The following is a 72,089-nucleotide window of genomic DNA, read 5'->3' as shown; positions in this document are numbered from 1 at the left end:
GGGTTGGTGCATTGGAAATTTAAAAAGTCATATATTAATCGGTATTCATATATTTTAAAAGAAAATGTGACATTATTGAAACTACCTGAACCTCTGACTTTGTTCAGCGCAGAAAAGCCTGTAAAATGGATTGTAAGTTCACAAAAAAGATGTGTTGCTGATACACATGAACTTAAAAAGAGAAAAGGCAAAGAAAAGATGTGCGCAAGTATTTATGATGCTTAGAACTGCTTGTATTCTGCTGAGATCATTGTGGATTTTCATCTCATTCCACTTTGGTGATGACAATGTATCATTAGACATAAATGATGAGATTACGTTTTTTTCTTTTGGAATGGAGTTGCATATGTAATTTTTTACAATACTTGTATGACAAAGGCACGTATGAGCACAGAAGTGTATCCTGTCCAGCACCTGTAGTCCTTCAAACACAAAAAGATCACTAGTATTAGAGTTTCTGATTGCAGATCTAAATTACAGTATTTTTCTGATTAAACTCTGGCATGTCACTTTATTAAATCAGGGTGTAGTCTGTGGTCTTGTCGTGGTTTCACCCCGGCTGAGGGCCAAGATCCACGCAGCTGCCTGCTCCTTAAAGGAAAAGAGCAGGTTAAAGGGAAGAGGGGGGGGTGAGAAGTAAGGGAAGGGAAAAGGAAGAGAAAGGGGCAAATAACCCCAAGATCAAGAAATTAAGAGGCCCGTGGGTTGGGATAAGGATAGTTTACTAAGATAACAGAAAGATACAATGTAACAATACTAACAGGACTTCAAAGCAAAATATATGAAGCTGTTGATACACAATGCAGTTTCTCACCAAACCCACAACTCAGGCCGTGCCACCCAGAGCCGTCCCAGAACCCGACCGTCCCCCAAGCACCACGCGTCCCGGAGCCACCCTAGGCCTTCCTCCCATCAGCCCCCCGATATCCTGGGCAGGACGTAACTGGCGTGGAATACTCTCTTTGGTCAGTTCGGTCACCTGTCCTGGCTTCGCCCCTCCTTTCTCATGAAGAGCTGAGAAAGTCCTTGACTGTCTGACAGCAACTAGAAACATCAGGGTGTTATCAGCATTACTCCCATTTTACTCTCAAACACAGCATTCATCTGCTGTTACAAATGAAATTAACTCCATCCTGACCAAAACCAGGACAGGTCTTTACTTTTTGATAACACTTAGTTTTTCCTTCCTTTTTTTTTCATTCCATCTCTGACTCTAAAATTACTTCCTATATCAACCATTTGCATCTTCCTGCAGCTTGCTTTTTGTAAAAAAATAGGTGATTTTGTCACTGTTCTATATAATAAATGCCCATAGGATCACTACTAGAGAATGCAAATACTGTCCGTATTGGACTGTGATGGATTTTTTTTCCTAGAAAATATGATGTTTTAATGCAGCATTTTGGTATTGGAACAATAACAGCTAAAGAAATATGGTCTCTCAATATTTCTGTAGAATATGTAAAATGAAACTGAAATAGAAAGGAAGAAAAGGCAATAAATAATAATCTCAAGGACTTAGTCTTCAGCTTAGCTGAGCTGAGCTCTTGGGGTCTGTGGAAAGGGCCTGAAGTGGAGTTGGGACAGTTCAAATTCATGTGTAGCCTAGAGAATCTTCAAGGTGTTTATAGTGCTCTGCTTACTTTTCCCTGGCCCAAAGGGAGCTGGATACATCTATCTTTTTCCAAATAAGCCACCTGTGGTATAGCATCCTGCTGATGCCTTATAGCCTGCCCTTCAGCTGATGTCTGCTTGTTTTTGTGAGCTTTTGTATGGGCTGTATAGAGCAACACAACACATGGAATGAGGAGTCCTTTGGAAACTAGCTAAGGTGGTTTTATGATCCTTGTGGCTGCCAAATAACTATACTGGGGATAAGAATTTGGCCTGCATTTCACTATTTCCCTCTGTGTTGTGTAATACTCCCTTGTAATTACCTTGTATTACTGGGCTTTTTTCATGGAAGATAGTGTCTGATCCCATTTCTTCAGTGACTTACAAAGCTTTTAATGCACACAATAACTAATCCCATTGATTTTACTGTAGTTGACTACACAGCATAAAGTTAAGTGCTTGCTTCAGTCTATACTTTCATTAACAACTGGTCTATCAAAGGAAGGAGACTGCTGGTGACAAATCTGCAAGCAAAGCCGATGAATTTTAGGTTAGAAAGCTCTGTTTTCATTCCTAGAATAGTTACTGTTATAAGGATTATTATGTTACAGAATCAAAGTAAAGACTTAAAATTATCAGCAAAGTACTGTATTACCCCAGAGCCTTCTGGCTGTTACCATGCTTAAATGCTAACTCCTTTGCTCTGTTTGGTGACAACACTTGGGAGCAGCCTGTCACACTCTTGGGTGAGTTTATAGATTCACAGTAAGCAAGCCAGATGGGATTATTAGATCATCTCATTCATCATGGGGCCATTAAAACTTCACCCAGTTATCCATGTAGCATTTGTTCTTAAGGCTGGATATAACAGATCTATGACCTTTCTGAATTCTCTGGGAGAACAAATGGAGTGACTTCATGGAGATAGCAGGAGCTCTCTAGCCCTCAGAACTCAGTGAACTTGGGTTGCAAAGAACTGTTTGTGGTAGCAGTAGAGGAAAAACTAAACACTTCGCACTAACCTGCGCCTGTGACTTCACGTTATTGTATGGCTAGTCACATTGTGAGACCAATAATTATAGTATAATTTAATGAAAAGTGCTGCTTGTATCTGTGAGAGAACCTACTAGAAGACTCAGTTGAAACTCCCAACAGTATTAATGTAAAAATTCCCTCTTCTAGTGAATAAATCACACTTCACCAGTCCAATCAGAGGGACCAGTTCTTCCTTCATAGTTCAGACTGAGTTTGAATGGTGGTGTGTTACACTAACTATGAGAATTTAGGAATGACTAAATTCCCAGATGCTTTGTCTTTACTTCCATAAACTTGCTTGTTCTTGTGAGGAATAAATGGTCTTTTCTACCTACCAAGTTTAGCTGGGAGCTAGCTATACGCTCAAAGGCCAGCACAAGCCAGGCTTCTATGGAAGGATCAGCTAGTATGGAGAGCTGGGCCACAAGCTGTACAGACAGTGGTCATAAGATTGTGTGCCATCATGGCCTGGGCATTGGAGTAGTGAGGAGAGGACAAAATAAAGGCTAAGGAATGGGAGACCGGAGAAAAATGTGAAGTACTAGTAGTACACTGTCTCCTGCCTGGATGGCACACTCTGCCTGATGATAAGTATTTAAATTATAAGATGAACATATGAAAACAACCTTGTTTGGCAATTGGAGATAGACTTATTTTTTTAAATCTCAGAACATCATCTTGAGGGCACATAGGTGCCTTAAGATGACCTAGTAAAGAGAAAGAAAGACCTGGAGTAATAGCCATAACCTGCTTGAATCAATTATTACTCAGGAATTGTTAAATTTGACGATCACATGGCAGTGGTCTTTTTTGCAGGAGCTAGTTTGTACAGTGGCAGTTTTTCCAAAGTCTAAGTTTCTGTACGAGGGAATTCCTCAATCACCTGAGTATTTTAGCCGGTTTTGGGCCATACTGTATAATGTAGTTAATATAATGAAGTGTATTACCTCTGTGTGTTTGGGTCATGAAAAACTTAAAGAGGTTTATTCTCCTTTTGTGAGAGGGGAAAGGAAGAATACCACAGGGACAGAATAGTCCTCTGTTGTAGTGAGAGGAGCAAGGGTGAATTTACTTGAGCTGGTCCTCTTTCTCAGGAGGTAGCTACTAACAGTGGGTGGAGGCTAAGTGCAGCATTAGGAATCTGAAACACAGAAGCTTAAAAGAAAGAAAGAAAGTGTGAAGAACTGCACTGCATGGCACCGTTGGAAAAGAATGAGGGAGTGCCTGTCCTGAGGACATGAGGAGATAAGGGAGAATGAGAAGAAATAGAGCTCTTGTTACTTCATAAGCCCACCATAAGGGCTTGATGGGAGTACATACCTATTGTGGAACTTGGGTCTGTCAGGAGTGTATTTTCAGTCAGGTGAATGGAGCACAGAAATGAATGCCAAAGCTGCTTTGTGACAACAAGTCAGTGGCTGTAATCCAGGTTTTGTGGTTTGAAAGTGATCGGAGTAAAAAAATAAGAAAATCAACTAAGTCTCCAATGTCCTGAACTGTTCTGTGTCCCACAGTATATCACAGGAGTAGAGAAGGCCTTAAAAAGGCTGCCAAGTAAAAGGGAAGGATTTTCAGCATACCTTGGGTACTGCTTTTTAAGCCTTTTGAACAGTAATTCTGTGCCAAGATATGGACAATGCTGAATATGATCTACAGCAGAAGGTTAGGAGTCTTCTGCAGCAGAGGTTTTGCCACATTAGATGGGCAAGCAAGGCTGAAAATTAAAGGGCTTTGAAGAACAATAAGATGAAGGGAGAGTTGTGGATTTTTCTATCTGACCCTTTAAAACAAAGATAAATCTGTCCTCTTATGGTGTATGAATTACTGAAGGAAAAAAATAATTAAAAAAAACCCTAAACAAGCAACTAACAAACCCGCCGAAACCCCCTCCAGAAGCAAAACCCAAACAGAAATCAACAAAAGTTTCTTGATACAATTCAGAATGGCAACTATCATTGTCTAGCTGGAGAGTTGATAAGGTCTTGTAAACAAGAGCCCGATAGTCTAAAAGAAATCCTATATTGCTTGTATGCCGGCTATATAGCTGTAGGATTTTATTGACAACAAAGATGACAAAAATAAGAATTGGCTTAAATGGGCAAACTGCTATGCCCTGAAAGAAAATCACTTGCGTGATGCCACTAAAGCAAGACGTTTTGTATATAAAGCTGATGAGTCATTTAAATGATTAAAAATTTTCATATCGGTGGCCTTCAATTACACAAGTAATCAATTTTGCTGCCATAATGTAGTGTCTAATATGATGTGAAGTTGATATGATATGACTGCTGCATTATCCATAATGCAGCTAAATTGTACCACGGAGTATATTAAAGAAAATTAGCTCTTACATGATACATTTTGATGCACTTACGGTTAGATGGAAAAAGGTGAACTGACTGAGCAACTTCATAAGTTTATATATATCTGAGAGAAGATACTCACATAATTTAGTGTGCGGTATCTCTTGGGTAGATTGTTGTAATGAATTTCATTGAAAATGTACCAAATGCTGGAATAATTTCATGTAGCAATTAGGTCATGGAATCCAAAGGTCTCCTGGGCTTTGGAGATACACAAGGCGAATAATTCATGTGAAGGAGAATATTGAATTCCTGATTGAAGATGCATATCCTGTCATTATGCAGGCAGCTGGGTCTTGGAAAGGTGTGTGCCAAGGGGCAGGGGAAGAAGAACAGACTATAGCAGTATTATTTAGGTAGCTGTCTGTACTTTGAGTTTCATCCTAGGTTAACTGTATTATAAAGATCAGATAGAGGTAAATCAATAAAAAGGAAAGGTGTGTAGAGTCTTAAGAAAAGACTATCACTCAGGAGTTGAAAGGCAACCAGTTCTGCTTTGAAGAGTCATGGATGGCCTCCCTCAGCTATGGAGACTTCTGCTGAGAAACAGATGGACTGATGTATTTTGTACTTAAACAGAACAAAGCTGAACCGCAGTGTGCGGTGTAAGCACATGCTGTGTTTAATACAGTGAGGTATAGGATCAGGATCTGACATGAGCAAGGAAGTGTAAATAGGAGAGCAGGGGGCTATGCACTCTGCATATCCTTTTGAACTAACATTCCTACAAGGCTGTTGCCACTGGGCCTTTTAATTTATGCTAAGGCTATATCCCTACAGACAGAGAGCTCTGATTGCTTCTCAAGTAGAGCCCACTCCCTGCCAACCAAGTGCACCCCCTTTGTATCTGAGGGTCCAACCTGAGCAGCTTGATTACTGTTTTGTAAATAAAATACACCGGTTGGATTAGACAGCACAGTGTGAGGATGGTGGAGTACAGAGAGCTCTGTTTTAGTTAACTAGTGCCTGTGAATGGTTTGCTTTCTTTTTCTGCCTCTCCTCTGCAAAGTATCTCTTTACAGTGCTTGGTTTGCAGGGCACTAGTTGTAGCTTGCAAGCCTATTAACCATGTTTTCTCAGATGAGCTCTCAAGGAAGTTTGACTTCTTCTCTTTGCTAGCTTTCACTCTGAATTATTTAAATGGTGGATGCTTCATCTTCCATCTGCAAAACTGTTACCACTCTGCTGTATCTTGCTATTGTGGGTGTATCAGTAGCAATAAACATCAGGTATGTAATGTTCTAATTTTGGGTTGCATCTATGTCTGTTACTACAAAGGTATTAAAGCAAATCTAAATTTAAAGTTGAGACGCTCATATTAACCTCAGACCTTTGTGACTTAGTTCAAAATTTCAAATGTCTACTATCAACTTAAAGAAAAATTGGAGTGCTGCCCTTTCTAGCCAGCTTCCCAAATCTGTGATAAATTGTGCTGAACTGTGAAGGCATTACAGGCTCCAGTGTAATTGTCTGTACAACAGCTGTAGCACAGAACACAGAGGGATGGGCCTAAAGTAATCTTGCTGGGTAGGATTGCCACGCTGCCAGGCAAAAATGATCACTGATGTGACTGCTTCTGAAGTAGCGTTGCAGAGTAAAGAATTAACCTTGGGAGAGTAGAGTAATGACAGATCACTTTGTTGTCTGCAACCCTGAACTTCAAATACTACTGTCTCTGGGTAAATTCCCATCTTCTTTCTTTCCCTATTGTCAGTGCTATCTATATTTGTGACTATCTGATTTCGGTGGCGGGCTGAGGAGTAACTGCCCGGAATTTAAAAAGGTGAGAATCCTGCCACCGTAAATCATCATCACACTATTAAAATCCCAAGTTAGCATCCCTTCACTTACAGCTATGTGACTGACAGTATGATAAGACATCTTTTCTCATTAATTGGTTTGTAGCTCTTCTGTTGCATTTCATTTCTTTAACATGAGATTTTTATCTTTCATTCATATTTCGCTTTAATGCACCTCAAGTTGTTTCTATTTTTTTTAATGTGGCAGTGCCTTGTAGTAATCCATCTTGAACCAGTATAGAGAAGATGACAAACACAGTCAGTCCATGCTCCAAAACACTTCATAGACTGATTTACTGATACTAGCCCTGCATGGAAAAAGGAAGGTCTAGGGAAACATATCTTCTTTCATGCTCTACGTGATGCTTTGTGATGGACTAGCAACTTCAGGGAAATGATCTTTCTGATCCAGCTGCAGATTGTGCTGTTGAGGAGCTCACTTCAACCCTTAGAGGGAGACACAGACCTGGCTATGGAAATGGAGGTCTGTGGAAATGGAGGAAAAGCAGGCAGGTTTTGTTAAGTCCATCTGTGATAGAGGAGGTGGGGAGGGGGTGGTTCTCATTTGGGTTTTGTTTCTTCTAGTTTTTAATTGACAGCAATGTGGAAATTGGACACAAAACTAGCTTGTTGTGGTGACTGCCCTAATGTATTTGCTTTTCCAGTGACAGATATTTCAAGGGTTTAGAACGTCTGAAGCAAATGTTACCCTGTTCAGGTTGTCAGCTCCTTCCTGCACCGTTCAATTCCAGATTCCACTGTTCTCCATTTATTGCTGACACAGCAGGACTCAAAAAATTCAGATATTGTACACTGTTTCTCCAAAAATGGAAAATAGAGAGAGACACAACCAACAAAAAATTATTAACACTGCAGAGTTTGTGGTATGGGAAATATGACTGCCACATGTCTTGTTTATTGTTTTGATTCTAATTATATACCTTCCTTTAGGGAGAGAGGTGCATTACTCCCCTCTCTTTCCCTGTAATGTGTAGGTTATAGCAGAATATTTTTATGTAAATGACACAGTTAAAGTAGGTTATATGGCTGTGTCAAAAAATCCAGGTGAAAATGCTGTTCTGCTGGCTCAGCATTCAGCAACATTGCCAGTGAGCTGTTCAGTTCAGGGAATGGAGGATGCACATGGTTGGAGGATGAGGAGATTTACAAGCCTTGGCCAACTAAACACGTCCCCTTTTCTTAAAAATGAAATGAAAATGTTTTTTCTGTGCCTTTTCTTCTCCCTTCCCTTTCCCCAGCAGGTGAGTTCTAGTGGCGGTGCTGAGGACTGCTTAACTAGAAAGATGCTATGCCAGAGATGGGACGGAGTGTGTCGTCCTAGAAAATGCTGTTGAAGATTAAAGGAAGCTCCAAACTTAAATTTTAAACAACTCTGAGCTCCTTGCAGAGACTGCTACTAATTAGAGCATCAGGTTGTGTGGCAGTTATTCAAAGGTAATGACTGCCAACAAAGAACAGCATTAATAGTAATCTTACTTTGTGTATGGGCTGTTGAGATGCAATATCTTTTCTGAAAGGATTTTTAGCTTAGTTTGGACTGTTGACGTAGGGGTAATCGAGATGGAAGAGTAATAGAGAGGTCATTATCCTTCTAAACTATTCAAAATACTTACTGGAAAGGCTGGGGAGATGACAGATGGCTACAATCAGGAAGCAGCCACCCTTCAGATTTCCCTGCTCTTCTGAGTTAATTCATCCATATCTCAATCAGGTCCAGGAAAAGAAGGGAAGAGAGAATTCTATTTTGCAATAGAAAGGGGTGGGCTTTTTTTGGTTGTTTTTCTTTTGTCAAAGTTATCTTCTGTTCCTCAGTTTTCTGACTCTGTTGGCTGGAGCTGCACCCTTCCCCCATTAAGAGATATGAACTAATCCTGGAAGTAGCAAGAGTTTTTAAGTAGGTTTGGTGCTTCAAGGTTGCCTTTGAGCTTTGAACCTCATAGATTTTTCCAAATTTTTTGAGAAATCTTGAGTTTTCATGACACTCTATGATGAGTCGGACTATTCAGAATATTTACAGAAAACTGAACTCTAATGAGAATCACTGTCTACTGGGTTAAAAAGCCAGTATATATATATGTATGAGATATATATATATATATATATATATATATATATATATATATATGATATGCTGGGGGACATTTCATATACAGACAGCAGATTCACTGAGATAGCCAAAAGAGAAACGGTCCTTTTATCTCTTTAACAGGACCACTTCCTCAGTGAAGTCAACTCTTGCAGAAGCCAACAGGCTAGGCCTAGTTCGGGCTGAATACCTCATTAACCCAAAGCCAGTATTTCTGGAAATAGCATCCACACTTAATCATTTCTGATAAGTGGAACACTAGATGGTTTTTCAAGCATCCCTAGTATTTATTTACCTATCTGGAGATCTCTGTACCTTTGGGATCTGCAGATATGTAACCATCTTTCTCCTTCCATTCACTCCATTCCCAATTTGTTATCAAATGAAGTATTCATTAGTAAGGGAAAGCAGCTGATGAAAACACTTGATTATTCCTATTGGTCTTTTTTGGATTTTCCACCCCATAAAGAAAGGTAAGTCCTAAAACCAAATTAGCTGCTAGGGAAGGCAAAGGGAGAGAGCTGGAGAAAATCTGCCACCTCTGTGATTTTGAAGACCAGGTCCTTCTGAGGCAGAGTATTTTTATCTTGGACAAGAAAGTAATGGCAGACTTTATTATGTTATTAAGCTACAACAAAGTAAGTTGATCAGATGACAACACTTCCACGTGTAACCTAAAAAAATAAATAAAGCCCACACACATTAATTCCACTTGACCATTTGGTTACCATTCTGAAATACATTTGGTGAACAATCTTCAGGCAATGGGCTATTCGTGAACTGTTCATTTCATCTCCATGCTCCTGCTATTTTTGTTGTGTGGTTGCTCAGTGAACATTACCAGTAGTTGCCTGGAAATTTGTGTGCTATCTTGTATCTCTATCCCAAGCTACTGCTGCAGCTAAATGCCGTTCAAAAATGATGGTTCTTATCATGCTTAAATGCACATAATCCTTGATGAAGAGTTTGTTCTTTGCAGTGTGATAGCTTCTGATCAGGATTTGATTTCTGTTCTGTGAAGTCAAGTAAAATAAAATAAGAAAGATGACAAATGGGTAGAACGGAAAAACTGCTTGCCCTGAAGCCTTTGCAAAGCCGAGTCTTTTTCAATTAGTGCCAAAATGTGGAGCCACAGCTCTAATATAATTGAATAAAAGCAGAGAAACAACAGCCAACCCCCCCAGGCTCTTCCCCTTCTATACCTGGCCAAGTAAAATAGAAGAAAGAAGCAAAATGAAAGTCTTTCTTACCCTTGTTATTTTCTTGCCAAACAGTATTCCTTAAAAAATAGAGCATTTTATTCTGGGAGACAAATCTGTACATGAGAGATGATGAATTGCAGAGTAGCATGCATGTGAACTGAACATTGTAAAACCCAAACGTGATGGGTTCTGCAATTCCGTTTCAGCTGAAGGCATTGTTCAAGTACCAGTCTTTGGATTCATGCTTCCAGGCGAGAGTGTCGTATCTTGAATTTTGGTTCAGATCAGGTGTGTTTTCTGCATAAAGGAACATGGTGGTATTTTGCTTACATCAAATGCATGTTACATGATAGATGCATCAACAGTACAAGTTTTTTTAACATGAGGATCATTAAGTCATATGAGAATTAGACAGATCCTATCCATAAAGTGGGCTATCTTCTTCTCAGAAGACAGTCCCCTTCCCATGAAATGTCACTAGTCCCCGGAGGAGCTGGACCCATGCCTGGTGGAAGCTGGCTCAGGAATCCAAAAGGTTGTTTTTTCTGTGTGTTGCATGGGACTTTTCCCCCATGTAATTAAGGGGCTGTTGGCCCTGGTGCTGAAATTACACTATTTTACTGTGTTTTGGTAAAACGGTACTGAATAGGGAAAAGCCACAGTTCAAAGAGCAACACTGTACCTTTGTACAGTCATACGGTGGAAAATGAATTAACAGCAGGGTTTGCACAGTCTGCGTGAACTGCTGAGAACTTATTCTTGTTAATTAAGACTAATTTACTATTTATAAAGTGATAACAGGATTCTTGTGGCTTTTGTTACACCTGCTTTTAATTTTAAAGGCATTTTAATCAGTTTGCTGCATGACAATATTTGTCATCGCCAGGTAAATAGGACCTCTAATATGACATATGCAGGCTAGACTGGGAAATAATATGCAAACTCATTTCTCCTCTCTCACCAGAAGAGATCAGTTCCCAAAGTGACATAGATATTGTTGGTGTAGGTGATACCTTTAGCCATGACATCACTTTAAACCCTTGGGCAATGCTTATAGCCTTGGGAGTGTATTGCTGCTGAAGGGAACCGCTTGAGATGAATGTCTGAGACTTTACACTGAATTCACTTCTGCACAAAGGAGTGAAGTTGCTGGGTTCAATCAAGAATCCCTCATTTGACTGCCTTGCAGTCACTGAGGTGACTTTGTTTTCTCCTGGCCTTTTACCCCCACTCCCCCCACCATACCCTTGTCTGTTCCTCCCCCTTCCTTTCACTTGACACCTGTCTCTACCTTTGGAGGATGAGATAAGCAGAGAACTCCATCCCTGTAAGAGACGTGGAGCAGAATATACCTGCATGAAGAAGGCCCAAGCAAGAACCGAACCTCTCCTGGGCTGGCAGGTGTGGGGGAGCTGCTTTCCTGGAGTGCCATCAGTGGGGTTTTGTCACTCTAGTGAGTATAACTGGAAGCAGATTTGTCTCTTCTTTTTTTTTTTTCCCGAGTCGTCATGCTGCAGCAAATTTTGCGTGATATGTATATCGACCCTGAGCTCCTGGCAGAGCTGAATGAAGAGCAAAAACAAATCTTGTTCTACAAAATGAGAGAAGAGCAGCTGAGGCGCTGGAAGGAGAGGGAAGAAAAAGCACGACTGGAGGAGGCCATGCTGAGAAAGACAGCGAGGTGCAAACAGAGTAAGATTCGTGACCTCCTCCTATACTTAAGAGCTGGGGATGGTGGGCAGGCAGCTGACTGTGGGGCAGCATGCATCTGGAAGAGAACACAAGGAAGGGTGGCAGCTGTCCCCATAGGCAAAAAGACAGGCAAAATACAATGTTCCTCATGTCTTGAGGCTGGTTCATTTTCCAGGGGAATAGTTTAGTGTTGGGAGTAAGTGGAATAATTTTGAAGTGTTTTTTTCAATCAGGCCTTGCTGCTCCTATTATCTCAGTGGTAACAGATGTACCATGACCAAGCTTCCTCTCCACTGCCAAGGCTTTTTTTTTCACCTATCATCCCTACGTCTGCCCCTTAGACAAAAGGCAGTGTTGCCTGTGCTGTTGAAGTTTCTTGACTTGCCATTAAATGTTTCCAAGTGCCTGAAGTAGGAAATAGTCATGAATTTGAGCTTGTTATGAAGGGCTGTTTATAAATAAGATGTGGCATCAAAACAGCCATGCCATATGAGACTAAATTTCCAACTGTACTAGACAACAGTCTCCAAAAGATTATATCTCTAGGCAATAAGCTAATAGTCGGGTAGGCATGTAAAAAAAAACCCCAACCAAACAAAAAACCCCAAAATCCAGAAACCCCAAACAAAACTAAAAGGAAAAAACTAGAAATATGTAGTTAAACTATGGAGCTCCTTCCGCAGGCTGTTATGGATGCTAAATGTGTATGTTGACCTAAAAAACAAATAAGCAAAATCATGAAAAAATATCAAAAAATAATTTGTCCAAATGTAATTTCAACGTGTCTGGTCTTGGGTGCAAGTGGTTTGGAATAAACAAAAATACTGATTTCCTTGTTCTCTGAGCAAGTGGTTTCCAACTTTTTCCCCATTCTCTGGATGAATATAAGATAGAAAATATTTTCATCTTGGAAATGTAGTGGAAGTGATTCCTCACTCAATAACAAAATATCACAGAGATATATCAGACAGTCCCTGTAAATTACCAAAGATCTTATGCTACCTTTAAATCTATTAAAACTTGATTATTCAAATTTTCTAATAATTTTGGGTAGCTAATTTTGAGAAAATGCTCCAATAGCTATGTAGCTATGCAGTCAGTGTTCAAAGTGTTATTCCCCTTGACATGGCTATTGTAGAAGGCTTTGCTTGGAGCACCCAAATACCAATAGATTACTGGATTCAATTTTCAAACTTAAAACGTTCAGAGCCTCTGAACCCTAGAAAGTGCCCACTAGATGGTTAACCATTCAAAGACGAATACTCAAGAAAGGTGTTTCAAAGGAAAACTAGTTTCTAAGATTCACTTGAAGCAGTGGCCTTTATGAAATGATTCTAGAGTCTAAGTTACAATGAAAGCCTTAAAATAAAGGGGGAAGGTTCAGAACGCCCTAATCTACCACAATACAAGTTTAAAATGCCCACTCACAGATGGCAGGGTGGATGTTGGAAAAGCTCATTCCTTTTAATGTCTGTGTTCTTCATGTTAGTGCTGTGAATGGCACTCTAAGAGGGATGGCATTAAAATAGCTTCTCGCATACAGGACAAGTCTTGTTTGTTTTGATTGATTTGAAGCTGTGAAAAAATTAAACATGCAGTTGAGCTCCACATATGAAAACAACATTATATTATTGAGATAATCTGTATTATGCTCATTCTTTGAGGAAGACAGATGCAGAAAAATCTAACTGAAAAAATATTTGTCATGATTTGTCAGGGTTGACACCTAAATTTCCATATATAAATTATACATTAAACCTATTCAGCTTCCTGCTAAGGGAGACCATATTCTGGATAATTAATTTTCTGTTTTATAAAGTATAAGAGAAAGGAGAGTAGCAGACATAGATTATATTTACTTTGACAAAAGTATTTGCAGATACAGAAGGAGTTAAACTTTACAGTAGTCCATTTCCATTTTCCCTTCCTAAATTGCCGATTTAAGGTATTGCTTAGGTTTGACTTACCCACTGCTAGAAACTTTCCACTTCTTTCAGTGGTACTAAAGAACTGATCTTACTGATTTTTTTGAAGAGACAACTATTGAAATTAGATTTGCAAGTCAGGCATTTGGTTCCACTGAAGATATATTGTCATTTCCATGAATTGACGTGGGCCAGAGTTACAAAAGATAACTTCCAACTTTCAGGCATGCCAGTCATTGGCTATGCAATTACTTGTAACTGATTTCTACTGTAGAGTTCTATAATCAGATGGTAAATAATCTCCCAGTGGAGCTATTTCCTTGCTTTAAAAAAGGTGAAAAAAGTCAACCAGAAAATACGGATGTAAGATATGAATTACTGTGTGGTATTTTTGCCTATGTGGCTCAAAGGATCAGAGCAAATGACTGTAATAATCTTTTCCAATATACGATTTTTTTCTAAAATACATTTGACATCAACTTTTTTACCTTTTCAGTTTCCATGGATGTAGAAGCAAATTTCCAAACATTCTTTCCTTGCTACATAGCATACAGAGTATTTTTGTTCCTGTTTAAAACTAATGGCTACCAGGAAATTTAGAGCTACTGCAATTACATGTTGTTTATTCCTTTGAAACAGAGGGATTTGAGCAGTCTCATCTGCAAGCTTTTGCTTTTGACTTTTTACTGCCTGATACAGGGTTTATTGTGTTTGTGCTGTTTTGTTGAAGCCAAGAGTTACTCCGACTTTATAGAGACCTTTGTGGCCTGACACATAGCAGAAAGCAAAGGTGAGACTTTAACATCTCTAATATTGTGTCCAGTTTCTGAAAGTTTCTAGTTGTCAGAAAGATGTCTCTTGTAAATAAGACATAATATTTTGTATAAAATATTTTTATTAATTTAATTGTAATATCTTTATAGGGCTACCTTTCAATTCCTTCTGTTTTCCTTGTAGTTTGAATAAATACATATGAAAACTTTTCTTCACCTCTTTGAAATGGGTTACGGTGAGAGAGAAGAAAAGGACTTGTTGATAATGGCCACTTCTCTAATTAAAATGTTCCAAAAAGTGCTTGGGTTTGACCTGGAGTCCTTTACCCCACTAGTACCCCAGCAATATGATAAATTTCCATCAGTTCTAAAGCATACCTGTGTGGTACATGTGAACCCAGTAGCATGGGTGAGTGGATTTTTCAAAACAGAGAGGTGATTGCGAATCCAGTTTTTCTACAGTGACTTGGGGATGAAGGGTTCTTGTACAAGGTTTTAGGTGTGTTGTCTTACAGCAACCATAAGTGCAGAGTTGGGGAGGAAAAACAGTGGCACGTTCAGGTCAGATTGACCTTGTTGCTTGAGTTAAAATAGTCAGCAGGTTTAGACAATGCTCATCACCTTGGTCACTTTTTAATTGGAAATGAACTAGCAAAGGCCCAAAATCTGCAGTGATTTTTATAGAAACATCAATGAATTCAGACTGCCTGAATGTCCTGTTCTCTACTATCAAATTTGTTTCTAAGAAACCAAACCAAGACTAAACCAGAAAATAAGGTGTCATCTGTTGGGTGTTTAGTAAAACATGCAGTGTAACAATCTATGTGTACTTGGTCTTACTCTTAATTTCTAAAGAAAATAATTTAGCAAATGCTAAATTGAGTTTTTGCCATTTGGATTGTTTGGCTTCTCGTGTCTTGAGGAAAGGTTAAAATTGACTCATTCTGATACAAATTTCAGCGTTAAAGAAATTATTTTTCTTTGGGGTGAATAAAATGTTTTCAGATTAATCAACAGTTTTAATTTCCTTCCCTTTTTAAAACACAGATCAATATCTAAAAGGGAGCAATATATAAACACCACTTGAGGATGAAATATTTCCTTTAGAAGATAGTGAATAAAAAGTTCCTATGTTTTTGCTGTTTGTACGTAGCCTACATTTGTACTTTGCATAAAATATTAGTAGAATTTGATCATTGTTTGGACCTCCCAAAACTGCAGCACTTAGTGAAACTATTTAAGGTTAAAAAAGTTTTTTGTGGCTTTATTTAAATAATGACTGCTGGCTTGTACTGAAATAGCTTCACAAATTATTTGTTTTCTTGGAGGTTGGTCTCTAGTTCATTTACAAATTACTCCTGGGCAAGTCTTTCAGTAACACATTTTCGTTGTAATAAAGCGGGTTGCTTTCTCTTATTGTCTTAAAATCACCAAAGGAAGTCTCAAAACTTCAAGATCCCTTTGGGATTTGCTGAGGATTGACTGACAGGAAGCTTTGCAATTTGCAAAGAAACATATTTATTAGAAGGGAGCCCCTTAACCAGTGTAGCTGAGTTGGGAGTAAGTGAAGGACCCTGCCAATTTGGATTTTGACTCTGATGCAGTACCCAGAGCTGTCAGCATATCCAAAATGAGATCTCAAAAAACTGTTGAGCATTAGGTAGCTGAAGGACTGGCATGTGGGAGGGAAGCGAATGCTGGTCTGCTGCTTATTCTGACATTTATTTGTTGTGAACTACAACTCAGGATGTTCAGGCAGGAGCTATTTGTAAACACTTTTATTTACCTGGCCTTAACAAGAGAAGCTAGGAGAAAATTAGGTAGGCTTATCACAGCATGGCTAGAAAATAATTTCTTTAGCTAAATGGCATTTGTGTTAGAAAATCATTAGAGAATAGATGAAGCTATTTAGAATCAAGTATTTCAAATATAACAAGTGGCTGGTTGAAGAATACATCAGTGTCACATGTGAAGGCCAGCGAGTGGGAGCATGTTTTGAGTGTGTAGGCAGGGTGAGTGGGTGTACATCCAGGGGCACTTTTTTTCCTGTGTTTTTTGAACTCGGAAATGTATTCTTCATAATAAGACCTCTACACACCCTGGTAACGCTTAGCTAAGATTTTATCTCCTAGAGACACATTCCTAGCAGTATTCATTGTCTTTTTCTCCGTGTCATTGGATACAAGTCTAACCAGAGACATCAGGCTTACAGTATGTCTGTAATTTCTGGCTGTGTGGTCTTGAGTTCTGTAGAACCCTGTATTTTGTTTCCATTTCAGATACCACCAAAAAAGTAACGGGAGAACATTAGAATAATTTTCATTAGGGGACTGAGCCCACTAATTTGAATTAATTGGAAAAGTTTTAATGTTACATTTCCAACATGTGTAGCAGCCTGTGATACGATGCAGTATTTTAGTGCTGTATACCTCAGGGCCAGAACTCAGCTGCTCAGTGTGGCTGTGTACTGAGGTGCTGTTAAACAGCAGCTTCTAAACTGTCTGTTCACTTCTCCAAACCTGGGGCTAGAAAGAGACCCCCAACTGCCATATGACCTAAATATGTACCAGATGGAACAAATCCAGAGGGACTTGTCTGCCCTCCTAACACGAGCCATAAGTCTGTGCTTTTTAGTCTCATATCCTGCCCTGCAGCCGATTTGTCTGTTTAGCAGAAAAGAGCGAGCAGAATACTGCTGGCTACCTGGGCCTTCTTACACTGGGGGTTTGTTTCTCTTGCATGTGTGTGATCCTCAGCAGTCCCGTTGTGTGAAGTGCCTGGCATCAGCCGCTTTGAGAGGCTGATACATTAATTGAGCCACTGGCATGGAGAGCATTCCTGTTTCTCTGCAGCAGTGTGTTCGATGTGGCGGTGTTAGATGGGCTTTCTTGGACACGTTAGTGCTCTCGTAATGATATGAGGTTGTGACTGTCTGCAACCTCATTAATACTTGATATGGAAAGAAAGCAGCACTGGGGCCAAAGGGAGAATGGGATTTGCCCAAGCTAATTCAGTATTTCCTCGCTGATTTTGCCAGGTTTTAGCACAAATGAGTAAAACGTTCAAGGACAGAGGCACTGGGTTTTGATAGCAGGGTTTGGAAGACCTGGGAAAACTCAGTGCATTCAAGTCAGCATTGGATTTAGCCAGATGGTGGGTGATTAATGTTCAAGTCCACTCAGGTGCTGTGGTCCTAGAAAATATCTGTGTAGTGGTATACTTCTCCTCCCTGTTGTGGTCTTGTGTGCCTGGTAAGAGGCATTGGTGTAAACCTGCCAAAACCTGTGTTAAGTTGGAGTCTGGTGCAGGAAGTGTCTTTTGTTTGTTCTGTGGCAGAGCACACTCATTCTTCTGCTTTGAGTTTCAGCAAACCCCAGAGTAGTAGTGGTGGTGTTACCTCTCCAGTGGGAAAACCTGGATGCTTTGTGATACCTCTGCGTAAGGAACCAAGTCGTGTAAATAGCTTTTATTCTTTACAAGAGACAGTTGGGATCAAGAATCAGAAATTTCAGTGCTGTGTTATTGACTTATTTTTTAATGAAGAAGTATATGTAAATCCAATGAATTACACTGATATGAATGATTTTACAGTCTTCAACTTTGTGTGCCTGCATTTTTATACTGTTTACAGTGAAAGGATCATTAAAATGGACAGATAAGAGACTACCTCTAGATTGCACACAGAACGATGTCTTTAAGAATGAGTTCTGAATGTTACCTCCCAGTTGACAGTGGACAAATCACAAAATTATGTGTAATAACAACTGGCCTTGGCCAGGGAGCCAAGAAGATATCTGGGACATGCCAGATAGACACCGGGTAGAAGCTATTTTCTTTCTGTGATTCTTTTTCTGATCTATATATATATAATATATATATTATATATATTATATATGTATATATATAATATATACACACATAGTGCACACATGTACATCCCATACTTACCCTTATCCTTGAGTGTTATGTAGTTAGCTTTGCTACAGTTGTTAATTACCATAGTCTTACTTGAGTCACTGTTTCCTCCCCTAATGTTTGCTCTCTTGCAGTCACTCTTCCTTTATTTGATCCTGCAGGGGTATATTGCAGCATAATTATTTCCATGGTAACAGGCTGTAATTCCATAAACAGAAGATTGAGTTTGTTATATGATCAGGAAGCAGCTGGAGAGCCATGAAGGCTGATTTTTCAGCAACACTGAGATCCTGCAACCCTTACTGATACATTAATGTAACCCAGCTGAATAACTTTCTCCCTTTGCACATCCTCCTTTAAATAGAAAGGCAAACAACTGAAACTGGAGGGTGTATAAACTGAAATGTTGGGGGGATACTTGAGAAGATCAGGATTTTTTCCCCGTTTTCTTGGTGTAGTGTAGAAATGCCTGTGCGTTTTGTAGGTGTTCTTGGAAGAGAGGGGTTCATGGTCTTGTGAATATTAGCAGGGGCAGACCACAGAATTTATTGTAGCAGATCTTCAGTTTATTGTGGGATCATGTTATTTTCATTACTTTCATCATTAACACCTAATTATTCTGTGTGTATTTTAATGGATGTATGGCCGTTAATGTTTGGAAAAGTGTGTTCCTTCCTTTGAACAGTTTCTTAAACATTCACAGTAATTTCCTAGGTTTTCTCCTCAGAAAGAAGTAAATTATGTGCATGTAATTGTGTGTTTGTATAAAAAAAAGAAATATAAATAAAATATTTGTACTGAGTAAGCTCAAGGAAATGAGAACAACCTAAAGTTCACATTCTCATTTTCATCCTAATCAATGTGCTTCTAACACATGTCCTTCAGCTAATGAAACTCTAAGTGGAACCTCATCTACTCTGCAGACTATCAAAATCCAAGCTTCTACTTTAAAGAAGCCATAAAAATAGCCTGTTTGGAATCCCAGGGGTAAAATTTCATCTAAAACATACTGTGTTTAGACCAGAGCAAGCCAGATATCTGAATTCCAACAGAAAAAAACATGCCACAACCTTACAAACACACCAAACTCCACAAGCTACAGTTTATCAAATGACAAATGTATATCAGACTGATCAGCTTGATGTCAGCAGTGAATGCTCATGCAGCCTATTCCAAATGCAGAATAAATTTCAGAAGCCTTTCTAGCGCAGAGAGAGGCAAAAAAGGTGTATTTTTCTAGAGAGACTGTCAAAGGATACTTGTATGACTACAAAATTTTCCAGGGAGTGGGGAAGGAGAGTCAATTGCTATGTCAGAGGTCTGTGGCTTGCCAGCAGGAGAACTATGGTGGGAAGCCAACCTTAGAGAAACAAGACTCTTTATGGAAATAGACTCCTGAGAAAGTCTCTGCAGACTTTGAATTCACCACCTACAAGTACCTGAAGAGAAGTTGTAGAGAGGTGGGCGATGGTCTCTTCAGCCAGGGGACAGGTTATAGGACAAGGGGAAATGGCATGAAGCTGTGCCAGGGCAGGTTTAGATTGGGCATTTGAAAAAAAAATTTTACTGAAAGGGTTGTCAGGGCCTGGAACAGGCTGCACAGGGAGGTGGTTGAGTCACCATCCCTGGATGTGTTCAAAAAAAGGGTTGATGAGGTACTTAAGGATATGGTTTAGCTTAGGATGGGAATGGTTCTCTATTGCTTTGCTGGACTGAGCAAGCAAGCTGTGGCAAAGGACAGCACTGCTCAGAGGCTGGACACCAAATCAGGCCTCTAATGGTACTTTTAGTAGTTCCCTTGTAAGTACTGGAGATGGATCACAAATGGGAATTACTGTGGATGCTCTTACTGATAAAGCAATGACAAACAAGCTTGGAGGAAGGCAGCTGACTCCAGTGGTATTCCATGTGCTCTTATTACTGCTATTTTTAAAGCAATTTAATTAGAAGCATGTGAAAAATAAGACAAATATAACCCAAAATCACAAAAAGGCCAAACTCCATAAAATCCCCAAACCTAATCTATGATTCTGCCTCTGTCCTGGTTAGCAGAGGCAGTGTAAGGCCCCATCCTCCTTTGTATAACTCCATTGTTTTAAGCCTTAGTCACAACATAAAAGTCTGAGCTGAATGGAATCAAAGCCTGATTCAGCCTGAGCATTACCTGCTGCCAGCTCCTCCCCGCCCCCCAGCTCGCCCTGTGCCCCACGCATCTCCAGGTGCGGTTTTCCTCTTCCTCCCGAGGTGGCTGTCGGTGTTCAGCCGTGGCAGAAATTACACCCTGCCTACACCGGGGACTTCCTAAAAGTAGCACGAAGGCGAAGAGCAGCCTGCAGTGCTATACAGCACAACTAAAGGCTGCACTTCAGCACTCTGTGTGTGTGTATATGAGATCAGTAGTGCTGCTGGTAGGGACTAATAATTCTTACAGGTGCGAGCCTTAAGTTTACTATTGCTCTCTTGGGTGTGGTTTTGTACTGTCTGTATGCAGAACTGACTGCATAAACACAAGCAAATAGAAAACATGATTTGGTATTATTTTTGATGGTATGTGTTTATATGTGCAAATTTGTGTTGCTCTTGGTTCAGGCTGCAGGTCTCCAAGAAAGTTTTCACTGTGGTCCCTTTGTGCTGCAAATATGGGATACCTGATTTTGCATTTGTGTGGAGTGAGGAGCAATACCTAGAAAGCTATTTGCTGGTCTCAAAGTAATATAGATGTAGTTTTAGGGGAACTTAATGGCAGATACTCATTTATGGAGGCAATACAGGTGAAAAGAACTGCAAGAATTGGTGTTGCCTTTTTGTGGTGCTACAGAGTTGTAGACAGAAAACCTGGTAGAATAATACAAGACAATAAATCCTTGGTCTGAGAAGTAGAGATGGATAAGTCTTGCTGAATTATTCAGCATATTTTCCTGATAAAGCAGTGTTGTTCCTGAAACACTTTAATTTCTAGTCTCCAATACAGACTAACTTTGATGTCCACTGCTTCCTAATGGCAATTACTTGCAGCCTGCCACAGTCTCTCCAGGAAAAGGCAAGTACTTTTGTGGTCAGTGCACAAGACTGTGACTCAAGAGAGTTAAGTTTCAATTCCTGAGTCGGTATAAGGCTTTCTGACTTGCACAGAAACTTGCTTCTGAACAGGAAACAGGAGGCTCCCTTGCCTCTTTCTCACCTAGATTTTAGATTTTAGTCAGGACCTGTCTCTTCCTTCGAGATTTATAGTTGATATTTTCAAATTACTTTTTCTATATCTGTTTTGTTTGGAAATGAAGTGTGTTAACAAATTATCTTACTTTGCAGAAAAGTATAATGCTTGACAGACCTCTTAAAGCAGAAATTATTTTATCATAATCAATTCTCAGTGGTAGTAATTCTCTGCTTGCAAAGCAAAGCAAACTAGTTTCCTAAAAACATGAAGGAAAATTTTATGTACTTCCAGCTCAGACCGTGCAACTGATTGTACAGTTTAGAAGAGCAAGCCCAGTTCTGTTAGCCTAGAAAAGCTGATGCCAACCCATACAAACTTGATTCTACAGGCTGCAAAGGCTTTCTGTATGGCAGGAATTCCATTTTCACAGTGCCAGCTTTCCTCCCTGAGCTGCTTTTTTCTTTTCCTGCACGCTCACTTTTGACTGTTTTTCTGTGCTAAGAAACTACCAAGTTTTATGATCAGATTGTAGAGTAAAGCCTATCTTCAACTTCATGGGAGCATAGGTTTAGGGGAAGATTTGCATGGGAGTCATTTCTTGAAGTTAGAGGGTGATTGGATAGGAAAAAGACCTTCACGTGTTCTAAAGGAAAATCTGATTAAAGGTGCATACATGCAAGTTGAATTCTTTTAAAACTGCATGTGGAGGTCTGTCTGTTTAATGCTGACACTTAGAATTACCAGATTTGATCCTGCTGTTATCTTCCAGCTTGAACCCTGGATGTGTATACAGTAATGTACTCTACTGTAGTATACAGTAGTTAGTGCTGAACCAACAGTATGTTATACTGACATTTTCACAAGAGTTTATACATCTCCTGTCTGTAGCTTTAGCAGAGAGATGCATTGTTTTAAAAGGAAGAAAGAACAATTTCTCAAGACATGGCCACAAATCAAGTATTTGTTTTATTGGGCTGGGTAGTAATGGATAAGTTGTGCCTTTGAGAAACATATTAATAACTCTTTGGCACAGAAAACCTGAAAAGTAGCAAAGATAAAATTTGTCTGCTTACCTGAAAAGGGTTTTTTTTAATTCTCTTTCCATCTGGTAAGCTCATAAATGAGCAAAAGTAGTGAAGCTTTCTCAGAACAGTTGAAGTAGTTGTTATCTGCCAGTTATGATACAAATAAATTAACATGAAGCATGATGTTTGCAATGTTTTCTTTAAAGTACTAAATAAAGGGGTACAACTAGGATATCCAGATTCCTCCCAGGAAGGAGGACCTGGGCTGCTTTTAAAACAAAACCTGCTATTGTCTGTGTGGGATCAATACTCCTGGGAAATCATTCCATACCCTTCAAGATACTTTACCATGAAATGCAGCAGGTGAAAACCTTGCAGGCAAATACGGATATGGCCAGCCAGTTCTTGGCAGACAATGTTTAAATGCTGTGTCCAAAAAATACGACACAAATGTTGTGCTGACAGGAACACAGAAATGTACGGAATAGGAACCACAATAAAATACATTCACATTTATAACCTGAGACATAATCTGATAGACTGTGAAAGAGCAAATGCTTTTGAGACTTACTGAAGGAAAATATTATTAGCTTAAATTTCCACCTCCCCCCTTGAAGTCTGTTCCATTAGGCCAACGCTGGGAATTCATATAAATCACATTTTCAAATTTGATATAGAGTATTAGCTTTCATTGAGACCTGATATGTTCATTGCCTTCGGTTCATGTTGTCAACACATGCGAGTGTGGGTTGGCACTGGCACTGCCTGCTGTCAACAGCCCCACTTCATTCCCTCCTGCAGCTATTTTTTTTTTCTTCAGTCTGGCATGTCAAAAGCACTTTATTGATTGTATGTTGGGAAACTTGATCTGGTTAAATGGATAGTGTCCTGTCGCACAACACAGGCACTTAAAGGTGAGAGTAGCTAAGCTGATGCTAGCAGAGAGAGATGTAAGAAGACCAGAAATAAAGACTGTCCATTCCAATAGGACCAGGTTTCTTTTAATTATTATGGGAGCTTCAGAGAAAAACTACTGAGAAAAATGGTGGACTGTCCATTTCTTCACACTTTCAAAGGAGATGGGATGCTTTTTGGAAGCTATGTGGCCATGCACAATGGCAATGACCTCACTATTTGTGTGAGAGGGTAAAATCTAGTGGACGGTAACATACAGGAAGCGAGATGAACTGCTGATCGTTTGTGGCCTTTTAGTCTGCATTTTAAAAATAAATCCATTATCCCTTTTGGCAATGGTCTTTGTGGTTGAATCTCCTTTTGTGAAGAAAAGTTTCGCAAATTTGCAAGAAATAAAAATGGGTGCATAAGAGGTATTTCTACCCATTCCTTATGAACCTCTAAAATGCATAAAATATCTGAGTTATACATATACAAGCAGAAGGTAAAGACCAAACCACACTAGGTTGAGTAGTGTATATGGCTATGGAAATGTGTTCAGACAGGATTTTATCTACTGCCCTTTGCACTCAGCAGGATCCTATGGTTGGTTCTTGGACATAAAGGTTTACCAAATGCAGTCTACATGTAAAGAGCACCCAGACCTTTTTGGTGTTTTTGAAATCGCTCTGACAACATAGTAACTGTAGATTTTTTTGTTTTTTTCATGGTGTCTTTCATGAAACCTGAACCAGAAACTTAATCCCTTTCAATTTCTTATGTGAACTGCAAAACCTCTGCAGTGGTGAGTGGTGTGCTCTGAGTTTGCAGGTCCTCCTGAGCTGCTCCTTCACGCAGTGGAAGCAAGGAATTCCTGGAATTTTTTTGCAAGGGTTCCTCTGAAGTATCTGTATGACCAACACTCAACATTTTCTGTGTGTGAAGGTATTGCTAGGTGCATAATTTCACTGGTGGTTATTGTCCCTCCATCTTTTTCCATTCTCTTCACTCATCCCATGTCGAGTAAAGCAAGAAAATTTCAAAGGAATTTTAATACCTAAATTCTGGGATGTGCGTGTCAGAATTAGTAATTATTTTTGTGAGACAGTGAGTCCCACAAATCTTTAAAAAACAATGCGAGATGGAGTGTACAAACCATTTTTTCCCCTGAGCCTGGTAGATTGATCAAATCTGAAGATTTCATTCAACCTTGTAGTAATGTTTTATTCTTAATTGTAAATTGCAAGCTTAATGTTTCTAAATTACAGATTTCCTATCTTTCCATCTCTGTTTATGTAAGAATTTGAGCCCATATTTATATCGTTTGCTTGTTCTTGGTGGCTGTTGCAGGTAATGGCAAACATGTGCAGTGGCTACGTGGGAAGGATGGTGAGGTCTGGGTCTGGGTTATGGGAGAAGCCCCAGGTGACAAGCCGTATGAACAGATTTCAGAGGAGCTCATAGCAGAGCGAGCCAGGCAACAAGCACAGAAGGAGGCAGAAGAACTATGGTGAGGATTTAAGAGTCTGAATTCAGGGTCCACTTGGCATAATGGGAGACATGGCCTTGTAGAAAGGTGGCAGGTAATGGTGGGTAAAACCGGTAAGTATGTTTTGTGAACATTTGTTTTCACTTGTTTTGGCAACTTTTCAGCACGGGAAAAATGTACTTTTATTTTTATTGAATACTGAAAAGCAAAAATCATCTTTGATAAAGAAGTGATGCAAACATTTTTGTTTTGGGGAATTTTCATAAACCATTGACCAGTTTTTAAATAACTAAAATTTAAACAATCTGGTTTTGCGCTTATTAAATTAGAAATGTTTGATGTATCACATATCTGTGCCCACAATGGGGATTTGGTGCATAAAACCCTTTCTAAAATTGGTTTTATTTGCATATTGCTTGTATTAATTCTTATCCCAGCAGTTCAGAAACTGATTACACAAAGTGCCATGCTGGTGTTTCCAGCAGGGCCTCTTCCAGCTTTGGGAGAGATTCAAAAGTGTTTTGATGCTTGATATTGTTGGGAAGTAGGCCACCTGCCTCCCGCACTTCCTTTTGTAGTGCAGTACTGAAAAGTGACAGTTTATATATCAGATTATTCTATAGTGTTCTTTTTCATATGGGACTCTTCTTGCTTACAGCGACTGCATATTTAAGCAGGGATTAAAAGCTTCAACCTGTGCTCTGCGTTCCTTTTACACTGTCAGTACTAATAAACAATCCAGTGTAAGAATTTGTCAGACATCTGCATTGGAGAGACAATGGATTCCCAATCACGCTTTGCTAGACTGTCAGAAAAATCTGGTTTTTCAGCCAGGGAAGGAAAAATACAGGGTATGACTCAAAGATATCCAAGAAGTACTTCTCTAATTTAGAAGGTACTATTTTAATTAGTTATCAAAAACTGAAAATGTCTGCTTTCTGGGTAGTTTCCTCAAATCTGATCTGTAGTAGGTCAAACACGTTTTAATTCTTTACTTGAATATTTCCATGCATTGTTATACTAATTATTTGTTGCAGCCAGTGAGCAAGTACTGAGCCTCAATTTTAAAAAAATAATCAGTGTCTTATTTTTATTTTCAAATTCTTTTCTGAAGGAGACAAAAGGAGGCTGAAATTACAAAGAAATTCCGGGATGCTATGGCTCAAGAAAAAGCCAGAATAGTGGCAGAAAAATGGAAAATAGAAATGGAAGATCGGAAAGCTGCCAAATTGGAAGAGGAAAAAATTCAGGAAGAACTGAAGGTTTGCATACAGTGATTTAGATTTTTTTTTAATAGTCTTTTTATATGGATTCAAGGTTCTTGTCACCTTCAGTGCATGTTTATTAATAAGCTTTAAAGCCCAGAGTTGTAATTTTTCATTCTGGAATATACAAATAGCTACATGGTGCTCACTAGAACAGCTGGGTGAGTGATGCGAAAAAATTACGTATCTCATTCAAAAGTGTCAGGACAATCAAACTGGTTATTCAGCTTGCACATTAATAGAGTTGTTCAGTCAGCTGTGCTGAATGAATCACACTGGGGGAAATCTACAATTGTGGAATGTCTCATCTTAAGTTAGTTTGCTTGAACATATTCTGTGTATTTTGGGTAAGTTGTTCACATATGTAACTTGAAAATTTGATCACTCCTTGCTATTAAGACAATGAGGGGTGGATCCTTGTCCTACTCAAAGCGTAGGAAAAGTCCAGTTGGCTTTGCTGGGAGTTCATTTGCCCGATTTTTTTTTTTTTTAATTTCATCCTGAATTTTCTTAAAGCTCAGTTGTATTATTTTAATGTTTGTTAAATTATATTTTTTTCATATTCTCTTGTAGAAAGTAATGATTGGAAAACTGAGCAGGAAAGGGATGCCTCTGTTTACCCTTCTCATATGACTTTATAAAGATAAGAACTTGTTTAAATAATGAGAAAAAATACAATTGGTTTAGTGTGCAGAGAAGTTCTCAGTCTTATGAGTCTGGGACTGCACAAGGTGGTGAGGCTGGGTTACCATGGAGAAAGGTTCTAGCAGAATGACTCCTAGGAGATCTGCATCCAGTAACTTCCAACTACACACCTCTCTCCTGCTGATTGCTTGCTATATGACTTTTACCTTCCTGGGATGGTGATTAAAGGTGTGGAAAATGTGTATAGACTCCCCCTTGGCCCTCTTTGATGGGATGAATGCTGGAAAACTCAGTGTTTAATGTATGCAGTTCAATTACAAACTAAGCAAGTTACTTGTCATTCTGCAAACTGTGGACCTGGGATTTGAGGGTGGTTGTGTAGCACAAAGCCAGGGCAGTTCCTGTAGCCTCCTCTGCACAAAGATGCTGATTTACCTTTGCACAAATAATTTGAATTCATAGAAGAGAACAGGGCCTTTGAAATTTGATGTCGATGAGTAATGAAACTATACCTTTCAAGTGCCTTTATTAATGTATGAATAATGAGCAGAGCAACTAATTAAATGCTCTTTCCTCTGCTTTCTGGAAAGCAAAGCCCTCTTGAACAAAGACTGATACAGACCTGTTCACTTACATCTCTGTGGTCGATCTACAGTGCACTTGATGGGGTAAATGTCCACAAGCTCACCGTTGTTGTTCTGCTTCAAAGAGACTTTTTGAAAAAGCATAGTGAGAAACTTGTGAGACATTTAGTGGCCAGCAGTCATATCTTTCTGTTAAGGAAAACTAGTCTTTCAGTGGCTGGTACGATTGAAAAGGAATAAAACCCAATTCTGTTCATTTTCATGTTGATGGAAAGGCAATGTCATGGTGATCTCTGTTCTGACTATTTCTTGGGAAGCGAGGAGGTATTCTCCAACTGTGTGACCGGCAGGAGCAGGAGTTGCACTGCTGTAAATGGGATGAGAATTTGGATTAGTTTCTTCTTTGAATTTCAAATACTAACCTTTGGCCAGGAATTCTTTAGCCCTATTCATAAAGTTGCCACCATCTTTATTTTCTCAAAGAAACAGAAACCTTTTTTCAGGTTATGGTTTGAATAGAATGCTCGCAATAATTGAAATACAACACTGTTACAGTTTTGCATAGTTGGGTGCTGGGAGACTGTCTCCCGTGGGTGGGACCCCACAGTGCAGCAGGAGGAGGGTGTGGAACGAACGCATTCCCCCCCCCCCCGGCCGAGAAGGAAACCAATTTGCAAGGAACTGAAAGGAACTGACTGAAACATCCATTTTCCCAGTCCCTGACCATCCCTGTGCCATGATGGGGGGGTAAGAAGGGAGTGAAAACATGACTAAAGTGAAGTCTGCTAAGAAGGGAGCAGGATCTGGAGGTAGAGGTGTTTTAAGATCTGGAAAAGGAAAACAGCTCATGAGGGAAGTGACTGAGAACCCCATTTTTTCCAGTCCCTGCCCCTCCCCGTGCCACAACAGGGGGGAAGAAGGGAGCAAAAACCCTGACTAAAGTCTGCTAAGGAGGTAGTGGTGGGGGGAAAGTGTTTTAAGATCCGGTCTTGTTGTTTTAAGATCTGGTTGTGCTCCAGACTCCGTTTTCACTGTTTTTTTAGTGTAGTCTAATAAATTAGGTAGTTTTCTTTCCTTCACTCTGTGTTGAGTCTGTTTTACCCATGCCATTGATGACAGGATGATCTGTCCCCGTCCTTACACTGATTCCTAAGCCTCTCAATATATATTTTCTCCCCTGTCCAAATACAAAGGGGAGTGGTAGACTGACTTTGGTGGTTGTCTGGCCTCCAGCCAGGGCTAAACCAACACAACCACAATTTTTAAGACAAGACCTTGCAGAAATGAACTCTTTGGCTTCAAAAATTAGTTTAGAAATAAGATATTCCTCAGTGATTTTTTTTAATTTTTTTACATACCTGTTTGGTGTGCTCCCAGCACTTGCTGTATTAATACAACAGCATAGCCTAATTACACTTTCATCCCAGGTCTTCAATTAGGCCCATAATTTGAGATCTTTTGGGAGGGCCTTGGGCTAACATAAGGTTCCATCAGCAGAGATCCAAATGCAGGATTGATCCCTAGCACAATAACACCAGACTTTTGCTACTCAGAAAAGCAGCTTTTCTATTACTTGATCTTGAAAGAACAGATCTTGTATATAGTGCTGTAGGACTACTTAAAAATAGTGAAAGCATTTCAAAGACAAGTGAATCTCACAGGCCTATATGGGAGGGTTAACTCCTCTGTCAACTGGCTTGTTTAAGTTCACTTGGTTTTCCTTCTCCCTCCAATTCCACTCTTCTTGTAACTACTAATGTGCTGTGGAAGAAGTACATGAAATATTTACAAATTGAATGAGTGGAAAGGTACCTAGATGGGAAAAGAGGAAAGTTATGTTCCTGGCATCTATCTCCAGCTACAAAAAGTGAATAGAACCTAGGTGTTCGGGAAAAAAAAAAGCCAATCAAGGAATCTACTCATGTATGACTGCAATCATCGAAATCATGAAGAAATGTACCTTTCATGAATGATTCAGGGTGTGGAATGAGATGCAGATCAGTTAGCGAGCCCACTTTAATGGGTTTAAAATATTTAATGCATCAGTAACTATCCTTCTGTGGTGATGACCAATCCATGTTTAAATCTGTCTCCAAACTCGGGTATGAAAAGTTCAGTCTTTGCTAATGATTCATCCTCTTGAAGCATTTTGATTTGGGAGATTGAATCTATGTCCTTTCTGCTGATGTGTTTAATTTCTAACCAAATTGCATCACAAACACTCCTTTTCTAAATGCGTTTATTCCTCTTGACCTATCATGGGACTTTAGGGCTGCCTGCACTAGATAAATGATATCTCACATATCAAAGTGAAGGATGAGCCCTGTTTCCTTTTCCAACACTATTAGAAAAGTATTGCTTTCCTTGGTGTTTCTTAAGCAGAAATGTCTTTAATTTATGATGCTAGAATATAAATGTTGACTGCTCTATTTTTACAGTTTAAGGAGAGCTAGTCTTTTATGCACCTATTGCAAAGGACAAATAAGAGACACAATTACTATCATTAATCTTTCTGCTAATTCGGAAAGGCTCTGAGATCATAGGCATAATTTTCTTCTGTTACTGGTTGCTGGCTTTAAGAGCCCTGAACAATGTGCAGAGGGCAAATTTAAAGGTATGAGCATCAGCCAAGGGAGGGTGCTACCCCTCAGATGCATTTAGAAATTAGAGAGGTACTGTCTTAACTTGTTCTTCATGTGGTCTGTGTAAAACAAGAGAATATTAATAGGAAAGTACTGTCTGTATGACAACATCAGATACCTGCCAAATTTAATAATATAAGCACGGTTGACAGTAAAGCTAGAATGCTTTTTAAACATTCCTTGGAAGATGAAATGTATTAGCCAAAAGCTGCATATAAACTTTTATGGCCATTATTGGGATTCTTTTTCCATGCATCAAAAATATTCAGTAAAAGCAGCCCTTAAAGACAAGTAATTCTTACGTCATTGACAGGCAACAAAAGAATACCAGTGCATTAGAATTTGCTTCCTCTTTTTTTGATGCTAGACTTGACCTTTAATTTCAATTGGGATTGTGGTGAGCTTTTTTTTTAAGGTGTGGCTCCAACAGCTTCTATGTCCTGGCTGTTCCTGTTCTCATCAAAGATGACAAGCTTAGAAGCAGCCTTCAGAGAAGTGCAGAGTAATTGGTGCTTCAGCTCAGGAAATTTCTAATATAGACAATTTATGCTTAATAGAAAGAACACACTTCAATCTTACTGATTTAGCTGGGCTTTCAACACATACCTGAGCTTTACTGTGCCCGAAAGCACTGTGGAACTGATTCTTCAGGCAGTTGCTGCCAGGTATAGACTTCAGGAATACAGTAAAATGTCAGCATCACCACTGACAGTTCTGTGGGCTTCTTAGGATACAGCAGTGAGCATTCTGTTCTGATCTGAAAAAAATACTCCTGTCTTCAGGCAAACATCAGGCACTTGAGTGAGCCTGTTACTTTTAGGTGCAGGTAAGCTGTAGGTTCAGCTCTGTGCTTTGATGTGCCAACAAAACATTGAACTCTTACATGTATGCTGTCCTTGGGAAATCCAGGAATACAGCAACTTCTTGCTGGGGTTTAGCACCCAGCTCATCCCAAAAATGTCAGTCAGGTCCATTCAGTCGCAGCTACAATGATTTAGTAGTGCTTCAGTTTGTTTTCTGTTGTGTAACCACAGTTCTGAAATTCTTTTTTTTCTATGCAGCTGTCTCTAGCTACATTGGAAATGAGGCAGCTCTTAGTTGCTGATGGAGATCAGGTGTTCAGGACTTCTCTATTCTATTTGTGAGGAACTATGATATTAAAGAAAAACCTTTTCCCCAGTGACATCAGTAATGACTGTACTGCTGAAGCAACTGTCTTTATTCTGGATCATCAGTAAAAACTGGCAAAGCTCTGATATTTTCTGTGGGTAAATGGGAAAATCTGAGGCACTAATGATGATAGTTTACAAGACAGGACTTCAAACTGTGAAGAGTCCCTAAGATCCAGAGACAAACTCTTAGTGGATTGTCACTGGATCTACAGCAAGTTACCCAAGGAGAACCTGTTCCAGCACATGCATTACATCTCAGATCTCTCCCAGTCAGGAATAGATCTTAGCTTTGTTTTCTCTCTCATCTGAAAGAGGGTCTTTGTGAACCACGGTATGTTGTGACCTCCCTATGAGATCCATTTGTGAATAGTGTATCCATGACCTCTACATAAAGCATGACTACACTTCATACATCTGTCCATGTGCACAGAACAGTGAATCCTGTGTTCCTTTTGAGACACTGGTAGGAGAGAAGAAAGCAATGTCTCTGCAAACATTTTGTTCTCTGAGGCAAGTGGGAGAATTTTCTCAGAAAATGGTGAGGAAGGGTTGGACATGCTTCTGCTGATACTCACAGCTCTGTTGGAAACTGCCAGGTGGGTTTGTGGAGAACACTGATCTCCGAATTCAGCCTGCTGAGTCAGCCTTGCTGAGAATAGGCTGTCTTGGAGCTGGGGACCCCGGGCGTTTCCAGATTCCCTCCCTCAGAGCAGGGAGTCCTAAGGGCCCAGATCTGAAGACAAGCTGTTTGGCAGGTAGCTTGAATGCTTGCCCTGGCTCAGGGGCAATTGCTGAGGGGTCTTGGGAGATTCACAGCATCTGTAATGCAGGCGATTAGCTCCAGCTCTCAGGGCTGCCAAAGACACTTCCTGCCAGCCTGAAGCATTAGAGGGTCCTCTGCTTCTGAGAGGACTGTTGTAACAACTGTGTCTTGTAGGTCTTGCCCTGAGCAGGGTGGCAATCATTCAGCTGCTCTACATCCTGTGAGATGAGAAGTCTCCCCAGAGAGATCCCAAGAGCCATGGCTGCCTGAAGCTCGATTTTTCCACTGGAAAAAAATCAACTGCTGTATTTTGGCTTTTCCTTAGTGCATTTTTTATGCCTTTCTGCAGCAAAAACTAAATGCTGACCTAATCTCCTCTCATCGTCACTGGACTGAAACATTAGAAGCTAACCATGGCTAATACTAAATATTATTTAGAGCTGGCTGTAGTAGAGCTACATGGTGCAGTAACAAGTTTGTGGTAAATGCTCAAATGCCAGAGGCTAGATAAGATCATTTAGCCTGTTCAAATTCTCCAGTGGAGTTAAAGCTGGAGAGGTTTACTGCTTGCTGTTGAATTGCCAGTGTGATTTGTTGCAGCAGGCTGGTATTTCTTGGCCATTTGCACCTATGTACTGAATTGTCACCTTCCTAATTATTCTGGAAGTGCTGGAAGAGTGGTGGCATGTGGTGCAATTTCTCTCAGCTGTTAGGCAGAAGGTGATGCTTTTGTAGATTACTATAGCTGTTCACTCTCTGCTCTGATAGGCAGGATTGGGTTCACAGGGAGAAGTGGATAAACTGGTTGCTGCATTCTTCCATCGGAGTAAATGTGAAAAGTTCAATTGTTGTTCATTTTAAATATAAACATACGCTTTTTACTCATTCTTGACATAAGGATGACTTTTCATTCCTATGTCATACTATCATAAGTTGCTTCAACATACACACAACTTTAAGGAGTTGCACGATGTATTTGCATGTGCATCCATACACTAATTTGGGTAAAGAAAATTTTAAATTTCTCTTCCTCTAAAAAAGGAAAATATGATTTTTTTTTTTGTGGATTCAGAATTAAACAATTAACCCCATGATTTTCTTAGTAGGCATTACTGCTTTCCATTAGGAACTCAAACTACCTGAATTTGGTTTTCGTTCTGTTGGGTTATTTTAAGAAACTTTCATCTTTTTACTACAAATGCTTCAACAATACATTAAATAAAGAAACTTGTGACAAAACTCTTGTGTGATTTTGGGAAACTGCTGTGAGATTGATTTATGCACACACATATATTAAGTTTACCTTGTGGTTTGGGACGTTAAATAGAAAACATTTTGATAACCAAAGATTACCCCTGTGTCTGTCTATCTTCCTGAAAATATAGCGCAGAAGTATTGGATGGTTTTTTGGTAGTGAATCTAAGTGAATAAATATTCTTATGATAAGAATAAAGAATAACTGGTTGCATGCTTTTTCTAAGAAGGGAATAAAGCCGCTTGCCAGCAACTGAAATATGGAATCCCTAATTCTATGGGGTATTTAAAAGGAGTTGAGTTGTGGTGTTTATAATTTTTTTTTTTTATAATTTGAAGAAGCTGGGCTTTGAAATCAGTGCTTCCTAAAAGCATAAACTTTCAAAAAATAATGAATTGTCCACTCAATTAATCTTTTTAGAAGTCAGGAGATAACAATGGGAGGATGAGGTTAGAAGCCATCAAATGTACCAGCATTAAAATATAAAATAATTGACAATAGAAAGCTTTTGTTTCTCAGAAATAATAAGAGCAGCCTAGTTTATAGTACATCACTATGAATATGCAATATTTTAGGCCTTTTGTATTAGTGAGAAGACAAATCCTTGCCTTACGTAAACTGGTAGAGCTCAGCTGTGCTAAATGGTGAAATGTTATTTTACTTGTGGAAACTGAAAAGTGGTTGAATTCTCTCAAAGGGTTGAGATTTGCATTAGTTTGATTATCCCACTACCTAAGGAAATTGGGAAAATTTATTAGTAAACAGATAAGGATTCCTATTTCTGCACTAATCAAGCTCCTGTTTTATTGATTGTATGTGGAAGGCTAGCTGTAAAGGCAATCTGTATCCAATTTCCATCTCTGTTAAGGCCTTCTTGGAGGGGAACCTTTTGGGTGTTAATTTTAGCTACATTTGAAAGTGACTGCTGTATGCTGAAGGATCTGGATTTTCTTCCAGAATGTAATGTTCCTGCTATTTGGAAAACATTATTCTTTGTGTTGGTAACGATGACACATGGTGACAGTTGCTAAACTAAGAACACCAGTAAATCAGCTACTGAGTTCTACAGGTTCTGTAGATGTGTGTACTGTCTGAGTGACAGTGGTATCTCCAATGGGAGTATATGTGAACTTAAAATGAGCACTGCTTCTGGATCTTAGGATAGCACAGGCTTTGGTGGAACCATGTGATAAAAAGTCTTCCATATAGATGTGAGGTTTTAGAAACTTACATGTTTCTTATTCCTGTGATACCTGTACATCTCAAAACACACCTTCCTAGAAATTCCTAAGAGGTAGGAAGCTGCCATGATAGGTGAGAAACCCGAAGTTAGAAGAGGCACTGATTTGTCCAAGGTGATGTGCTAAGCTATGGGAGGAAGCAACTGAAGCAGCATCCTAACGTTTGACACATTGTTCTTCTTTAGTAACCTGTCTTTTATTTCATTTTTCCTAGAAAAGAGAAGAGGAGGAAAGACAAAAGGGGGAAGAACAAATAAGGCAGCAGGAAGAAATCCGTGCGAAAGAGTTGTATCTGAGCCTCAAGCAAGCTCAGCAGCACAGTCAACACAGCGATGATGACCAGGAGTGGGAAGAACAGTGTGAGTAAAATTTCAGTCACAGGATTAATATATTTCTAAAAGTAAATAAAAGGAAGCTTGTAGAATGGGAAAAGGTGCTGCCAAAAATTTCTACCTTGAGCAATACAAAATATACTACATTATTTGCAGGAAATTACCAGCTTGACCTTACAGGCAGAAGTTACTGTGAGTTGACCAATTTCGTATTTGTTTCTGAATAAGAATCCATCTCAATGCCTTATAGAAAATTTTTCGTGTACAGTAACTGAGTTCAGTAATTTTTGTCTAATGTAATTAATTAACAGTTTTGGCTTTGTAATAATACATTTGGACACAGTTATGTTGACAGCTTGTCCTCAGCTATCTCTGAAGAGGTAAAAATCTGTCTTCATCTGTATTTTAATTACTTCCATATGGTGATGGGGTCAGTACAGAAACTCATTTAATTTCAAAAGATTACAGTATCTAATACTTAGATGGTTGCTCTGAAAAAAATCCTTATGATGTTGATCTTACTCAATGGAGGTGCTATTCCTTTTTAGTCAACCTGAAATTCTTTATTAATATCATCATTGTGATTAATTTAAAAATAGATTAGTGTTTTTTCAAAGTTTATAAGGAACAGAACATATTACTATATATTTCTATACATACAAAATGTAGGTAAGTAAAGGTCCACATTATGAATAAGTGTGACTTAATAGATTATTGTGAACAACGTGTATGTCTGCTCCATCTGGAGTCTATCATATAGTTGGCTTTAGAAGTACGAAATTTTTTTGCAATTGTGAATCGTGTATTTTTGTTGAGGGAAAAATATATCTTATTTCCTAAATCTATACTGGTTTGATTACTCAGCAGAAAAAGTAAATGAAATAATTAGAAAGTCTTAGCTCATGTGGCATTGTTGTATTAATTATATATAACACAAAAGTTAGTCAACTAATACTAAAAATGGAGTTCTAGAGAGCTGATAGAATGTGCCGTGTGAAATACCTCATTAAGTAGAAAAAATATTGCTGTAATGTTACTTATTTATTGACAGAAGTAAAAGAAATGTTTCAAAGTATGTGATGAGTTATTTGATGGCTTTAGTCATCACTTCTGGAGTTCCTGAAGACTAATTACTGAAGTCCTATTACCTGGAATTGATGTGATAGTGAATCATTTGTACAACAAGGATTAAATCTATGTAAGATACACTGGTGCCATTTTCAAAGCTCGTAGCAGACTGCACTCATTTTTGATCAATAAAACCTCTGTATATAAGCTGTCAATAAGAGAAGGTAATTATTTCCTGGAGAATTATCTAAATCCAGGTGTACATGTTTATTCAGAAAGGACAACTGTAGCTTTCTGGGTTTTTTAGCGTTTGAGTGGAATGAGTTGGGGAAAAAATAGCCCTTGAGTTTTGCAGAAGATGAGGCATTGTCAATTAGGATCAGCTAGCAACATAGCAGAAAGGATGGTATTATGTACTTGAGCATTTCTTTGGAAGGGGATAAGGAAAGAAAATACATTTACAACTGTGTTATTAAAAAAATAAAACCTAGCCTATCTTTATGCTGAAACTGGCAATAAACCAAAATACTATAAACATTACTAAACCCAGCTATCATTTTCTTACGAGTGTCTGAAAGGGGTAACAGGCTTTAAATTGTTGTCCTGGTTTTCCCAAGAAGTGCTGGTTGTACAGGAATAGATATCAGAAATGCAATGGAGGAATTAGGGGGGAAGGCAGAGAGGAAAGGACAGGCTATGAAAGGTTTTGACCATGATGTCTGTGATGGCATTCTCCATCAAAACACTCTCAACTGTATCATATGCTGATGGATACTATCTGCCACTTGGTAATTTAGATGGGTTCTTGTGTAACCTTTGGAGTATTTATGCTGTAGAGGAATTCTGTCACCTTCAGCCAGTGTCCCTCAGCACCTATATACCTGTTGGCTTCTGGGCAAAAGTGTGACCGACTGTAGCATGTGTGATTTCCAGCGATCTAGCCTGGTCGCCAATGACAGCGCTGCCGCGGCAAAACGTAAGCTCAGCACCTTCTAGCTGGCAGCACCGCAGTTAGGTTTTGCAGCCTACTATAAATTCTGTGCTGCCAGTTTATGCTGTTATCAGTAATTGATTTAGCATTAAGCTAACTGCAGACTAATGACTAGAGTGTATCACATCCTTGTTTATCCTCTTATGCTTATCTCAGTGTCTCTATTTATGCTGGTTGGTTTGAGGGCTTAGAACTGTGCACCATTAGCAAATGGGTGTGACATCTTAGGATATGAAGATGCAGTGTTTAGTGCCTTATCTGAAACCAGTTCCTGGCTGGTTTAAACTATGCCATCAGACTTAGCATTGAGCTTCCTAAGGAATGTTAGCATCCTGTTTCCTTGACCTGTCTGCGGAGCTAGAATCCCCAGCAGAGAAGCGATAAAAAAATGTCTGGAAGTGGGGAAAAAACTGAGGTTGCTATGGAATGGACCTCAGCTTCACCAGATTTTTCACCTTCTATTTCAGGTTTTTTTTCCTTTTTATGGTAATCCTTTTGCTTCCAAATATTCTTTTGGACACTGAGAAGAAGCTTAGACTTAGGCAAAGCTATCTGCTTGTCATCTTTTCTAAGCAGCTAGGCAATAAATAAGTAAATGAATGCATGAACATGTACAGGAACCACAAGCAGATGTAATATTAACATCTTTTGTCTCTACACACTTGCAATAGGAACCACATTGCCTATTAGGAAGAAGGCCAGGCTCCCTTGTGTCGTACCTCCTTAAAGTCAGCCCTTATATGCAACAGTGCTGGGGGGGTCAGTACTGAAGAGAAGCAGCAGTGCTGGAGCAGCTATTGTGGAGAGCAAATGTAGCAATGATATTGATGACACTACTAATTTATTTAGTAGATGGAATTTAGAATGTGATAAGGATTCATCTCCCCTCGTCACATTATCCCTCAGCTGTTTATTGCCAAGGCAATAAGCAAAGTGTTGCTAATATTAGTGTCTGTTGTTTGGTTGAGTTTGCTTCTGCTGTTTACCTCATTGTGCCAAATAACAATGAAAGCCCATAGAACCACTGTGTTAATTGAAATACATAATTTTTGCGCTTTTTAATGTACTAAATGACAAGTATAGAATAACCTGAGAAATCAGTACTAAAAGGAAAAAATAATATTCTAAGAGCGATTACCTCCTTTGATTTCATTTAATGGATATGTGCTGGGGTATTTTAGAGGGCAGTTGTGAGTTAATATGTGGAACAAGTATACTGGTTGGCAAATGAGATGCTGAATAGTGGAAAACACTGAGTCAGTCCACTGTTCAAAGCTCCTGTTTTTCAAAACTGAGAAGTAAGAGGCTAAACTTGGATGGAGGACTGTGTGTATTCTGAGTACTTTTGTACCTTTCTGTGGGTTGTTCCCTTTTGTAGGTTTCTAGGTTATTCAGTAAACAGTACCCTATGTCACATTTTCTGTGACCTCTCTGTGAGAGCAGAAACGAAATCTGCAAAACATAATAGGGAAAAACTGTAGCATAAATATCCCTCTGATTGAACACTGCAAAAGGCATTGTTAATACACTTACACTTTCAAACCCCTGCAAATTGCGTCAAGCAGTGAAGTGCTCAGATACCATCTAACCAGCTGTACTCATCTCCAGACAAAAATTATGCCAGTAAAAATGTAAACAGAGTTGAGTGACTTGATCTATTCTTGTGCCTTTCCCTAAGCACCCACTTTTGGTCTCTGTTGAAGTAGGGCACTGGGCTGACTCATTATAGCTTCTTTTATGCCGTTACATTTTTATGTTCTCCTACAAACTATGTCTATGAATTTATTTTTGTCTGAATTTTAAAGCAATTTATGTTCATTTGGTGCTTACCTTTCACAGAAATTCAAGTGAGTGAGTTTACTGGCAGCAGTATTTGATGAAATGCTGCATTTTAAAGTGAGTAGTCCCCAGTTCAGCTATGCATTAACTAAGCAAGTGCTCAACCTTAAGTATGTGCTTGCTGAACTCCAATGGGTCTCCGAGTGCATTTTTGAATAGAGATGGGATTATTCACATGCTTTCAGATAAGATTGCTGAACTGGAGCCATGTTGCAGAGTATTTGTGGGAAGTTATTTTCCAATTAGGAAACGGAAAAACACTGTGTGATTTGTGTGTATTCTCAGAAAATTTGAAGGTTGAATTTTATCTATTAAGTAGTCATTTTGGATTGCTCATAAACAAGCTTCCAAGAATTATTAACAAGGGTAATGTTCAAATAAAATAATTTAAAAATGAGGATGCATGTTTGTGGCACACGGCATTTTTCTGCTTTCACAGTAACTCGCAGCTCTTCCAAAGCAAAAATAGATTATACAAAATGGAGAGTTACTGGTCTTTCACAAATGATGTGATCATGTTCAGCTGCAGCACAGCAGGAATTAATCCTCATTCGTATCAAATGATTTGGTGTTGGAACTTTTCCAGGACTACTAATAGGGATTTCCCAGTCCTAAGTGAAAATGTAAACGGCATTCTTACGTTTTCACTCAAGACAATTTAGGTTTGCATAGAGGAGTAACAGGCTCTTACCAACTCTTCAAGGTATAAAAGGCAAACTCAAATTAAAACCTACAGGATTATAATAGCTATTGTATACACAAGCTTTAAGTTTTCTTTGTTCTTAAGAGTATGTTCACGCTGCAGGTCATGCAGACATGTCCAAACTGGCTTTTAAGCTCTTTATTTCCATTAATGAGAACCCTATAGTCATGACAGCACAGACCTCAGTCTGAATGTTTTTACCAGTTGTCCAGGAGGGTTTGATAACCCACTTTTTGGGTTGCTCTGCTGTAGCTGCAATTGTATTGGTACCTAACCAATATAAACATTCAGGCATTTCTAAGACAAGTTAGAGTGTCATCAGGCAGAGTGGAAGTATGTTTAATTTTACAAGCACCAAGCGAGGATGCACGTACCTGTTGCTGGTAGTACCAACACCTCTAAAAATGGGTAGTGGAAGTGGACTGATGGAACCATGGAACTAAACAAACCAAACTCCTAATTTCCCCGACTTGTCAGTCCTGATGTTATTCCATAATGTAAAAGGAAGATGAAGAAAATGTAAATTATTACTTGTAGTAATCCTTGATGCTAGATATATGGACCTATGGTGGTGATTCAGAGATTTTAAGGATGGATGACGTCACTGAGATATCTAATCTGCCCACTGAAGATATTATTAAACTTAATGCTTTGTGCAGGGGTCATGCCAGAAGTACATTTACTGTAAAAGGACAACCAGTCAAGAAAAGTTATCTGTTCCTGCTTGAGAGTACCAGAAGTCCTGACTTCTTTTGCTTTTTGTGAGAAAGTCTATGATGTGTCCTGAAATACAAGTAATGCAGAATTTGTAGCTGCTTTGATTTTCGAATATTTGTTCCAGGTGTAATCCAGAATTTTGTGTTCTTATTTCTTGTGATATGGTTCGGAGTCAAAGAGAAAGGTACAAATATTCACTAAATTCTACTGTAAGAAAAACCCGTTTTAGAAATATGTTCAGATGTTCCGTCAGACTTGAAGTTACCTTCTCAAGGTATCTACACTTGTGGGGGATACTGGTAAGGGAGGACTGTTTATGTGACACACATCATCTTGTCTGAAGTGTAATTGAAAACTTTTTTGTAGATTCCTGACCACAATGGTTGGATGAATCTTTATCCACAATACTATTTCCGGTTGCTGAAAGTTATTGATGCCAGTGACTTTGATTATTTACACGTCCCTTGTTCAGTAAGAAAGTTTTAAAAGAAACTTGGGATAACATAGCAACACAGATCCACAGTAGGAACAGTACTAGACAGCTTCTAAGGACAGAGAAATGTGAGGAGAGAAAGACGTTTCTGGAAATAAGTACAAAGAATAGGATAGGGAGAAAAACAAGTCTTCAGGAATTAAAAGTAAATAACAAAAAAACTGCACCAAAACAGAAAACAAAACAAAACAGATTAAGACCCCATGTATCCCTATGGTGAGTGATGTGATTTTTCAGATACCTCAGTTGGGAAATGTCGATAAAAATTCTTCATAATATGAAATAGATTCCTATATATGTTTGTGTGTGTGTATTAATAAAGTCTATATGCATGCATTTAGATGTCTATGACATGCAGCATTCCCTATTCTGACATGTATACAGACACATATACTGTTACATATGTGTATGCAAACACATATACTTGTATATGGATAGACAGGGAAGGCTGCATGTCATACATCCAGAATTTTTTTACGAATGTTGGTATTTGACAGTTGCAAACTATGCCACCTCTCCCTATTGATTTGTGATTAAAATAATTCTGAAATTTTATACTGTTTGGTAAAACGTAGTCCAGGTCAGTAGGTTCTGATGGTATAGATTTATTAGCTGGCAAAAATACAGTAGGGATGTCTGTTGAAAAGAGTATCTCTTGCTGAGGGAAGTAGGGCATAAAGATACCTCTCCTTTTCCATTGCCAGGCAGCCTGTACATTGGTAGACAATAATTTCAGAAACTTCCAAGCTGTCTGCCCTCGACCTGTATACTGTGATTGTGACAATGACTGGTTTCTAAGTGTCTCACCAAGCTGCGTTGCGCTCATCTTCCCCGCTGTGTCTCGTGTTGTTGCAAACACAAAGTCCACATTTAAAGCAGCCATTACTGAGTGCTTTACAAAGGATAAAGCACAGAAATTTTGTAAGGTGTATACTTCAGCCATTGAAGTCGTATTCGCATGGCAGCATCCATGCTTTAAAATAACAACCTGTAAGATAAATAGTGGAACCTGTTACTCATGTTCTCTGTCCTGCAAAGTTGTTTGTTATTGTGGTTAGCTAAAATTGCGGGGTATGCAAAGTGGAACAGAAATCCTGCCAGTTGTATACCTATGAAGCATCTAAGACTTGTTTATGCTGTCTTGATGAGCTTTTAGCCCTGTGTAGCTTTCTACCTATGACAGTACGATATAGGTCTTTTCTTTTCCCCTCATTTGCCCAGAGGGCTTAATTTAATTTAATTTTGCTTTGAGCGCTTTTATTTCTTGATTCCATTAAACCTTTTCATAATTTGGACAAATCTGTTTATACTTCCGCTTGCTTTATCTCAGGAGTGCAAACCAGAGGTATGCAAACAACCTAATGAAATGCAGCTGTCTGGTATTGTATCATGCATTTCTAGTCACAGGTACAATTACAGTACAGTAAGAAATAGCATGTGCAGTTTATGAATTGGGTATGATCTAAGCCAGGATAGTTGTGGCAGGATTGATAATTGCTACTGGAGGCAATAGCTTGCTTCTTAATATTTGCTTCACTGGATGTTAAAGGTTCGTTTTGCACTGGAATAATTTGTCTGCCTGAAGTTATTTGTGTCTCCAAAATATCATCAAAATGGGGCCTGAGGCACCAGAAAAGAGCTGATAGATGATGAATATTTGCAGTACAATTCTTGGTGCATTTATGTTATACTGTTTTGAAGACTGGACTTTTAGTACATCAGTTTTAAAATTAAGACGCTTTAGTGGAAGTTGCCTGACCTGCAATGGTCAGAGCAGTAGTCTCATTTCAGGTTATGGAAATATCTAACTCACTGGTTAGTGCAACTGATAGGTGTCTATTAAATGTTCCAGAACATATTATGGTTTTTTATATGTGATTTTGGAGATTCAGGTGTGAGGCAACCCCATCGGTAGCACCAGCCTGCCCTTTCCAACAGCTATTAATCTCTCCACTGTTATTGAAACCACTGTTAGACTGCAGCTCTCTAGATGGGGGCTTCTGTGACTTTATCAGCCCTTCAGGAAGAAAACAACATTAACAAAATGGTTGTGAAAACAACATTAACAAAATGGTTGTGAATTTTGTGAGTACCTCCCGCAAGTGTAGTTATGTGCATTGTCATTTAAACACAGACTTAATTTTAAGCAGTAGTTACCATTCTTTCTTGAAACATCAAACTTGGTGTGCTGCCAGTGGAAAAGATGCGCCGAAGCAGAATTTCTCTTATTACAGCCAAAGCAAGTGTCAGATGTATTCGCAGTATGTAGAGGCTCAGTTATTGCCAGTAACTCATCAATAGCTCAAGTCTGGCATGCTGCTTCTAGTGGTGGGCCTGTGTTTGAAGCATCAGGGACATCATCCCGTTAGCCATCTCTTTGACAGTGCCTGGTAATTTGAATGTTCTTAAAATCAGGTCATGTGAGGAATAAAGACAGTAGGTTTTTCTATAAGGAGAAGGGTAAATAGCTTTTGGTATTTCTAAAGTCTCTTCTCCCTGCCCTTTCTGTTCATTCCACTCAGTGCGCCGCTCCAAAGCCGCAGATGAGGAAAGGAGCCACAAGGCACGCAGGGCCCGGGATGAATACCGACGGCAATCCTTGCGTGCCATCCAGAAGGGAAAAGTGGCTGGCCTGAGTAATCTGTTTCAGGGGACAAGCCTGAATAATGATCAGGAGATAAAACTGAACAACAACAGTGCAAGTCCTTTGCTCACTCTCTCTGCAGCATCCAGGTTGGTTTGTACAGGAGTGACTTTGAACTAGCTTTGTGTGAACTAGCTCCCTCTCCAGTCCCCACCATTTCAACAAACTGCTCCTCATCTGCTGGAAATTCTTAGTGTGTTGTGCTCTCATTATGATCAGAAAAAAAATTTTTAAAGAAAACCAAAAGCGTTGAAGATTTAGCATAAATTTAATACCATTTATTTTTGGGACAGATTTTAGGTTAGTATGGAAGGCTGTGATATGGAGAAGTCAAATGAACAAATTCTTAGGCAAGCCTGAAGCCTCAAGCCCTAAAACTGCATGCTGTGTAACATCTCTTTGAAACATTTTGCAGAGAGCTGCCATACTCCTAAATTTGGGGGATTTTACGTTTTGCTTCAGGCAAAATCAAGTGTCTTTGTTTATTTATCTTTCATCTGACTATTTTCGGAGCACCAAGAACTGTAGAAGAGAAAAGAACCCAAACTGGCAAGTGGGTGGTAGAAAGATGACTAGTCAGTATACACTGTTCCTGGTTATATCTTATACCATCAGTTTGGCTTCCTGTGATGATAAAGGCAATGCGAGCACTGGTAGGATGTGGTAGCACTAAATGCTAAAAAAATATAACACCGAAAGCCAATATCTAGGCTTGGAAAGGGTCCTACTACATTGTTTTTCTTCACCACTCAGTGTAGCACCAGAAAGAACCAGTCCCTTGTTTGGAAATGCGTTCTGCTTTGACAAGGGAACTGTTACTCTCTGGTAACATCAGCCGAAATTCCCAGTTTGAGGAGGAATCGAGATTTTACTATGAGCAAGCAGGTTCTTTACAGTTATCAAATCAGCTTGTCAAAGGAATTCTCTTGTTTTTCCAAACTACTTAAACCTCTCCAAACTGAAGCAATAAATACAGTAGTAAAAATGGCAATTTTTGAAAAAGATCGTCTGTAACTTTGACCTGAATGTCTGAGCTTTTGAATAGAGGTTATTTACTATAGGATTTGGTGGTACTGGATTTGGTCCTTTTCTAAAAGTACATGAAATAGAAACTGAAAAATATTCTGATACTTATCTAGCTCATGTTTAATACTGTTTATCTGTGTCTAAGCTATGCTTATAGTTTAAAAAAAAGACAGTATTTATTTTTTATCTTTTAAGGCTCCTCTTTGTCAGTGTCTGTGACTTGATTGTGAAGGTATGAAGAAAAAGAGTTGCTATGGGCATGTGCTTTAATAGTGAATTGCACAAATGTGTATAATTCAACTTCTCACACCTAACACTGGCATCATAAAGCAGAGGCCGATGTGTAGCTAAAATTTTACTTTGCCAGTGGTCTAAAAGGTCAAGGAGGAGATGGTCAGTATCTTCTTGTTTCCTGCTAGTGTGAGGCTGATATTTTGCCTCGGGGGAATGTGGGTTTGGTGTTATGTCGAAGTTTTTCAGCATGAAGCATAGTTCCTGTGGTTTTTACTTTGACTTGATTTTTATTTTAAAAGTTGCATAAAAATAGAGTCTTTTTCTTTTTTGAGATCTTTCTTATAATTTCTCTGTAGTTTAGAAAGCTTCCATTTGATTTTTTTTTTCCTACTATCTCTTTTATTTTTCTGTGTGTTCTTCTCCCAGTGTAACTCTGTCCTGCTTACTCACTTTTATCCTTGTGCCTACTGGGTTTTTACTTTTACTTTTATGGTTACAATTCTTTCTTTCTGCCCTTACTGGACAAGCGTGACCACAGTGGCTCTACAGAAACTGACACAGTAATTTTTAGATTTGGCCCAGGGCAGAAAAAATATTGATTTGACAATTTTTTCAAAGCTAAGCTGAGTTAAAGAGAAACGAATTAGAAAAGGAGAGTGGACTGCAGAACCCTGAAATTCAAAGAAGTTTCTTGTTTCTTTGTAGGAAATACTCAGAAGCAGAGATCACGCCTTTATTTTCTTGTTAATAAGTGTCTAACTGGATTGCCACTCTGTCCCCTCACTCATGGCTGTATTTTCAAATTTTGTGATGAATATTGGTCAGATCTACTCAAATGTGTTTGTGTATTTTGGCAATAACTATTACATTCACTGAAGGCTTCATCACCTGAACAGAATTAATCACTAGTTTTAGTAATAGAAGCTGAAAGGAGGACTCAGTTGCAGATCATCAATCAGACAGCATCTATCCTTTTGCTTTTTTTTCCTTTCTAAAGAGCACCTTACTGTTATGAATTGCAGCACCTTGATTGGTTTTGAAAGTTCTTGATCATCCTGCAAATTAGTTTAATGCTGTTTGGTGACTTCTGAGCTGATGTTCTAATTTTAGTAATAGTTCCCTTACATTGTCTAGCAATATATGAGATTAACTGGCAGCTCTGTGGCAAGTGGAGTAGGAAAGCTAGAAGTATGCAGCCAGCTGCTGTACTGGGCACTATGAAGTGTATTGTCTCCCCAAATGAAGGTGAAATTGTAGGACAAGGAGATATACTTACACCAGCCTTCGTCTGATTTATCTGAGGAAGAGCTGTTGTGAAGATTTGGTGGTTTGTGCTAACAGTTTGGGTACCCAGAAACCTGTGGGATTTCAAACTACACAGAAATCCATTGTAAGACCTCCCTTTTACTCCTTTTATCAGGGGAAAATGAGATTGTGTGCTTAATTGGAATGCAGTCATGCTTTCTTTTCATATAATATACCTTAGTTCTTATTTGGGGTGGTTGGATAGGTTTTTCCACATATTTTACCTCATGTGCATCTTTACTAGCTAAAATAATCTAAGATGCACAGAAAGTAGTAGAAACAGTGAGGGAAGCTGCCAAGTAGAGAATGTGAAGGGAACCTAAGTGTTTAAACAAAACATTCCCACTATCCTGCTTAATGGTTTATGCTCTTCTCAGTTAGGATTTCTTGCCAGTGATAAGGAGTATACTAGAGGCGAAAAAACAAACTTTCCTTGTCAATATGCCCATTGGAATAAAAGTGAGGAGGAAAAAGAAAGCTGACTGAAATGTCCATTGCATCTCTTGTGGTAAATTGATTTTCAGTTTAAGTTCTGTGCTTAAGAAAATTATTAAGGTTCCATTGCAAACGTAAAATCAAAACACTCAGGTTTTCATAAAAACTCATTTAACAAATTTAAAGGTTGCAGTTGTTCAGTGAGCTTTACTCAACAGCAGTTATACCGACATTTTGTAGCTGTATGTTTTGTAAATACATAAAAAAGATTAATATTTGTTTTCCCTTGCTTTTATTCACTGTGAATTCTCTGTACAACTCTCTTCTGTAATTACTTGCATTGCAACACAGTAACATCTGGGAGCGTCCTTCTAGACCCTTTTCCAGAGATGTCATCATTCGCTGGTTCAAAGAAGAGCAGATCCCTCGACGTGCTGGGTTTGAGAGGAACACCAACAGGATTGCTCAGTGGTTTCATGGTAATATGCTGATCCTTCATGTCTCACATAGTAGAGTTGTAAGGATACACTCAGGAAATAAATCTTTCCATCTTTTATCATGACAAGGAGTTTCTACTGACAATCATGAAACCTAGTGCCTTTTGAAACAAGACTTTTGCATCTTTCCTATTATTACCATATGATTTTCCTGTTTTCTTTTTTCCAACCAACTAGACTAATTTGACTCATATAAGCAAAGGTTTTCTCAGGAATAATTTGGCCAAAATGGACTTGCTGTAAAATAGCAAGCCAAGCAGGAGGAACAAGACCAAGATAGGGTAAGAAGGACTCCAAAATAGGTTTGGAAACACCATAATGGTAAGGAATGTGGATGACTGACATTCAAGTTTTCGCTTTACTTGATTTGAAGGAAGGACTTGAACTCATGACTGTTTAATCCCTCTTGTATTTTCTAAGCCAGTGTAGTTTTTTTTTTCTCGCTTTGCAAACAGAAAATATTGAAAGATCTTGATTTTTTTTTTTCTCAGAAAGACTTGAGAATTTTCAGGAAATGGGAAAACCCATTCCTGTTCAGTTAGCTTGCTGTCATGTCTGCTGGAGCTCCTAGCATCTCTGAGGCTTTTGTACTGTATAGCATTTGCTATGCAGCTGAATCTTTGATATCAAATTCACAGGTAAGATATCTTATTTCCATAGATACTAGCAGTGATCTTTGTTGCACCTAAACATGAAAAAAAAATAGAATCCTGGATTAATAGCTGACATAATTGGGGGTTTGTAAAGACTTTAAAGTTAAATGTCAATATTTTCTCATTGCTGCTTTTGGTGAGTCAGAAATTTCTTTCTTCAAAGCACCAAGCTACCCTGAATCTATTTTCATGATTCTCTAAGCATAAGATGTGTGAGCATTTGAAACTGAACCAGGAAGATTTCTGAACAAGCTTCGTGTTTTATGTATTCCAGATTTTTCTTTGATTCAAAAATCTTTGTGATAAAACACGAGCAAGCAGTTATTTTCATTGGCTTAATTAGTCGGACATTGAAGTCAGTCGTAGATAGCTTGTAAGTGCTATATGCTTCCATTTCTTATGACAATGGACAGTGATGACACAGACAGGGTTTTTTTGTTTTTTATGGAAGTTCACATCCATATAAATTGACATAAATAATTATGAACATAATTCATGCCTTAAGTTAAGTCATCAGGGCTTGAGCTAATACCCATGCAGTCTTTCTGCCAACTTCAGTGGCTTTTGGGTTAGGCTGTTTATCAGTGCAGGAATTGAGGAATTCATGAGCTTTCTTTAGTTCCTCAGATCATAGGACTCTCCAATGACATTTATAAAAATGAGCAGAGTAGCTCATTTGCCATCCTCCCACTCAAGGAACCTGACAAAGATAATGAAGAAAGATGCCCTAAAACCTAAAGCTCGGTGATTCCTTTGCAAAGATCCACATAATCACTGCTTTGGTACCTAATTACTGGATTAGCTGGTTTATCTTCTGCAGCTCTGGTCAGATTCATTGTAATCCTTAGTGCACAACTCATCTGCCTTGTAACTCTTCTGGAGGTCTGGAAGCAGAACTTGAGGTTGTTAACAGCTGCAGCCACTGAATCAGCCTCCAGCATTGGCGATGAGAAACATGGGGAGGCAATGACAACAAAACCACTTCTGATCCAGCCAAAATTCTTACTTCTGTTATTTATGTACTACTTATTAAAAATAAAGGTTATGACTCTGATTGTATATTTCTATTTAAGATGTTCCATGTGGTGGTTTTGTATTGTATTTAGGAACCAGGGTGCACATGTTTGTGTATATATATATATATATATATATATATATATATATATGTATGTATGAATATGGGTTTTGAGTAAAAAAAAAAAACGTATCAGACTGCACCTGGCTTGCATAAGAAATTGACAATACAAATGAAAGCTGTTCTGCAAAGCCCAGAATTATGGCTAACCACTTGAGCCAATGGGGCAATAACATCGTCCTTATGCTAGGTGGATGTTTCTGTGGAGAAAATTTCTGCCTAGGATTTCATATTTACTAGTATTATGATGACAGGTTCTTAAAGCATCTCTCAAAACAGGTACAATCAGCTCCTTCACATCCTTGAACAACCTTTGTATTATCTTAGATCCCAGTTTTGGACCATAAAATGGGAGGATAATATTCTGCCTCACTTTAAGGGCTTTGTGAATACAATGCACAGAGACATCTATTACAGGTATTGAAAAAGTAGCTGTTGGTTTGCTCAGAACTATGTGCCTTTGCTGAGGTCAGTAGACCTTTGCTTACCTGCTTTGACAGTCAGGTTGTTCAGCTTTTTAGCAAAAGTTAATCATTAGCCGACTTACTGTCTTCAAATTGCACTACAGACCACTGGGCATTCTGTTAGTATTTTTCAAAATTTGGATCTAAGCGTCTAGGTCATGTGGTAGATTCTGGTACTTGATTATGGATATCTTGAGTCAGGTCAGACTCATAATACATGGCAAACCCCTGAAACTCCATCACCTCTAATTCAGTTCTCAGCTTCTTCCTTAAGTAATGAGAGGTGTTTTGCCCTTTTCTGAGAAATAAGATGATCCTTCATATACTAAGTCATTCCACTTAGGTTGTAATGATTGTTTCAGTCTGTCAGTTCTTTTGAAGGCTTTGGAATTGTTTTTCTAGTGCCATTACAGTTCCAAAGTGTCTACACAGACAGGTTATTAGCAAACAAAATAAATGTTTTAGACTCATGGCTCCGCTTGGAAGGGAGGAAAGTATCAAAGTGAGGTAATGTGAGCTGTAACATGCTGCAAGGAGAAAGGAAGCACAAAAGAACAGCAGGGAAACTGTAGAATGAGGCAATTGAATAATTAATGTAAATAGGCTAATTGCTAATGTGAAGTGAGCTTTCTTATTCTTTTACAATACATTGTCCTTCCTGACTGCTTTTTAACTGGAAGCTATATTCTAAAGATCAGGCATGTTCTAAAGATAGAAGGTAGCAATTTTTTCTGAACAGGTATTGTAGACAGGAAAGATGAAAGATAATAAACAGCATGTGACCACAAAGGGGAAACAAGTTTGATGAAATGTTAACGGTTTCGTGGATACAAGCAGGTCAGGTGCAGTGCCCATACAGTGCACTGTTAGTCAAAGTTTTATTAAAAAAAAAAGTCCTTTCAAGTACAAGTTTGTGTCACAGAATCCTTTGCATCTGTAAAGAATATATACCATTTTTTGGTAGAGTTTAATCTCAGGTGAATTTACTAATCTCTTAATGAACAAATATTATACTGTTGGATATCCAGTTGCTTTACATTCTGAGGACTTCTTGACCTCTTTATTTAAATCACACTAGGATTTTCCTCTCAATATGCTCAAATCAAATAAAAATTGGCTTAATTTAGTAAGTCATCATGATAGTTTAATGTTTTTACCTGAAATTTTACATTACAGCTCTGTGTTCTGTCTCCTTATTGAACTGGACTGTCTGCGAGTACATTTCTCTAATACTGCAGCTCCTTCAGCCAGGCTCTTTGTATCACATTACATAAAACCAAAAGGAAAGGTGTTCATAAATGAAAGCTCTGCTGTTAGTGTTTGGAAAGGAGGAATAATCTCTAGAAACCAAGTGATAGGAAAGCAATGACTTACTTAGAAGAAGTTGTATGTAAAGACTGAAATCTGACCCATTTTTAAAAGAAAATAAAGAATGTTAGATTCAAGTAAAAAGTCCTGACCTCTACAAAGGATGTGTACGCTAAGACCGGAAGAAATTATTATGACTGTTTATGGTAACTAAAGCAAAGACAGAAGACCTTGTTCATCTGTCCAGCATCCTGAATCTAGCAATTGTACCCTTTACATACGTTGTAGTCTGTTCCTTACATGCTGGATCATGCTTTCTCCTTTCACTGCCAGTTCTTTGTGTGTTAATTGGCTGGTTGGTTTATCCATGTGCAAGGTGCATTTAGATGACAGTGGCTACCAGCACAAGGCATTCAGCTCACGCTGCACATCTTTGAATGCTGAATGCAGATATTTCCTGATGATCCCTTCTAGTGTACCACAGGTCTCTTGTCTAGAATTTTGTTAGTCTTGGATGAACTGCTGAGATTCTGTTTATTGTTAGTCCATGTCTGTTTATTAGCCATGCTTCCAGTTCTTGTTCCTTTGCCTACACACTTGCAATAACATGCCTTCCCTATTACAAGTTTCCATATATTTTCTCCAGTTTATGCTAGGCTAAGTTACACTTACTATTTTGTCTACATTATTTTCTGTTTAAAGAACAGCAAGTTCTTCTAGACCCAAGGTCAGATAATATTACTGGCTTCCCAGCAGATGGCTTTCTCTCTGGTCCTCCTGGCTTGCTACACAAAGTACTGAAACCACAGTCCTATTGATCTAGCCTCAAGGCAAAAGTTTACAAGTTATTAGTTCAACAGTGCCTTTGAAATAATGCCATTTTCCTGCTAAGCGAACCCAACCCACTCAAGCAGGGTATCAGCAGGTATTGTGCGTAGTCATACAGTGGAGGAAAGCAGGCAACTGCTCAAAATTGTGTTTCTGGTTTAGTTTAACTCCAGTTTAGCCAGTTAGGAGCCATCTGTGATGCTTAAACTGGTTTCGTTGCAGGAGATAAACACTAGAAGAGAAGAGAATTCTGCAACAAACATGCTTATACATCTTTACCATGTCATGGTGGCGTGGAGGCAGAATGAGTTGTGTAGGAAATATAAATTTGCCCTTCCCTGAAAAAGTTAATGAAACGACAGCTTCCTTTCTTCCCTCTTGAATTGCAGAAAGGTCAGTTCTTCCTTATTCTCCTGGCCTTTCAGTGAATGGGAGTGTTGCATCACACACTCATGAATAATTTTAAGAAGTAAAACTCAGAAGAGCTATGCAGATTAACACACTGGTTACTTTTGGCTCTGACTGGATCATGCCCAACCTTTCTATCCCAAGATTAGCATCTGTAATATACACAACAGATCTTAATCATTTATAGGAAGGACTCAGATATAAATTATACATCATTCCATAATTCCAATATACATTCTGCCACTGCTGTTACCACTGCTTCTCAGTTAAGCACAGATCATTGAATCTGTAGTAGTTTATTAAAGAAATTTAGTATAAATGAAAGACTCTTAATTCCAAACTTTGAATTTGAAATTAAGTTTAAAATTCTACTTGGTTTTGTTTGTAACTTTTCCAGCCCCTCAGATGAAGTTGCCCCCTCCACTGAAGCCATTTCTGCTTAATATGTAGTGACTTTCTAACCCTTAATTCAGATTATTGTGCTGTGAGTTTTGGCCTATCTGTTAGCTCACCTTAATTCTAGTGCTAGTAGGAAAGGAGGCTGTTTAGTGTTGGGTTTTCAGTGGCCTAACTGAGAACTGGGTCAAACCCCAGAGGATGTCCAGAACTGCATCACTGGAAGAGTTTCATGGGGTGGTTATACTGCCGCTCATTAGGTGTGAAGATTTTACTGCCCCAGTGTTACTCTTATTGGACTTTTAACAGTGCTTCAGTGTCCCATTCACTTTATTGAGTGATGAAAGGTAACTTTTTCCCTTGAGGTACAGTACACTAAATCAATATGCAAGAATGTTGCAAGCAGCTAGAAAGCACCACAATTAACAAAGTTAGTATAAAGCTCCCAAATCTAGCCGAGCGTGTGAGAAGAAAATGTTCTCAATATTATCCCTAGAATTGTTTTCCTTTGAGCTGGATAAAGTAGTATAGTTTCTTAAGTAATTACAGAAAATAACACAAACTTCTTTATAGAAATCTATCTAGAACTGCTCTTTTAATTTCAATATGGGGAGATACTGCATGATTTAAGTCTGTCATTTTAGCAATAAACATTCTAATGATTATTCGATTAAAAAACACGTATTAAGATTTCTTCTAAGCTCAGATTTGACTAATAATGTACCTAACAAAATGTATGCTTTCTTAAATGTTGCACAAGTGGAATATATTTGAGGCAAAAAACATTTCCCCTCCCCTATGAAAAAAAGGCACAAAAAGCACAGCATATTTTTCTGCTTAATTATCTGTTGTAACACTGGCTGTAAAATTTGAATTCCAGGGGTCCATGTTAACTATGACTTACTTTTCTCCTGTTGAGTGAGCTCTGCTGACACTGTGATTTGCTAGTGCAGTTGTCATTTGGGTTTATAGGAAATGTATATTGACAGCTTCTTCAACACCTTTGTGAGATGACACTGTTCTAGGTGAGCTTAAGACATACGTGCTTTTGAAGACTATCATTTATTTGTGTACATGTAAAATTCTCATTATACAAAGGAGAGGGGTTGATGGGATGTTTTTGAATGTAGGATGTACTTTTGTTAGTAACCAAGGGCATTTTTTTAGTTATTTAAAAACAAATTGAGAATGCATTCAACTGTTTTTCTTCTGTCTAATTCACAATCAAGGGTGTTATCATTAGAACCTTCTGAAAACTTTCTATACCTTATCCTCACAAATTGTTGTGGTGATTGCAGAGCCAATTGGGCTATATAATTGCTAGTATCTACTCAGTCTATTCATGATAACATATCAAATTGGCTACAAACCGCAGGCCAAATTTGTAACAATAGTCTAGGCTCTTCCTGAAATTAATAGTTTAATATATCTTAATATAGCAACCCTCAGCTATTTCATAAGGTTCAGTGAAACCTGCCATGGGAATTGAGAAGGTGGAGCCCACAGCACCCTCATGACAATGCCGTTCTGATCCCTACCTGCCCTAATGAGCCTTGGACTGCCTTCCTAGGGCTGGTGGAGAATGGACCACAGAATCAAAATGTCAGTCCCTGTTGTCTGTGGAGCTGGAGGTCAAACAAGAAGTTTTATGAGTCTTGGATGCAATGAAGAATCAAAATCTAACTTCCATATGCTTAGATAGAAAGCAAATTAAAATAGCACAGGTACATCAATACAAATCAGTATCAGTGTATAAAAAGCCCAGTGGAAAACATTAGCAACTCTTGCAAATTAGCAGCTTGTCAGAGGGTGTAACGTGATATTTTGTTTACTACCATGTAACTCAATTAACTTCTAGACATTTCAGTATCCATTCATTGGTCAAATGCTCTTACAGTGAGACCACTAAATTAATGAAGTTGTATTCATAACGCATTCCCAATGTACTGAATGACAAATCAATACTAGCATAAAATGAAGCCATTTAAAGTAGCAATATACCAGGAAGACTCTCAAAGAAGATGCTGCATGTTCCTAATGCTCAAGAACATTATCAGCCTAGACATCACCCCTCTGTCATTAATCAGTAGAATCACAAAAGCTTTCCCCACAGCTGTGGATTTTCTGTTACGCCAATCAAGATGCTTGTTCACAGAAATTTGACATTTGCATAAACCTTACTAAGTATGTCTGTATACAGAGAGGATTGGTTTTCAGTTTACACACCAGCAGATTTTGAATATCTAATAGTCCTTACTCACGTTAGAATCTTAATTCTCTGTTTCACAGTGGCAATTCTGAAGCTTGTTTGTTTTAGGTAGAACTGCAAATTAATTGTCTTTATGGAAAAAAAATTAAGAATTTATTCAATATTATTTCTGCTGCAGAGATGTACCACAGAGGAAGCAATTTAGATCCATAGAAATATCCGTGGCATCTGCTAATCTAAAGCCAATTCAGTTGCCTTCCTTTTTATAACATTAGCATGATCATTGTTCTTAAGATGTACTTTCATTCAGTATTTATTTTTTAAATTTCATTCTAAATAGGATTAGGGTATATTTCCTGTTTGCCTGAAGCTGTAATATATATTTTGGTTGCTTTATTGCACCCGCATAAAATATGCCAAGCCTCTAATATAAAGACAGTAAGTTCGCTTTTTAAGTCCAAATTTGAAGTGTTTGGTTTTATCTTAATTCACCAAAACTGTGAAAAATGTAAGTATGTATTGGAGATATTCTTAAACATACTTTGTTTTTGTAATGAAGGAATACTGCTTTTATGAAAGACCTATTGATGAGCTTTATTGCAATGTGGAAAAGGAAAGAAAGCTTCAGAAAGAAGCTTCTCTTTTTCTTTTTTTTTCTTTTTGTAGGAAATGGCAGTGCTAATTTCCTCTAAGTTTTAACCATTAAAACTTGTAGGCTTTTTATAATGTAGCTCATGACTAAATGTGCTGTTTTTTCCTCCTAGTTTTTTTTTTTTGTATGGTTCTTTGAGATGCTCTGATAAAGGCATGAGTACCCATGAAATGTGGTGACATAGGTAGGCCTTTGCTTGTCTTTTTATAGTCAGTCTCTGCTTCTTGCAGCCTCCAGTGCAATTAACTCAATGATTTAAAAATCTTGTTCATTTTGCTACTTCTCGCCTGACTTGATGAAATTTGACAGTAGATTCTGTTTATATAAGCAATCTCTTCCTTATCTTCATTTGGTAAAACCAGTGGCTATGCTTCATAGATATTTACAGCTATGGCAATAGTGGGCCAGGAAAACTGCACCAGGAGTTAATGTTGATGTCTTATTCCTTTTGATATGAAATCATAACATATTGTGATTCTCAGTAATTTATTGCTGCTATTAGAAAGCTTTTTGGCAGCTGGTTGACTCAGTCCAGTCTGTGTAGACGAGGGCCTGATTTCTTAATTTCTCTGTATATTTTGTACTCAACTATATGATGGAAGAATGGGTGTAATTGGTCACAAAACCACCCCAGAATAAGTGACTGTGCAAAGGCAAATGCAAATCAGGCCCTAACTGTTCTGCCAGAGCTTACATACATCAGTATAATGTCATAGTCACAGTCTAGATATGAAGAATTTCATGTTCACTGAATTAAATCCCGTTTTCCTCTCAAAGTGGTATATTCATGATAGGGCATCCAAACGGTGGGGTAAACAGTGGGCTTTCTTAATGAATGGACATTATTGCTCTCTGTTCTCTATATCCTTAAATGTGGCCACACTTTTTGAAGGACTGGTTACACAAAGGGCACAATCTGCATTTGCAGACATAAATGACAGTTTGCCTAAGCATCCATGTGTTTACAATTCAGAGGCATCAAACATGATTTACATATCAACACTGTAAGTGAAGCCATATATAACTGGCTTTAGCATATTGTGTTTTTCTTCTGTCAAAATTATATTTGAGGACAGAAAGAAGCATCTTACTCCTTGAGGCATACATATATTAAAATGTGCAGTACAGAGGCAGAACCTGGTGCTAAAATAAATATAAGGTATATTTTTTAGCTTTTACACCTTTAAATAGTGCTTATGGAATTACATGTTTTGTAAAGTATTCCACACCCCACTTGGTAATGCTTATTTCAGGACTAGTAAAATTTGTGCTGGTTTAAAGGATTGTGTAGCTTATCCTTCTTTGTAAAAGTTTTGTGCTTGACTTGTCTGTCTTGTTGAGATTAAACACCTGTGGATTTGCAAGTACAAGTATTTCTTATGGCACTGGTTTTCAAAGAAAGTCTTGGTGGTTAAATGTACGTATGTACTGAGTGAAGGGAGAAGCAGCAAGCTCATGAAAATCTGATGAGACATGTTTTTTTCAAAAACCCTTTCTGAGACTGACAGATACTTGCAATTTTTCCATACTGGTCTTCCACTTGCAGGAGATAGGATATGGCACCATTTACACACACTAAGGGAGCAGGTGTGTAGAGTTTGCATTTGAAATGTGGCTTGCATGGCACATCAGAGAGTTTGCACTTGATTGGGATTCAGCGTTTGAAGTGTCCAGTGATTAATAATATTGGTTTGCAAATAATTTCTACTTTTATATGAATATTTCTTTTTTTTTTTTTTTTACCTTTGGTCCATGTGTTCCCCGGAGTGTCATCTGGTGGTATTGCCTAAGAGTGGGTTGTGCAAAGCCAGGAAGGGTCTACAAAGAGACTGCCTTTAGCTGGCTTTTCGGCTCTGATGCTTTTCAGAAAGCAAACAAACATCTTGCTGTGGGCTTTCTTTTGTTTTGTGCAGTTGGCTTGCTGAAAGCTTAGTTTTCCATGTTTTTTCATGTCAATACGGTTCTATTTCTAACCATGTCAGCCTGATCTAAGGGAGGTATTTCTCTCTACGTTAGTAATTAAGGAAACTTTAATGTTTCAGAAGATATAATAAGGTCTTAATACCTACCTTGTGTGTGTCACATCACACATCTATCACAAATTTGATAGTCTGTACAGTTGCTTTTTCACACATCATAGAAATAAACATTCAGTCCAGTCTGGAAAGTAAGGAGGTGAACGCATCCTACAGAAATCATGTTTGTAACCATGCTCTCTATTTAGATTAGTGCACTGATATTTTCTCAAAGCTCATTTTATTTCTTTTGTGGAGTTTGAAGACATCTTCATGGATATGCTTGTTTTCCATGCTATTTGCAGGAAATGTCAGCTGGCTATAAGAGTGTCTGGGATGTTTAGATACATCTGGAAGTTTTTACTAATGAAAAAAACCCAAAACAAAACGACCAGTTTTCCAGTCATCCTATCAGCAAAGAAAAAAAAAATCTTTCTCAAGAATATTTCTACTGTTTATGTGAGGCCTCCCATTTAGATACTTGGAACCTCCCTGTTGTTGATCTTTCATTGACTTCACCAACTTTAGTGAGTTAAAATAATGCAAAATTAAATATTCTTACCCTGAAACATCTGTGAATTTAATGATTATACATGACAAACTACCCACAGCGATCTAGCTTTTAGAAACCATCAAAAATGGAATGGTTAACTATTATTTTAAATTAGCTTCTTTTCAGAAGCTGTTTGGATGAGAAAACTCACAAAACTTAAAGGGTAATAGCAGAGACTTAATTTCAGGTCAGAAAAGCCCATCTCAAAAAAAAAAATCAAGACATTTATGAGATAAGAGGTTAAAGGTCTTTTGTGATAGCTTTTGTCCTCTGGTAGGTGACAATTTATAATGTACAAAGAAGAGAGAGAGTTTGAAATCTTTGTTTTCCTCCTGGCTAATGCATTCTATAGGCTGATCTGGAAGGAAGGAAGGAAACCAACAGTATGCTTCGAGGAGACATTAATAGAAAAATTTATAGCTCTATTATACCAGTGGTGTATTCAGACAAGTAGTGTAAACGCCTATCTTTTATGTGCTGCTCTGCTTGTTAGTGAATATGGTGTAAATATTTTGACAGTGAGTATAAAGGGTTTTTACAGTATTTGATAGTTTGGATATAGAATGAACCTTAAAGAATACAATTAAGGGCTATATTTTCTGCAGACTGCACAGGGAATTAACTGTAAACCACACTGGCAACAATGGATGTATCACATCTAATTTTCTGTAAACCTGAAGAAAAATACCCATTATAACTGCATTACTTGTTTCGATGGGATTTTCAAAGATCCCCAGGGACATAAGGGACCCATTTCCTTCAGAATTTCAGTGGGTTTTTAATTGCTTTAAGGAATCCCAGCCTTAGGGAATCAAGAAAGCTTCAGAGGTCTGAGTTTATCCTGACAGAATGGAGAGATGAATTTGTATGATTTTTAAAAAAACTCAACAAACCAACCAAAAAAAGTCCAAGGAGTATACTCAACAAAAGAGGCTGATATATTTTTTTACATATGATACTTCCCTTGGTGAGTTTCTCCTGTGTACAGTCTCAAGATAGTGCGATGCTCCACATAAGTCTTCAAGGAGAGCTTGTTTAGGGCATGGTGCATTATCAATATGCCTTATGCTTGCCTGAAGGGAGTTCTTGCCATGAGAAAAACATTACTCCTCTAGGCAATGTTGTCTATAGATGTCTGTTCACAGCTCAGAGCATACTTTCCATGATGAGCAAGGCCTGGCAGGGAGGTAGTGGGATTCACTGATGTGCTGCTCCCCATTTTGTGTATATCTCAAATGTGCCAGGATGGTTATGACTGAGAGGAATGGTGAGGGCCATGGGCTCCTGTTCGCCTTTCAACTGCACAGGTATATGTCTTAAGTAGGTCACTGCATGCCTTGTTCCTGGGCTTTCACAGAAGACAAGGGGGTGAATGTGGACCAAAGAAATGTCTTTCTAGAGGCTCCCTAACCAGTGTCACTTTACTTTGCCTATGTAGCTCGGAGGAGGCTGCCCCTGTACAACCACTGAGTATTCACAACACCTGTCTGCGACATGGACAGTGTAGTTCAAACATGCATTTTACCTGTTGATTTCTATATACATCCCAGCTTTGCCTCCCTTTGCAGTTCTAAGGAGACAGGATGATTTTGGTTTGTTTACTCATATTTTATGTTTTCCTTTTTGTGAACTATTGGATATCTTTTGTCTTTTATAAGCACAGAGGCCTGTAGCCCTTAGTAGCATTTACGGATGCTGTAGTGTTCAGTAGGACTTAAATCAGATTACCAACATGCAGCACAGCATGAATTATCTGTATTCTCACAAACTGTAAGCAGGAAAAACGTTTCATAGGAACTTAGCACCTCTTGGCTCTTGGGCTCTTGCCATGACACTTGTAGACAGGTTTTGGGAAAAAACAACAGTCACTGTGCTATTTTGTTTTGTTGGGTGTTTTTGTTTGGTTGTTTTGGTTCTGGTTTTTTTTTTAAAAAAACTGGCCATTTATTTTGATGCCTAAATGGGAATAGAACTCTTTTGAAGATCTAGTCCCATGTGAGTTTATCCTGCATTAAGAACAGATGGTGAATAGTTTCAACAGCTTTGTTTCTATTGCCATCCATCTTTGATTTACTCCCTTGCTTTGCTTTTCAGTCTTTATTGCTTCTATTCTGAAATAGCAGAGGCAGAGCTATTGTTATGTTTCAGCCATAGCTTTTCTCACATGATACTATTGATCTCTTCTTGCACTATTTGATTTGTTGCACTATCCAAAAAAGTATTGTCACTAAAAGGGAGGAGGAGGAGAGGATGAAACCTTTTTAACAGTGACACACTGTAAGATCCTTTTGCTGCAAATATTCATGCATATTTTTAATTGTGCATACTACTCCTGCTGTAAATGCCAAAGAAATGACAAGGTATCAGCAAGGTATCTACAATATCCCTACACCACCACGACTGATAACTGTTCTTCAAATTATACATGACACCGTTAGTCTCAAGAATAACATAAAGTATTCATTCAAAATGTCATAGTTTTGTATGTTAATTGTGTTCTTCCCAATGAACAATCATAGCTATGTTTAGTCAGCATTAGAGTCTGCATACAGACTTGCACCTGTGGGAGAGAACTCAAAAAGTCACCCCGAGGGAGCTACTCCTTTGGGTGACTGCATTTCTTTGAGAGCAGAAACTATAGCAGCTCTTGTTCTTGTGCTGCAGGGAAGCAATCACTTCATCTTCCATGCTTTTATGCTTCTGATCTTTGAGTGGCTGAAGAAGGTGAGTTTTTCACCAGCTCCTAGACCAGAGCTGGTTGCTAGTGTCATGCATTCGAACATTTGTTTCAAGCCTTTACCATCCCACCTTATTATGGGATCTAAAAAAGGTTAGATTTATTCTAAACCTTAGCAAACCAGCTTCAGTTCTCGCTTAGCTTATGCTTGTTCCTCATGAAATCTATGACCCCCTCCATTAGGTTGATAGACTAGTCTTCTTACAAGCTGTTCTTGGGCTTCCTGACAGGGGTTGATGTTAAAGCTGGCATGCTAACACAGGCTGTCAGCTCTTCCTCAACCATGCTGGCTGCAGTTGGATTAACCCCTTCTGAATTTCTGTTTAGCTTTCTGATTAATTCATCCAAAACTGCTGGTTTTGCATATTTTGCCCCCAAGGAGGGTGTGTCTTTACTTCCAGCTATGTGATTTTCATTATTATAATGATTTAGGCAGAAAAAAAAATCTATGATTGGTTTTGTTCTCCTCAAACTGGAACTTTTCTGTTTTGATTAAAAATACCCATGACCCTAAAATCCATTTGTTACAAATTTATTTTTAGTCTTTTATGGCAGTTTGTGCTGAAATTTGTTTCCACTTATTTTTTTTTGCAAGGTGGGGTGTTACCCAATTTAACTCTCAAGTTAAGTCTCAGATGAAATTTCTTGGGAAATTTTTGGAAAATTCACTTGTTTATTTCCTTTGGGTTTTATTCCAAATGGTATAGTTATAATAGTATACCTGACTAGCTCAGTTTTTCAGCTCCAAAAAATGAAAGGGATTGGCTGGTGCTTAGCAAACTAATCCTTCTAACCCTTGTGCTGTTTTATCACCTTTTCTTTCAAATTACTATTTAGATCTGCCTAATAATTGGACAAATACAGTCTTTTACATTATTCAGGAGTTATCTGCTAATTCCTTATAATTGCTTGTGTTTACTCATTTACAGTTTACATATGCTCTAGGTGTAATGTGACTGCATGACCTTTAGTGTGTGAATTATTCATGTAATGATTGCCAGTAATATTTGTATTCATATGGGCTTTGATCCTAATCCCATTGAAAACAAAAGAGATACTGTGTTTTGGTTCCTGCTCCTAATTTTGATTGGTGATCTAAATTACACACTTTCCTGCTTAGATGTCTTAAATTATATAAACAGGATAAGTCTCTTTCCTCTTCATTGATTACCTGTGAATATTCATAATTGTTAAACAAATCAATTTTGCATGAAATAGAAGGCTTTTCATAATGGTCATGAAAGCACTTTTGGCATGAATGCTCCTAATATCTATTCACGCTAGTATTTGTGATGCTTTTGCTCTGTAAAACCTCATGCACCAGAGTGTTTGAGATCAAGCTAATGAAAAAATATGGAAAGTGAAAACATCAGCTAAGCAAACAGCTCCTATCACAGAAGGGTAAATGAACCCTTCTGGGCAGTGCTTGTACCACTTGTCCCTCTGACTTCAATCAACTGCATGTCATATATAAGTGCACATCTGCATATTAAAAATATATTCATCATAAAGGCTAAATTGTCTTTATATATTGATATTGTGTTACACATGGTACATTAGACCACTGGTAGATTGCAATAGATACAATATAACTTTATCAACAAAATAATGTTAGGCTTCTAGTATATAGTCATGCCTTGTTGGCAAAGTTTATCAGCTCTTCCAGTTTGGCTTCATGCTTGTTATGGCATTCTCTTAGCAAATATTTATGTATTTCCTCTCCTGAGTTTCACTCAAGGATGTACGTAGGATAATGCTGAGAGAAGAGTGGGAAGCTTGAAGCGTCATTGCAGAATATTTCTGAACAGCTTTTTCTGCTATTGAGGCTGCTGTAAATTTGGAAGGCAGCATCAAGATTTCTTAGCAGTGCCTGCTAAATTCATAATGGACTCTTCAGTTCCCACGTGAGCTTAATATACTCTAAATGTTAGGATGTTCTTTTTCCTTTTTGGAAGATTTGTGGCAGTAAAAAGAACATAATTACAACAAAAATGCTAAGACTTGCCTATCATGTACAAATTGTCGTTACAGGAACTGTATTTAAAAATGAAGCTGTTAATTAGGAACATGTCAGCTGATGATGAATGTCCTGTGATTTGAAATAACTGTCTTCCAAAATGTTATTCTCTTGCTAAGCATTCAAAATGTTAATAGGTATAAGTGTTGCAAAGCTAAAGTGTTTAAAGGAGACAGATAGATGAATGCAACATGATGGATGCGTGCAGTGAATTTGGGGGTCAGGGGGCTAAAACTCAGGCCATCTGATAGGTGTCCCATGCTTTTTGGAGGAGTTAGTTGTAGCTTTGGTCTTCTCCCAGTCAAAAGTCTTCATAGAGAGCAGCAGTTTGTATACTCAGAGTGAAATTACTTGGCATGACAGGTAGAAGATGGAAGGGTCAGCGGGTTGCAAACTTCTCTCCAAATAGGCTGTTGTGTGTTTGGCCACATCATGTGTTAAAATGATGATACCAACTGAACATGGGTTAATTGTGAGGTATTTATTTAAATGACTTATTTACAAAGTTGTGCTTATGTGAAAGGATTACTGCTTTTGTCACAGTGTTCCTTTACACCTAGTGATGTTGCCTTTTTTCTTTTTCTTTTTTTTTTTAAGAGATTAACAAGAATTAAAGAGAGGGAAAAACTAGCTTTCAAAGCATCAGTGGTTCCCTTTCCAGATAATATTTCCAATTAATATCCTAACTAGCACAAATAAGAGCATCACTGATTCTAAATTTCTTGCCAGAGCCTTGGGAAAACAAAGTTTCTTGACTTGAGCTCAGACAATTTTAAATGTTCATGTGGGGGGTTCACAGATGTTGTTTATTTCTCTACAGCCATCTCAGGAGTGAGCAGTGCCACTCTCTAGTTGTCTTGAGAACGGTATAACATTTTTTTAAAGGGTGGAGGGAGAATTTCATTGCTGAAATCGCCACCCACTGAAGAATTGAACCAGAGAAAAATAAAATAACTGGGAAGCAAAGAGAGGGAGGTGGTGATGGAGAGAGATGGTTTCTCATGAGCTGTTAACAGAATCAGGAGAGAAAAAGGGAAGAAAGCAGCTGGCTGATAATTTATTACACCATCTTTAGCAGAAAAGAGAATTAAAACAAAAAAGAACTTGGCCGTGAGCAATGTAGCATTTCTCACCTACTCAGTGATATAAAGTGCCCAGAACAAAAATAAGGTCTGGCAAAGAAGACAACATCATGTGGAAGCCTGCAGTGTTTTAGCTCTACTGGTGGGAGTTGAGAGCAGGTGAACAGATTGTTTAGCATTAAACTAATCAATGCTAAATGAATTTTGTATTATATGCCTGATAGCGGTGGTCATTCGAACCTTAGAAATATCCTAAGAAAAATGTTCACCATATAAAACAAATGCTCTTTTTATAACTCTCTTTTACCCCCCCCCCCAACTTTTAGAGGTGCTAAATTGTCTAGGCTACCTCACTCCCTAGCAGGGCTGTGTAACTGTTCTGACACTGCTTAAAGAAGGGGTAGTTGTAACAGCATCCAGCTCCTATCTCAAAAGTTACCAGCATTGTTTCAATCTAAAAATGACAATATCAATATTGATTATTGGAATTAATGTAGTATTTGCTGGTGATGGAACTGTTTATTCTTTCCTGTATCGCTGAGTGCTTGGAGCAGTGTGGTTCATCTACACGTATTTCTAGCAGAGATTTGTTAAGGAAGTGGGCACTGTAATCACAAATAAACCCCTTCATTGTGTGTTTAAATTAGCACAGTTTGAGAGAAGACTGGACATTTGCCTTAAACAGTGTGATTTCAGAATCAATTCTTGTGTAGTTCTTGGCACATGGCACCTGGTATTGGGATCTAGTGATACAGCCTCACATAATATGTTGTATCATATGGATTCATGTTACTGCTTTTCATTGCAGCAGAGTTCAAGAGTTTGCAACAATTAATCTTGGAATTCTTCCAATAAAACTGGTTTTAGTTTTGCAAAGTGCAGTAATTGACACTGTTGGCTGAGCAGTTGCATGCTGTATCTAAACAGATGCATATGTTTCATGTTTACTGTCTGTTTGCATGTCTTGCACAAAGATGATGTAATGTCCTCCAGAAAGAGAACTGTACATCATTCAGCAGAGTGTAAGTGTGCATGTTTCTTCTTCCTACTGAGGATGTTTCAGTAGGGACTTCTGAGACTGAGCCCTTGTTGTGTTCAACACTACACTGTGTAAAAGTGCAAAAGAAATTGCTTGCCTTGAAGACTACAGAAGCTGAAAGGTGGAGGTGGTTTTCTGTCTTTCCTCGCGTCATCCAGTGCTTGTTTTTAGGACCCAGATCTCCTCATTCCCTTCCCACGTCTCCCAGAAGTGTAATTTTCCTTGTGCATCCCAAATTTTTGTCTGTTAGGTAGGCCCTCCTTTGGGCTATGGTTATTATTACACTAAAACAATGCGGCTTTTCAGTACTCGGAGTCCATGAACTCTCCCTTGGGCCCGTACAGGATTCTGTGATGACAAGCAGTTGCATTAAATATTACATGTATTGTTTTCAGAAAGTTTATCTTCACTGAGAGGAACTCAGGAACACACACACACACACATTATTTATTGGCATTTGTGCCATGTTCACATTCAGGATGGCCTAATTCAACATCTGTTCCTGATTAAAGTGAGCATCTGGTATTTCAAAGATAATTATCAGACAGGCGTTTACTGTCCTTTAGGCCCACCAGACAAATTGAACCAGGCTTTGTTAGGTGAAAGGTAAGACTTGGTTTAGTGCTGGGTGCAATTCTGATCGCACCTTTTACATGGGGTAAATCTTTGCAAGCAGAAGTATTAGCAGTTTCAGTTTTGTGTCCTAGGATCAGAAAGTTATTGAAAGCTCTACTCCTGTTAAACTTTATCCCTTGCTTACTCTGAAAATCTGAATTTGTGGTCCTTCTTTTGCCCTGATAAATAAGTTTGTCATTCAGAGAAGGAATGAATTGTCCTAAAATGGCTAAACCATGACAACCTATAAAATAATTGCTTGGTGACCAGGATTTTGGGAGAGAGTTTTTTCACTGGCTGACCTTGTCCAGAGTGGTAAGTTGGCTCATAGAGAAAAAGGCCACGGAATGACAGTTACGTACTGCAAGAAGCCCCAACTAATTTTGTCTCTTCTCGTCCTGGAGCAAGGTACGTAGCTCATTACTGTTCTCTCCTGGTCAACAACTACAACACTCAATCTTTTCCCGCAGTGGCACCCTGTTTAGTTTGCAGCTGCAGGTTTTACCTAGAGAAGACTATTATTCTGATATTAAGACTGAAATGTCCCAGAAGAAAAGGCCTATGACATTTTGCTCTCGTTTTCCTCTGTGACAATGTTCCCTAGAAAGATAAACATGTGAATAAATAAACTAACAGACTCATCTCTCTTTGCAGCTGTATTAGTTGCAGGATTTGATTTATTTTTTGTGCTCTAATTTATCTACATGCATCTATTGGGGTGTGTGTGTGTAGATATAAAAGCAGGCAAATGCTGCTCCTCCCTGCACTCGCTTTATGTTCCATTAGAACCTATAAAGTAGTTGTAAGGCAACACGGTAAGAGGTAGTACAATGCAATTGCAAATATCCGCATGTATTGCAAATTTGAATTGCAATGCCAAACCATGCTAATCTGCTAGATGGTCACTTGTACAGAATTCCCTGGTCTGACAGACCAGCTGCTTTTGTTCACTTACCTGAAAAAGCAGTAAGCATGGAAAAAAGCCCTCTTTAATCAGCTAATTAAATCCTACCAGATTCCATCGAAACTACTGTAGCTGTCCTTCAGAAGCAAATAGCATAAATGTTATCTCCTTAGCTCTAACTCCTCCTATAAACTTTTCAGTCTTGAGAAGTTACCTCATTTTAATTTCGCTTCTGTGTTGTGTTTGACTTAGTCTGACAGATCGGTTACCTGCATAACCATAGGGTTTTTTTCTTTCCAGGTATTATCAGCCGCCAAGAGGCAGAAGAGTTGTTGATGAATAAATCTGAAGGAACATTCCTGGTGCGAGTCAGTGAGAAAATCTGGGGCTATGCATTGTCTTACCGGCAGCAAAGTGGGTTCAAACACTTCCTGGTTGATGCTTCAGGGGATTTCTACAGCTTCTTGGGGGTAGATCCAAACCGACATGCAACGCTGACAGATCTTATTGATTTTCACAAGGTAACACTTGCTAGGTAGAGATCAATAGCTGAGTGGAATGGATTAATAATTTAAAGAGGAACCGTGTAATTCAAAACCACACTGGAAACTAGAAGTAACCATAGTGGGGAAAAGAGTATACACATGTATTCTACAGTAAGCCTGGCTGTAACACTTACTGTATCCTTTGTGACAGTGAATCAGAAGGCTTTTCCCCTTTTCCAAAATGCTTTAGCATGTATTTGTGTCCCCTTCTAAGCAGACTCTTGAGCGACGCATGCTCTCCTGGGATAAAAATGGACTAATAAGGGCTGACAGCACTAACGCTTTTTGAGCCTCTTTGCTGTGCAAAATTGGATTGGAAATATCATAGAAAGGTCTTCCAATGAAATGTCAGCGTTTTGCAGCCTTTGATGTGAGTGAGAGCTGTAACATGCAAAAGCGTAGGAGCAGAGCCCTGCAGTAAGGAGGGGAATGTAGAGGGGTTCTCTTTTAGGGATGTGCCAAGGGTCATTCCTCATTATCTAAAGCCGTCTTACAAGATTAATTTACTGCTTGACTTCAGATTGCTTTGAATTTGCCTCTAACTTGTATTTCTTGTTGCAAGGCTGTGACTAAACAGTAGCACTGTTCTGATAGTGTAGGTTGTTTTCATCATCTTGAACCTTTCCCTGTCTTCAGTTTTAATTCTGTTTTTTTCCTGGCCACCCTCTTCATCCTCTTTTGTATTTCCCTTTCCCTTTTTACCCTTTTCTCTCTCTTATCTCAAACTAATTATTTTAATTTTTTTCTCCTCCTTTTCTTCACAGCTGTTAATTTTTTTCAGTACTCAATCTCACAGACACTATGAGATTATTTGTCTTCTAATTTCCCTTCCCTTAAATCACTTTTTCATTTCATCTGGTTTGCAACATCTCTGCAGTCAAACCTGTACCCCATTTCTTCCATCTGTAATCCTTACATTTCAATTGTTATTAGCAGTACTGTAGAAGTCAATTATCATGGATTTTATTGGTTTAAAAATAAGTTGAGTTTCTCAGAATTTACGTTACATGCAGGAACAGAGATTATAATGTGATATCCTTCATAAAAACATAGATGTTCAGTTCCTAAATAGGATTTTTAAGTCCCTGAACAAAACCAAAGGCAAAAAAAAATCCCAAACTGAGCTTCACTGAAACTGATTATTTTGTTCTGAAAGTTAGATTTTGCTTGGCCTCCTATCCCTCACCTTCTTTCTCCCACCTTAGTTACTGGCATGCATGCACACAGAAGTGGCTCTATTTTAAGATAAAATAAAAATTTAAGACGGACAAGGTTCCCCTTAGTGTCCTCTCACAGATGACTATGACATTATATTTCCACATGGGAGTTGGAAATGAAGGTGTCACTTTTGATCAAAAAACTACCTTCTCCCCTAATTTGATTAAATGCTCTTTCCATGGACATCTTGGAAGCCAAAATGCCCCACACCCTTCTTTCTCTATTGAGGTTTTTATTGTTGAGCATGATGGTATATGGTACGGAATATCCCCTTGGCCAGTTTGGGTCAAACAACTGGGCTGTGACCCCTCACAACTTCATGCTTATCCCCTGCCTGCTCCCTGCCAGCAGGGGCTGAGTGGAAAGCAGAGTGCTTTTTGCAAGCACTGATCAGCAATAGCCAAAACATTACTGTGTTATCAGCACTGGTTTAGCCACAAATTCAATACACACCCCCACACAGACTGCTGGGACAAAGATTAACTCTATCCCAGTCAGACCCAGTAATGATTCTAACCAGGGCCTTGTCCCAAACTTTTCCAGTAATATTTTTTTAATTTTAATTTTGTAATCAGTTGCTGGAATGACAGACTTGGCATGTGGATGTTTTTTTCATGAGAATAGGTGCTGTTTGTAAAGACTGTTACCTTACTTAGCGAGGTTAGCATCTTTAGCAGTCAAAGAGCTGTTACTGTTGAGCATAAGCACTCGACATTGAGCTCTGGCTCAGTTTGCCTGGGGGTGCTTCTTTTGTTCCAATGGCTGTGGAAGTAGCTAGTAGGACTGGCCCATGTCTGTTAAATTAGCTCTGGAGAACATCTTTCATAGGCATCTGTAGCTGTTTTTCTTAAGTAACGTAGCAACCTACAGGTAGCACAGATCACAGACTTTCTTGTACACCAGATGTTCGATTTCATCATTTGATACTAGCACAAGTTACCTCTGGCATAACTGAGAGGAACAAGCATGAAGAAAATGAATTGTCAATAGGATCCTTTTGCTGATCTGTACTTATTTCATCAAGCTTTTATTCCTAATTGCTGATGGCCTTTATTCCTATCAGTTGCGTTTCTTGGAACACAGGGAAAGGTTTTCAACATCTGCGAATGATATTTTAATTTGTTTTGTCTTTCTAGGAAGAAATCATCACATCCTCAGGTGGGGAGCTACTACTGGAGCCATGTGGACAGCAGAAGAATCCACCAGACTACAGCCCTTTATTTGAATAACTGATCCAGGACTAATAGGAATGCATTCTGTAGTAATAGATAGCAACAAAAGCAAATGCTGAAGAATAGTTAACAAACTTCCAAAGCCACTGGTCTTGTGGCCAAAATGCATCCTCATGAGAAGGCCCAAAATATTGCAGTTTTTATCTGAATTATCATAATTATCTGTATTGCTAATATTTTAAAGGTGATAAATACTGGCAAAGCACAAACGAGGACTGTTCCCAGAGGTTTTTCAAGGGACTGTGGCCAACTGCACCGAATGCTAAGTTCCTATCTATCTTAACTTTCTTAATGTCTGCAAAATGCAGTAAGAAGTATGGATGGGAACTGTTCATAGAGTACCAGTATCAGTGAACAGATTCTTTTTTCCAAAGCCAGGTTTGTCAGTTTCTGTTGACAATGCTGTTACATGGTGGTGTGTGTTTGGTTACAAGCGAAGCCTTTGCAGGTTGTGATTGCTTACATGGTTGGGTGTAGCTGGAAACTTGCCATTGGGCTTTTGAATTCATGCCTACAAAGTTCAGCACAGCAGAGACAGAATAAGGTCATTCACATTTTATTTACAATTCCATGCAGTCCAGCATTCTTGGAAAGAGTTTTGCTCCTGTACAGGAAGTGGTCTTTTTACTCTAGACTAGTTGTTCTAATGAAAGCTGTTTGATTTGCAGCAACAACAACTCCTCTCAATGCTCTTGGCATGCTCTCTGCTTTCTGATGCAAGATACGTGCTGGAGATTCCTAGCTTTACTTTGCCGTAGGACAAAGTATTTTCCTTAGCTGAGTTATGAGTGAAGGTGGTGGTGGTCTATTTATCCATAGGAAAGGTACAGCTACATTATCATCATTCTATTTCATTTTCATGTTTAAAAAAATGTGAAGCCAGTGTGTTCACATGCTGGCCCCCATGAAAACAGACCTGTAGCTCAGATTTGTGGAGCAGTTGTTTTGTATTTGGACTACCTGCTGTGATGAGATTTTTTTTTTTTTAATATAATTTGCGTTCTGGAAATGTGTGTGTTATCAGTCCTTGTTCTCTGGGCTGCCAAACAGTACAGGTGTAGTCTGGCTTTGTTTCACTGCTAAGCTGGATGCAACTGAGGCAGCCACTTCAGGAAATGCAGCGAGACTGCATAACTGTTATTTCGTGACCCCCTTGCTCTAGTCCCATGAAGGGCCAGAGAGAAGCTGCTGCATTTAGAAGAGTTCTTTTCAGCTCCTGACATTCATTTTGCAGGGCAGTATTTCAAATAACTGGGCTGTGACAGTTTTGTATGTAACTGATTTGTTTCAGGAGGGAGGAGTGTCGGAAGGGAGATAGTTGTGTACATCTCGGTTTGTCTCATGGTCATGCCTTTAATAGGCAGTTTCTCAGTACTTTTTTCATGTGAGGTGTATTTGGAGATATAAAGTGGACCAATCCATAAGTATTACTGTACCTCTGTGGTTAATTTTTTTCCAGGAACGTCTGAACAGACAGGATATGCACACTGACTTGACTGTATTTGGGCAGTCCTTGTTTTCCTATGTGGTTCTCTTTCAAATCCCAGTGTCGACTTCCCTCTACAACCCCATGGAAATCCTCCTCAAATAGTTAATCTCTCTTTGCTTACTCCAAAGTACCTTCACTACTTTGTCTGACCTAGATAGTAAGCTTATATAGGAAAAAAATCTTGGTTTGTCCACACTTATAAAGCACACTATACATTTAAGACACTATGATAATAATACCTTGGGTAATAGTAACAATGTTTTTCATACTTAATTCTAGTTAGCCCAGGTTTTTGCACACAAACTTCGCTGTTATTCAGGAAAATTTTCTTAACGTTGCTTTTTGTGTGATTTAGTCCAGCAGTGTCTGTGATCTATGAAAAGAAAAATTCTAATGAACTTTCCACAGAGACTTAGATGGACAGTTTCCCTATTAATCACTTGGGACTGGCTCAGGAGGCATTAAATAGTTACTGTTAGCACCCCATAACAAAGCAAATCAGCACACAGCAACTGCTTATTAGCTGGAGCAGCTATTCTTGGTGTGTAGTGCTCAGATAAGGCAACTGCTGGGCTTTTCACAACAAGGAGGCTTGCAAAGGTAGGAGGACATTGTTTACATAAGTGATGCATTGAGAAGCAAAGTGACTTGGCAGGTAGATTAAAAAGTCAAATACCCAAATGGTCTCTGATGTTTGTAGAAGTGTGTGCTCCTCTGCAGGTCACCAGGGGCTGGAATCTCAAAATAGAATGCAGCTCTGTGGTTGTGGACACAGCAAGCTTATGTAGGCCTCTAGTAGGATCTGTAGTCTCCATTAAATGAGAAGCCTAGTGTGTGGGATCTGGGTGCAGGTATACACCTGTTACAGGTATAGACAGACCTTGGATCTGCCTACCAGGATGTGGAGCTCAGCACAGAGTAATTCACGGAGCTTCAGATATGGACTCTATAAAGCGATCACAGAGTACCTTGATCTTTTTCTAATGGACAATGCACTAAGTGCAACCTACCTCCTCCAAAGAGCCCTGGCATACATGAGCTGCTTCCTCTGAAACTACCTTTGCACTTGCTCCCTCTGTGCGAGGCATGTCAAGAACCACCTCAGCCTCAGGTTATTCTCTTCTCTACTTTTAAAGGAGAATGGAAAGGGACCTTTTAAAGTTAAAAAATGCAGGTATCCCTAGGCTTACTTCCGAAGCTGAAAAACAGCAGCTGGCTGCATAGGGCTGAGGGTCTAAAGGTGATACTGAATAAGGTGCTATTTAGACACCTAGACATCTTTGCAGATGGGTGTTTTGCCTTTATGAACTGTAAGGGAAAAAGGGGGGAGGGGGAAAAAGGACATAGAATGCTGCTAAACAGTGCTAGGCATGCTAGAAAAGATGACATGTAATTAATTTGAAAATTTTTTGAAGGTTACTCAACCTATTGTACACAATTAGGGAATGTTTGTAGACAGAACATTGAAGAACTTGTTCCGTAAGGAATTCACGTGCAGAGGCTGATGATAATACAGCTATTTATTTCTAGTGACTTCCCAGAAACTGCTCCCATTTTCTTTAGCTGCTATGAAAGTTTGGAAATATTAGCTCTTTGGCTTGTGTGTCGTCTTGTGATGTAATTAACATCACAACAGCATCACCATTTTAATTTCTAACTTCTAAATTTCTAAGTTTTTCTGTCTGCTCCATCCATTTCTCATTCTAGGTTTTACCTGGCTTTAAAATAAATCCCTTGTAAATTCCCTTG

General features: G+C 38.6%; 1 protein-coding gene across 1 annotated transcript; it reads left to right on the top strand.

Annotated features, from left to right (window-relative positions):
- Window positions 1–11,628: 11,628 nt before the first annotated feature.
- On the top strand, window positions 11,629–68,848 carry SH2D4B (SH2 domain containing 4B; the record flags this gene model as incomplete). The annotated part of the gene is made up of 8 exons (XM_084265795.1): window positions 11,629–11,812; window positions 24,852–25,011; window positions 26,105–26,252; window positions 34,772–34,916; window positions 43,223–43,433; window positions 46,696–46,823; window positions 66,157–66,377; window positions 68,756–68,848. 8 exons carry the CDS (start codon window positions 11,629–11,631, stop codon window positions 68,846–68,848), a joined length of 1,290 nt encoding a protein of 429 aa, XP_084121921.1.
- Between the last annotated feature and the right edge of the window lie 3,241 nt (window positions 68,849–72,089).

This window comes from Gallinula chloropus, assembly GCF_964237585.1.
Source record: "Gallinula chloropus genome assembly, chromosome: 5".
In the NCBI taxonomy this organism is placed as follows: Eukaryota; Metazoa; Chordata; class Aves; order Gruiformes; family Rallidae; genus Gallinula; species Gallinula chloropus.
The sequence above is the reverse complement of the archived record's forward strand: the minus strand, read 5'-3'. Positions and strand labels throughout refer to the sequence as shown.